Consider the following 72089-nt stretch of genomic DNA (forward strand, 5'->3'; position numbering starts at 1 on the left):
GCAGTGTCATTGCCAAGTAAGAAAAGCCAGTGTTGCTGAAGAAAAGAAGCAGAAAATTTCGTAGCAAAAGCATTCAAAGACAGGGTAGAGCCATGCTACAAATGAGCTCCTTTCTTTTTTTAAGGGGAAACTCTCCCAGTGATTAGTCCTTTCCAACAAAATATGCTCTTACATATCCTTTCGTGCCAAGAAGCATCCAAAAGCAAAGATCCAAGCTGAAAATTAAGAGTAGAGAAAGTTAGCAGATGTAAATAGGGCACACTGCATGAAGATATCCACAGCTTGCTGAAAGAAGGACAGTTTCATGGGAAACTGTAGTACCAGGGCACTACAGAGACCAAATTCATGGAAACAGTACTAGTAATAATCTATGCTTAAAAATTAAAGTAAACATGCTTAGCTAAAAAAAGGAGTAACAAGTATCATACATATATACCCTCTATTTAGATGTTTTCTCTACATATGTATATGTAAAATTAGCATATATTATATGCTAATTAGGCCAGTATTTAGCGCTTTGGTGGATGTTTACTTAAAAGCTACAGAACCTACCAGTATCTAATTGCTTTTCTTGTATCCTGTATCACAGAGTATAGTTCCAGTTATGCTATTCATTGCGACGTGTGACAATTCAGCTTATTTATTAATGTGACATGCGTGCAATTTTAAAGGGAAGCAACTGTTTGAAAGGGTCGAGATAGGAGTTTCAAGAGAGCTTCGACTGAGTCAGGCGTTTCCCTTTGAAATCAGGAAAAAAGAAAAAGAGGACACTCAAAGTGTCTTGTTGAGTTTATATATAAAAGATATATTTATTTCCTGATTACTCTTGGTGTTCGTACTAGTCTCCTTGACTTTTAATGGTGTTAAGACCCAGGGAGGCTGATCTGTAAATGCGGCGGTCGCAACAGCACTTAGCACAGGGCGGCTGAGGCTGACGGGGCCTCTGGAGACCACTAAATGGCGGGGGCGGGCGGGCGCCGGGTCTGTGTGGGCACAATGGCCCCTTCTGAGGCGACGGAGGTGCCCGGCCGCCCTGGCCACAGCGGTGGGAGCCTTCGGCAGGGAGAGCGGGAGGCTTCGGCAGGGAGAGCGCGCGCTTCAGGTGAAGCAGACGCCATGGAGCAGAGCACGACGTACCGCAAGATGATTTTCATGTGGTCTTCCGACGGCGGCCGCACTCCCGCCGAAAAGCCTCCCGCCGAAAAGCCTCCTGTGGCTGAAAAGCAGCCTTCGCCTCAGCCGTCCATAGTCAAGGTGACACCGTTTGTCCCTCCAGACAAAGTGCCCGGTTACGTTTCTCCCGGCGGCTGGCGCAGTTCGAGGGGGGCCGCGCCCGGGCGCGGAGGAAGGGGCCGCGGCTCGGCCAGCCCTTCCCCAGTCCCCGTTTTCAAAATGGCGCGTCAAAGCCCCGGCTGCGGAGGGCAGCGCTGGCGACCGGCCAGGACCCGTCTGGGCGCCACATGCGGCTCGGCCGCAGCCGACGTCTCCCGAGCGCCTCGTCCCGCTTGCGCTCGCTGAGGCGGATCGGGGGGCAGCGGCAGGACGTGCGCTGTGCCAGGGCCTCGCCGGGGGCGGTAGGCGGAGCTGCGGGAGGTAGTGGAGGCCGCTCCTCTGGCAGCTGTATAAACACCGCCACGCCGCGCACGCCTGGGGCCACTGGCAGGTAACCCGGTGCGGCAGGCGACACGGGGCAAAGTGGGGCAGCACGGTGCCTTTGGGGAAGGGAGCTGAGGCCTCGCGCTGACCTCGCAGGTGCCTGAAGAAGAGCCGATGCCATCCCAAACCGTGGCGCAGCAGAGGCTTTTGATCAAGGGCGGCAAAGTCGTCAATGACGACCGCTCCGTGGTGGCCGACGTGTACGTGGAAGATGGAGTGGTGCAGCGCGTGGGACCCAACCTGCACCCCGAGCCACCCTCGGGGCTCCTCGTGGTGGACGCAACCAACAAGCTGGTGATCCCTGGAGGCATCGACACGCATACACACATGCAGTTCCCTTTCATGGGCAGCAGGTCCAAAGATGACTTCTACACGGGAACGAAGGTAGGTGCGCCTGCAGCAGGTTATCTGGGCTCCCTCACAGGCTTTGCTAGGTGAGGGTGGCAGGTGTTAGCACAGCCGCTTCCCTCAGCAGTCACAACCTCGAGTGTGGCTGACAGTCCAGCAAGTGACCAGCACCGCGCTTCTCCGAGCAAAGGTTAACTAAAGCAACATTTTAACTCCCCTCAGTGCATTGCAAGCACCTCTGTGGTAATCTGATCCTTCTCTCCTGTTAGCATGGGGGCGATGAACGGTTTTTCTCTGTCATTCATTTTTACCCTTAGTGTTTCTCTCAGTAAAAGTCTGGTTCGAATATACTTTCTAAAAATATCTAATTTCTCCCAGTTTTGCACTTGGAGTCTGTTTTTCTTCTTTTTTTTCAACTTTTTAGTTGATATTACATCAACAGCGTTGGCAGTGTATCAGTTGCTAGTATTAGCAATGCATCATCTTCATACAGTGCAGACACTCATGCAGAGCTCCCTGAAGTTTGTAAGCCAGCTTTCTCGATGCCTTGGCGTGGAGGCTGGAGTCCTTTGCCCACAGCCATCTCTTGAAGGCATTGCCAGCGTATAGGCTTGTGTGTTAGTCATCATCCTCTGAGAGGCTCTGTAAAATAATTGAAATAAGAAGCTAAATTCAGTTCATTTTAACAAATGGCACAATGTAGTAATTGCTCAACTATTAAGACCCTGTCAGGTTTGCAGTCCTGCTTACACTGACCCTCCTCTAACAGGCAATTTCATTTCCTGCTTGTCTCATCAAGTCATCAGTATTGTAGGGAGAACTACAAATGTTATCCTTAAGTATGTTATCCTTAAATTACAGGCATATTTCTTTCAATAACAATATTTACTCCAACTCATGATAGATTTGCTGCTAGTGCTATAATGTATGGAAATATTTTACACTGCATAGTCTTAAATACTAGATTTTTTTCTTCTCAATGAGCAATAAGAATATCGACACTCATTAAAATAAACTAAATATTCTACTGAATTTTGGCAAAAAATTATTTCGTCTGTCACAGTAGATCTTTTCTACTGTAGCAAAATGGTTGCTATGTCAAACATATAGTGTCTAAATCAGACAAAATAAGATGTAAAGGAAGACTGCAATATTGAATTTCCATCTCCAGAAGTGATAGTTGGAAAAGGATTTTAAATTTGATCATGGTATTTTTTTTCCTCAAATGTGGACTCTTCCACAGCTACATGGTAGAAATGACAGAATAAATAACAATCAATCTACTATTATATGAGCCTCACAACTTTCTTTTTCCAATATCTGTAGATAGGCAAGATTTTTCAGAAATATTTTCGTTACCAACATGGCTCCCACAAGGCACTTCTGATCTCCAAGCTGCTTTCTATGATAATGGATAGAAAAAAACGAAGTCCACAGTGTCTGTTCCGCTGGTATATAAATGTCACAAAATATATATCCTCATTGAATGAAATGCAGAATTAGATTTCTGGAATACTTAGGTTTATATGATTTACAGTACACAAATATCGAAATGTCCTTTTCTGCAACAATCCTTTACTTCTTTGTGAAGACTGTTTTTCTAAACTGATTATCAGCAATGTATTTAGAAATTTGAGATCACAAAAGAAATCAAATAAATATGACTTGAACTCTGAAGCTTATACTGGTTGACAGAAAAAAACGTGTAAAAGAAACAGCAAAAACTATGGCTTTCTCTTAAGATGCCTGCTGAAGGTGTAATGGATCTAATTCTTAAAGTGCCTTCCTTGACTTTAAGAGAACCAAAGCTGCAGACTAACACAGATGTTGTTGCCTACACCGTGAAAACTTAAATTAGGTGAGATATCTAACTCCCAAAAAAAGATGGTAGTTTGAGGTAGCATGCTGGTTTTTTGAATCATTCTTTGGAGGTACTGGACAGGACAGGTGCAAGATCTCTAGTGCGTACACAAAGCAGGACATCACTTAGATGCCTAAAAGAAGATCTAGATCCATACTAGCGATCAGATGTCTAAAAGCTAGATGTTGTGGACATTCTTGACCTAGGTCAAAGTGTGGAAAGTGTTCAGAGCTATTATGACACAAGGTCATAATCTAACAAATATTTTAGCAAGAGGATCAGAGAGCCGAAGTTGTGTGCCAGCTAATTGCAAAATATGCTACAATGATTAGCTAAGATTTATTTTTCCAGTTGAATAAATAAAGGTACAGAGCACCTCTATTTACAAATGTTATGGGGAAAAAAAAGAGACTTTCAGTGAAAATGTGGGGCTGATGTCACTTTTTTTTTTCAAGTTTACAAATATTCTTTCATTTTAGATTCTGTTTTACAAATAAGAAGCCAGGTTGTTTTGCTGAAAAAATGTTGACAGTTTGAGCATATTTTCTGAAAAAATTATTTTGTTGAATTCATTTAAATTAATTCAGATTCATACATGCTTATGTCACTCTCCAAAATTCTGCAAATGATTTGTTCATTCCTGTGGCAGTGTATTTGCTATTTTTCTCATAATTGCTGTCTGAAGACAGGTATCCGAAATGTATAAAACCAAACAAGCTGTTACTTAAAGACCTGTCCCCTGCATGGTGGCAGGCAAAATATTTTTTTAATTAAAAAAAAAATACTAGAACTTTGTGAAGAAAGTTCTATGTGCTTTAATGAGAACAGAGTTAAGCAGGCATCTTCTAGAGAAAAAAAAAGAGGAAACTGATCTAGAATTTGGAATAGTAACGTAGCATGAATTTGAACTGCGTATGTTTTAATCTGAATTAGTTGGAACTGTTAAGCAAAGGGATATTCTTTGGCATAATACAGTCTGAGAATTTCAGTGACTTATTTAGAAGATTCCAAAAACTACAGCAAAGGAACTGCTATATATTGGATCAGGCAGGATCTGGACTGGATCTGATAGTGACCACTGAAGATTTTTCAAAGGAATAAAAGTAGTAGTCAGTTGTCCATAAAGGAGAGGGAAGGTTTTTGGTACCTCATAACCGAATCATAGAATCACAGAATCAGTAAGGTTGGAAGGGACCTCTGAAGATCATCTAGTCCAACCTCCCTGCTCAGCAGGGTCACCTAGAGCATGGTGGACAGGGTTGCATTCAGGTGGGATTTTTTTTCGTTACTCCCCACACTTTAATGTTTACTTAAACAGTGAGATAGCAGAACAGAAAATTCCATGCACAAGGGCTTCACATTCATGAGAAAACTCTTCCTGTTGTACCTCGTAGGATGAATTGAACATAAATTCTCCTCCTCACACTCAAAAGTCTTTCCACCCCTAGTCATTGCTCCAAGAGTAACAACTTTGAAGTGTGAGTAGCAGCTCTACAGCAGACGAGCAGGTGATACCTCACAAGGGTACTGGCACTCTGACAGCTAAATGCATCTCTTCAGATTATTGTTTATGGGGAGGGCAAGCTCTTCTGCCTCAGGGGTGCACTTCCCTCCTGGATCATGGCCGCTAGGCGCTGGACTGGGGCGCCTTGAGGTCAATGTCCGTGAAGTTTTGGGCCACCCAGATGCCAGCGGCAAAGAGCCCCAGGTTCATCAGCAGGTTCCTGTGGAAGTCGCTGCAGTCGGTGGTGAAGTGCAGGGCGCTCCGCAGCCACCCGTGCGGTCCCTGTGGCACTGCCAGCCCACCCACTGCCACCACCACCATGCCGCCTGAACAACAAAACATACATGAGATTTCCTTTCTAAGTTATTTACTTGCAGATGTTTACATGGAGGATGTAAATATCTCATCCTTTCTGGAAACCTGTTGTGCTTGGAGGTTATTGAGGAGTTTGTACTAAATGATTCTCTGCAAGGACAAAATACTTTTAAAATACTTAAAATCCTTTTGGTTTTAGACAAGACTTTGGGGATTTTTACACTGAATCAAACTTTCAAATGATTTTTTTTCAGTTAAGCTCCCTTATTCAAAGGTATTGTGTATCTGTCCCTTAATGTTTTCCTGATACACAAGCTTGTGTTCCCACCTAAACACTTTCTTCCGACACTGATAGAACATTTCTCAAGTTGATTATGGTTTTCTGGTGCTTTTTTCCCTCTGTTTTCCCATCTGCTTAAGGAAACTGATGTGTGAATGCTGCAGACTTCTCTCCAAATCTTTGATAAGATTTTGGAAGTGTACAAAAACTTCTTTTCTCCATGATCGTCCTGAGTACTTTCTTGAGATGTCAGGTGCCAACATTCTTCTCAAAGGAACCCAAATAAATTTCTACAATCATTTTGCAAGTTCAGGATTCACTTAAGGAAACTTTTCAGTGGCTTTTGGCTTTTCGGTGTATCAGGATTAATGGCAGCATAGGGGATTGGAGAGGTTGAGAGAAAATATGCAATATTTTTCTCACTAATTTGCTAAAAAATAACTTTCTTGCTTTCAGGCTGCTATAGCAGGAGGCACAACTATGATCATCGACTTTGCCATCCCTCAGAAAGGCTGCTCTCTTATTGAAGCCTTTGATACTTGGAAGAGCTGGGCAGACCCTAAAGTCTGCTGTGATTATGCACTGCACGTGGGAGTTACGTGGTGGAGCAACAAGGTAGGCACAAAGCTGATTATATCGACCTCGTGAGTCCATATGGTGCATACATTGAATTTTTCCTCATGTGGAAAATATAGCTTGCTGGCACAGTTACATTTAGTATATTTTCATACTACATTTGAAATAGCCCACACCTTTCTAAAAGTACATTAAAAAAAAGTCTATAGATAACACATATTCTCGGATGCTATTTCACGAACTCAAAGTCATAGCCAGGGAAAAGGAAAAAGCCTATGCACCGTGATAAAGACTAGGGAGGACAAGGGGACAAGAGGTGCTTGTGTAAACTATGCTTTGTATTCCTTGAACACTTTATATTCCTGCTGATTCTCAGAGTTTTATTCTATTTTATTTTTTTAATAAAACTATAATGAAAAATGTGATACTTAACTGTATTTTCAAAGGAATAGTTTTATTCCTGACTGCAGTATTATCTCTTTAAAGTAAAGCAAGATTAGAGCTAGCAATTTCTTGAATGAGAGATTGTCTAGAAAATCTTTTTGGGACTGAAGTATGGAGAATCATTCTGGTTATACGAATATTTACTGATTGCATGAAAACTCTCCTGGGTAAATGAACTTTTCGGGTATTTAGCATCTATCTGAACCTGATCTATGCTTTAAAGGACCACTTTGGATCCTAAGAGAACTTGCATCAGTATATAAATATATTAAGTAAAGTCTGTTTTTAAATATGAAGTATGAATACTTTCTTCAATTTTTAACATTTGAAATATAGAAACCAAAGCCTTCCCTCTGTAAATGCCATCTTTGTTATTCTGTGCGCTGAGCACTTAATAGACTGAACCCAGTTTATAGCCAAGACTGAAAGAATTAGAAAAGTCCTGTGTTTTGCAGCCGTAAAAGACCTGAATAAAGTATTTGAAGGCACTTTAATATTTCATGCACAAGACTTCTTTAGAATGTCTTCCTTTGATCAAGGTAGTTATGAAGAAAAAAAAAGATATTTTAGTTTTCTGCTTCCATATTTGTGTCAGAGCAGAGTCCTGTGCCAGGTATTTATGTGTTTGACAATTCCCACTGAAGATACACTGCTTCTCTCTTCTCTTCCTCTTCTCTTCCTCTTCTCTCTGTTTTGTTTTTCCCTGAACAAGTTTCTGACATATCCAGTCATACTATTAGAGAAACAATGAAAAAATAATGATTTACTTTTCCAAAGAAATTCAACTCAAGGTAACTGTAATAGCATCACAGATATAAACCAGTTGCTGTCACCATCATTTTATGGAGAGAGGAAAGTCAAAGTTAGGCCACAAATGGTTATAATTAACTTGCTGTGCCATTGTAGATTCCCCTTGAAGGCATCCTAGGGCAATGCTTTCACATGGGTCCACTCAAAGCCAGGGAGCAAATGCAGATCTTAAAGTTTTCCCCAAGAACTAAACAAAACTTGATTGCTCGTGCTCTTTCATAGACAGAAATGTGACTCCAAGATTAGGTAGTGGTCAAGAGGATATTTCACCATGTTAAGTCTAACCAGTGAGAGCCCATTTGATCATCAGAACAAATTTGATATACATGAGGAAGATCTTAAGTTGAGAAAAGATTTGGAGACAAGAAACCTTTGGCTAAAATCTACATCTTTCTTCCTTTTGGACAGGCCCTTGTTTTGCTGGGCTTTTCAGACTCTGCAGAACCAGGGAATCCCATGAAAGAGTTCATGTAAGAAAGGAATGAGGCACATATACAATTTTAGAGGCATTTTGTTTGGGGCCAAAGTATTTCAAAGGACTGAGTATTATTTAGAGTCAGGATCTAGAACATAGGATCCTTTCTATCACTCTGTTATTTGCCAGAAGATGCACCCTATTAGGATCAAATTCTGAAAACCAAATTTGCACAAATATCCATACTCTATCCTATGAATTAGATGCACTGATGGTGATATTTGACAGGATGTTTTCAGCATCAAGAGGTTTTCATTGGAATAAAATTCTGCTTCAAGCTCTTTTGTAAAAAGTGTTCTGTTCCTGCAGTTAGCTTGTGCCTCCAATACTTTTGCTACAGTGATGCTGATTTATAAATTTGAGAAGCAATTTGATGCGACAGATATAGTATTAATCAACCTTTAAATATTTCACTTGGACTGTTTGGGCTGAGTATGTGTTTGATGGGTGAGTAAAGGCTGTTTATTGGTTCCCGTTACATTTTCTTTATACAAAATCATTAACAAATGAAATAAAATATTACTGTTTTGTGAGAATTGTTGGATATCTTTCAGGTGAAGGAAGAAATGAAAAGTCTTGTCCAAAGCAAAGGTGTCAACTCCTTCAAGATGTTTATGGCCTATAAAGATCTATACATGATCAATGATGAAGAATTATATGAAGCTTTTTCCCAGTGTAAGGAACTTGGAGCAATCGCCCAAGTCCATGCAGAGAATGGGGAATTAATTGCACAGGTAGGCGTTTGACATTTTTTCCATCAAAGTAATGTCTGAACACTTCAATAGATCACAGAATCACAGAATTGGTAAGGTTGGAAGGGACATCTGGAGATCATCTAGTCCAACCTCCCTGCACAAGCAGGGTCGCCTAGAGCATGTTGGACAGGGTTGCATCCAGGCAGGTTTTGAAAATCTGGTCAACCTGTTCCATTGCTCTGTCACTCTCACAGGAAAGAAATTCCTCCTCATATTCAGGTGGAACTTCCTGTGCTTCAGTTTCTGCCCATTGCCTCTTGTCCTGTCACACGGGACAACTGAAAAGAGATGGGTGCCATCCCCTTGACACCCTCCCTTCAGATACTTGTACACATTGATAAGATGTCTCAGTCTTCTCTTCCCCAGGCTAAAGAGGCCCAGCTCTCGCAGCCATTCCTCACAGGGCACATGCTCCAGCCCTCTGATCATCTTTGTAGCCCTACGCTGGACTCTCTCCAGCAGCTCCAAGTCTCTCTAGTACAGGGGAGCCCAGAACTGGATGCAGTACTGGACATGTGGCCTCACTGAGGCTGAGTAGAGGGGCAGGATCACCTCCCTTGACCTACTGGCAACACTCTTCCTAATGCACCCCAGGAGACCACTGGCTTTCTTGGCCACAAGGGCACATTGCTGGCTCATGGTCAACTTGTCATCCACCAGCACTCCCAGGTCCTTCTCTGCAGAGCTGCTCTCCAGGAGGTCAGCCCCCAGCTTTTCCTGGTGCCTAGGGTTATTTTTCCCTAGGTGCAGGACTCTGCACTCACCCTTGTTGAACCTCAGGAGGTTTCATCCGTACCATCACTGTAAGATAGGATAATGCTTTTTCTCCCTCCATTTTGCTTGTAGGAAGCTGAGGAGAAATGTCCAGGATCATAAAGGATAGGCCAGAAAATTGTAACCTGGAGTCCTGAGCTCAAGATAGACAGGAGGCAAATGATATTGTTATACTGCTGATAAAGAAAGCATCAATTAGAGATTGACCATGGGTCAGGTCAAATGGGGAAGACTTGGTCAAGTGCTTACACATCAGATATATGGTGCCTAACCCTATATGTCTCTTCAAATGTCATCAGCTTGTCTATCAGGAGTGAAGCCAGAAGCATGGAGGAAATTTCACTGACTAGGAGCAAAAGTCTCCAGGTCCCTCTATGCATGTCTAGCCTCAGTTCATTCTACTCCTCAGTATTGCCATCTTAGTGCTATATGGTGAGACTTGGAGTACAGACTACATTCCTGGTGTCTTTGAGTTTTTTCAACTGTTCGAGTCCAAGACACTTTCACTCTACCACAGTGAAAAGAAGTGAATTTACTGCTCAGTAATCTAAGATCAGCAGAGCGCTAGTTCCTGGAACATAGCAGGGACAAAATCTTACACATCTTAAAAGCTTAGAGATTCATTCAGCGGCTCTAAGGATGTGCCTTTGACTTAGTAAGGATCATTCCATCTTCCCAAGGAGAGTGTAATGTTGTCATCTCAGTTACTGACTGAGATCTTTCAACTGTACATATTAAGAGAAGGTAGGTTTTTCAAAAGCAGCAATTTATCCTTGAAAGCCAGTGGAACATCTTCTCTGAAGTCACTTAGGCAGTCTGAGACCTGGATTTATTGTAAGATCACAGTAATAAATTCTCTGGAGAAAAACAACGTATCTGACTTGCTCTTACTCAGTACAGCTACAATGGCTGGTTTAGGACCCACCTGGCTGGCTGCACATCCTGTATACCATGCTGCACTTTAACCAACTATAACATGTATTTCTGTGGTGTCTAGGGTGCAAAGAAGATGCTGGCCATGGGAATAACTGGCCCTGAAGGGCATGAGCTGTGTCGTCCTGAAGAAGTGGAAGCCGAAGCTACACAGAGAGCAATCACCATAGCGAATGTTACCAACTGCCCCCTTTTTGTAGTGCACGTAATGAGTAAATCTGCAGCAAGGGTGATAACTAATGCACGAACAGAAGGTAATAACTTCTTTCAAGCTTGTGCCCTGGCATGGGAGGAAAGGAAAAACAAACATAAGATAGTGTCCTACTCTGCCTAGTGCCGTAACCCTTACAGTATGGGTTAGAATATTTTTTGGAATGGGATGTCTAAAGCACATGTGTGTGTTTTGGGGGCTTGAGGGAAGCTAAACAATGTGAAAGAACAGCAACTGGTGTTGAGACTTTCCCTTCTCCCCAGAGCAACCTTTTCTCCTTCATACTGTACTTCCAAGGTCAGAGTAATGGCCAGGATAGCATTTCTGCATTAGAAATAATGTGACTAGTCCAAGACAACATGTGCTCTGCTATTCCCCTAATTCAAATTACCATCTGTAGGCCTTTACCAGTTATTTAGATGAGAAAGGTTGTCACAGCGACCATTCCATGTTTTTACAGACATGGTACCATGACCAGGACTCCTAGTTACTGCACACTTACAAATCGTGGTGATGATGAAAGCATACAAAAACCCAGATTCCCTCCAGGAAAGGATTTTGCACTGCAGGACTCATAAGTGGTTCTGGCCTGCCCAGGGAGCCTAGCCCTAGGACAATCTGCTGGCCAGATTTAAAGAAGTCTGCAGACTATAGGGATTGAGGATGATTTACATCCTCATCTGTAAATTGACCCAGAGCTGCACTTGGAGCAACAGCACTGTAAGTGGATATTATATGGGTAGAAGAAACAGGACTTCTATTGGTAGAAGGAACAGGAAACAGGGCCTATGATCTGGTTCCTGATTCTTAATGAATTATTTGTCCTTGTTATCTTTTCTCATCTCAGCTTGCATTTATCTGATCCGGCATGACTATCACAGGGATATCAATTTCTTCATCTCTCAAATTTAGATAATGTTTACACTGAGAGCCTTGATTACTGGTATCAATGCAGAATTTGAGAGCTTGCATTAAAGTGCTGTCAAAACCAGCATGATATCATTGTACTAATTTAGATGGATTTTACCTGGAAAAATGTATTGGCTTTGATTTCTAATATGACTCTTTCTTGATTCAAGTTTGTAGAGGAATCTTTCGCTGTTTAGTAGCAGATTTTTTGGTACTGTGCTGTTTTAGTTTTCTCCACTAGATGACACTGCTGCTGGTAATGTGGATTATATCCATCATGGTACACTTTTACATTCAGGGGTGAAGTGTCAGCATCAGCTATGAGAAGCTATAATAACAGACTGAAGGTGAAACACTGACTGTGAATATAAAAGGTCTAAGATAGCAGAGTATATTTTGCAATGCACTATACTAGTACAAAAATCTATGCTGATAGTAAATACTGTAAAATATTGTTAGGCATATGTTATATGAATAGTATGCTGTGCCAATATGATAAATAACTTGATAAAAGTGTGCTTCTTCAATGTATATAAAGAAAAAATTTGGCACATCTTACTCTTACTGTGATTCAAATTGAATTTTATAGCCTCCAAGACTCATGCAATCAGAATAATCAATTCTTGACTTTACATACTAGAAAATATAATATCTCAGTTGCCATTTGTATACTTTTCAGGAAACAAAAATCAAAGTCTGATTAAGGAATTTCCAACAATAGCTAATATACTGCAAAGATAGGTACAACAGTTATGATTTTTAATGAGATTGATCGTATTAATTTTTAATGAGACTGCATAAATTCTAGCAATTAAAATTTACTGTGTTTAGTTTCTGTAAAAATTGTTTTCCATTCTTCACTTAAAAGTAGGCATACAAAACAAGTACTTCCAGACAAAAAAAAATTCTCAAAGTATTGCATGAATGATATACATAAATCCAAACATTTTACTAAAAGATACTCATTCAAACAGGTTAAAGCTACTCTAATATGAAAGCTTTTTAAAAATACAGAATAGAAAAAAAATTACAGTAAGACTCTCAAGTTTTTTCAGTATTCACTCTAATATAATTTATTCATCTTTATTCAAGATTATTTTTCTGTCTTTTGATGCTCCTTTGTTGGTATTTGCAATTCTGAATTTCCATGTTCCTTCCCAAGCACTTAGCATGGAATGTGTGGGTGCGTCCACAGTGTGTGGATGCCTCTTCCTGCCTGCCTGTGTCAGAAGAAAATTGATCTCCATTTGCATTCTATCACTGAGAGCAAAAGTCTCTATTTTCTGGGTCATAGTATGCCATCAGAGTTGAAGCACTGCTCCTAGAATTGTGTGAGATGGTGATTTTTCTTGTCAAAAATTTAAGTCAGAGCCCAGTGCTGCTTCATCCCTCATTTAGCTGTAGAAGATAAACAATCATAGTATAGCTAGAGACTGAAGGCCTGATCCAGAGTTTGCTGAAGTCAGTAAGCACATTTTTTTTTGGCTGCAGTGAACTTTGCCTCAGACCTTAAAGGCTAAAGCACAGATGTATGGACAATAAACAGATACTAATTCTTATACTAGAATAAGAAAATTTCAGGGGAAATGCAGGTGACCTTCTTTCCTTCCCCTTACCTTCATGCCAAAATCAGCTATCTATGTCTTCTGTGATCTCCAGCAATACCAACCATCATCTCAGTTGGCTGTTTCAGGCAACAGAACACTTTCTACTTACTATTTTTTTGGAATGCAGAAAAACATAACAAATGGGAAGACCTGATTTATTACTGCATTACTCTAGTTTTACGCCTATAGGCACAAAAGAGCCTTAATGAAGCAGAAACTTAATATCATCCATACACCATTCAGTCTGGTGAGTCATGGTCCAAATCAAATGCAAAAATTGCAAAATCAGCAGAAGTGTCCAAATGTAGTCTGTTGAAGCTGCAGTGCTCAGAGTCAAAGCCACTCTAGGAAATGACTTGTATCCTTCCCACTCATGGGAGCAAGGGAAGTGGCTCAGGTCAAATTCTAACTGCAGAAATGCTGTCATGAGCTGTGGTACATGAGGCCTCCCACAGAAATTTAAGGAATGACACTATTGCAATTGGAAAAAAATTTGAAAAGAATTTTGCTCCTCAGAAATTACCTACTCAAATACAGCAGTCGTAATCAAGAAGCTCATAGAAATACCATACTCTAGTGTACAAAGAGAAAACCTGATTTGCTTTGTTGTTTTCTGACAGTACATGTGAATGTCTATTCAGAAAGCCAGAAAAAGGTCAAAGTCTAGTCCCATGAACAGTGCTAATAGTACTGAAAAATTCTTCTCAGTGGTGGTAGCACTGAGCAATAACAGGCTGAGCTCTTGCTAGGGGAATTCAGAGATTGTTCTAATAAAATTGTCCTTGGCTTGTGAAGTGAAATGTGGGATCTGTAGGGAGATACCCACTGTCTGTAGAGGGCAGAGGATATTGAAACCTCATACTAAGATCCAGCAAGATCAACCTGCACCAAGAGTCCAATGAGCGAGTGTATGGAGTGCCAGCTTGCTCTGTTTTCTTGGTGACCGTCAAGAGAGTGGTGTAAGCCTGTTGCTTACAGATCAGCAAAGCAGCTGGACCACCTCCTTAGTGAGTGAGACATCTTGTTTCATCTCCCAGCTTGGTCCGAGGATTTTCAAATCCATGTTTTCTAGGAGGATGAAATAGTTAAAACCTGTTAGCTCTAACTAAAGGCTAATAGCTGGTCTGCATTGGGGTCCTCTTCTAATAAATCTGGAGTACTGTGCAGCAAAGAATTAAAGGTTAAAAATTTGAAAAGAGTACTCAAGATGTTTACAGCTTTTTACTTTTGGAATGTTTTTACAGTCTTGAAATTTATGTCTGCTGCAATACTGTTCTTCCTGGTGAATGTGCCTGCAATTATAGCCTGACAATTAAAAATACCACCTTCCACTGTCTGTGTGCTGTATATATAAACTTACATTGTTATGTAATCAGTAATTTCAGAGCATCAAATAGGTGATACCAAGAAATATACAGATCTTGAACATAATTAATGCAACTGAAGACTGTGGTTCCTTTGAAATCTAAATCACATGCCTAGCAAACAATATGTAAATCCATTATAATATGTCTGTCAACAATTTAATTAAAAAACTTTCCCAAATAATGTTATTCTGAAAAAAATATATTGGAAAATCAGCAGCAAAATACTCAAATAGAGGTGCTATATTAGAGCTTAGTTTATTGTAGTCTTCCATATGTTGATGTTTAATTTGAAGCACGGCATTCAAATTTGAAATCATTGCAACCAAAAAAATCAGGAACAGAGAAAATACAAAATAAGAATTTTTATGTTATTTGATTATGATAATGTTGCTCTGCATTTCTCAGGAAAGGTGGTTTATGGGGAGCCTATTGCTGCTAGTCTTGGCACTGATGGTACGAACTACTGGAATAAAGACTGGGCACATGCTGCAGGACATGTCATGGGACCTCCACTGAGACCAGATCCTTCTACTCCTGACTTTCTCATGAACTTATTGGCCAAGTAAGCAGATGAACAGACAATGACAGCTGGTGCCCAAAAAAAAGCAGTGAATTCTATTTGGATTATATAATAACAGGTTGATGCCCTGGAGATTTTCAAAGTACAGAATGTTACATTATCCGGAAGGAGAAACGGAAGGTGAAAGCATAGATGGAAAACATTTTTTGTTACAGAAGCCAGAATCTGTTCAGATTTTGTTTCTCTGAACTCTTATGTCCTTCTGTCTCTATTTGATTTTCATCAGTAAGGCTTGCCTTGCTAATATTGCAGCAAAATTTGAAACAGGACCAGTGAGGTTGCATTTCAGTGGGAAATCTATTAAAAATGTGGCCATAGCTAGAGATTCTGGGTTTTGCTCTCAACTCCCTTGTTAACTTGAAATGTGGATGCTACATAAAAACTAAGTATGCTGACTCTTGAAGGCAGGTAATGCAACCAAAAGGTAGAATTTGACCTGAAAGTCTGTGAAGGTATACCTGAACTGTCTGACTGACAGTTGTGCAAATCAGGAGTAATTTCATTGGGTGTGTGGAGTGACACAGTCTAAAATTGCTGTGAGGATGGAACCCAGCCCTTTGCTCTGGGCAATGTGTGACAGTCCCTCATTTGTGAGACATCTTTGTCATATCCAAAGTAAATGAGTTATTTTGGGGATTTGGTCTCTTCGGCGGTGGGGGTTTGAAGAGAAAAGTGCTTCACAAGGAAATGACTGTCTCTACAAAGCTATTCTTCTTGGAGGAAGGGACTGAAGAGCATCTGGAAGCGCATATCAGCTCTTTTTTGCAGGAAGGATGGCTGGATCTGACCAGCGTGCTAATAGATTTTCCTATATGGTAATAGCATCTGCTCAGTTTCATAATGAATTTTGTTTCTCCATAGTGATGACCTATCTGTGACAGGGACTGACAATTGCACCTTTGACACATGCCAGAAAGCTCTGGGGAAGGATGACTTCACCAAAATCCCTAATGGAGTGAATGGTGTAGAAGACAGGATGTCAGTTGTATGGGAAAAGGGCGTTGTAAGTATATTATTGTATATCAGATGTGTGAACGTGAAAGTAATTGATGGTTCCAACGAAATATAATCTCTCAAAAGTATCAGCTCTTCAGTTTTATCAAGCGTATTTATCATAGTATAATTTCTTTGATCAAAGACCAGAAAAGATTCCTCACTAACACACACTTTATGGTGCTGGGAAATAGAAGAGGATTCTCAATGCTTAGAAAATAGCACTACAGAATCTTCCCTTGCCCACTAGCAAAGGATTGGTATTGTTTTAGTAGTGGTGAAAAATACATTTGCTTGCAGCATTTTTGTCACAAGATGAAAGAAAAGTAAAAGGAGGGAGCTGCCTACAGTTCTGCCTTTTTCTGCCCTGTTTTCTCCTCCCTGTTCTCTCTTGAACTCTGTTGGAGGAGCTTCCACCCTGAGTGTGTGGCTGTCAACTTCTGCTTTGTGTTTTAAGTGGAGGAAATATACTAGAGAAATGAAATGCTTCTCTGACTCACCTGTGATATGATGAGCACCTTCAAGCCCCATTGACTTTAAATTCTCACTGCCATCATGAGAATGGTCAGTGCTGCTCAGGACAATGCCCTTCAGGCTCTAAACAAGTATAAACGTGAAAGTTAGTGGCTAGTCTTTTCTCACAAGTGTAGCCTGGTGGGGGGGAGGGCACTCATGATTTGTTACCTACTGGGTGTCATGAGCTCTGACCAATTCAATACTGTTAAGTTCTGGAGAGCATAGTTCTACTTTGTTATTATTACGATAGTGAAATCTTGCTGGAAATGCATTATATTCTACTTTGTCACTGTAAAATTATCTACATCACACAGGTTGGATTGGTAAGGATGTAATTCAGCATTTTGCTTGTTTATCCCTACTTGGGATGCAGCTCCAGTTTGTATGTAGGAAGCAGACTTCTGCCAAAATTCACCTTTGGCATAGTATTACTAGTGTGATTGCTTAGGGTGTAAACCGGGATATAATTTAGCCTGTGCTTAGTGTGAAAATGAGACATAAATATGCACATCAGTACTGCTTTTAAACAGTGTAGCATCTCAGACAAAGTAATTCTTCAAAAGGTTCTTCAGTCAGTAATATCCTCTCTTTTTCTTACTTGTAAAATATTATACAGCTGTGACAGTTTGTCCATAAAGCTCACATCTCTTCTCACACACCATTATTTAGTACAGAAATGTTGATCACCTTCTTTCTGCTTTTCTTCTCAGATGACTGCTCACAGACCACCATATAAACATATTTGCATGTTGGCACTCTGGTTTTAGACTCACCTACACATAACATTCCTTCTGGCTTTCTGTCCAAACAACACTCATGGAGGCTGGATTAAATTTGTTAGATAGTAGTAGATAGTCCCAAGACACTTTATCTGTTATTGTTTGCCATTTCACTGATGTGCCTGACTCACAAACCTATTTTTTTACTACATGATCTCAAATGTTTACTGAACAGTACTATCCTCTGCATTATTGCTACAGGGATTTGCAAATCACCATTCCTGTATCATACATAGTGCCTTGCCTTTCCCTTATGATCTTCTAGAGTTTCATGTTCAGGTTATGATAGTCAGTTTGATATTCATATCTCCTTAATCTTTTATCACATCACGTTATCATGTACTTATTACAGACCCAAAGCCAGCCAAGTATATTGATTTCAGTTGATTTGCTCTGGTTCTATGAAGCATTTGGCTTTAAAGTAGGTATTTTTTTTTCTTTTTGCTATAAACAAGTAAGAGGAAGTTGTCATATTCAGTGAAAGTATGTTGTAGTATGTGCATCAGAGACAAATAGTTATTTTTTGTATTTTAAACTCCTCAGTATGACATTCCCCCCCCCCAAAAAAAAAAAAAATACATGATGTTGGCAGAGGACTCCATCACTTATCCTAGCCTTTTTAACAACAGAAACATTTTTTTTCATTCTTTGTTTAAAAAAATAATGACTTTGCTTTTGTACTCTTCTGCAGTACAGTGGAAAAATGGATGAAAACAGATTTGTAGCTGTTACCAGCACAAATGCAGCAAAAATCTTTAACCTTTACCCAAAGAAGGGGAGAATTGCTGTGGGTTCTGATGCTGATATCGTAATTTGGGATCCCAAAGCTACAAGGTAAGTCTGGGTAATTAATTTCTTCCAAGTAGCTTCTCTGTAGAAAAAAGAAACTCAAAGCATTTGTACAGCAACAAGGGTGAGGTTATGGCATTTTTTCTCAGTACTTCATGTGAATTATTTACAGGTTATTTGGCTCTTACAATAGTGTACATAAGCAGAGATCTTTGATCTCTAGATGGACTTTAAAAAATTCTCCTAGATTGCTGACTGAGTGCAAAAATAACAAGGTTTGTACATTACACTACCAGAGCTTGGTATCTTAAGAGTAAAAATAACCACTCTGAGACTTCAGATTAACTCTGTTAATCGCAAGAGTATGTTTAGCTTCCTCCCACTGCAAAGAGCAGGGAGAGGAGCCCATGTTCCTACAGAGACACCATTTGCAAGCCTGTGTTTTGAGCTTAAGGCTACTTCAGACAGGTACCTATTCCAGGGTGGTCAGGAGGAGTGCTGACCTCTTCTTGTCCCTCGATAGCTGGTAGAGCAGGCATAGTGGTAGAGCCAGGACTGACCTTAGCTCTGCAGCTCCAGCTCTACATGCTTATGCTTTTATTTAACAGCTTTCTGATCTTGTGCCCAGTGAATTTGCTAAACTAGAGCTTGTCACACAAACAACAGATGCAGGAAAGGTTTGCTGATCTCATTCCCTGAATGACTTGATGCCATGATCCGTTTAATACTACAGAAAGCATGCAGTGTCTCTCTGGGAGCCTCAACTCACGCAGCATATGCTGCACATTACAGCTAATTTCTGCCTTCAGATATATTCACATAATAGCCAGCTCCGTACTCAGACCCTGATAAACATCTCAAGGATTAAACCTCTTGGGTCTCCCCCTGGCTCCAGATCCCATCCTGGTTTTGTCTAAATTGCCTGTAAATCCTCCAGAGGCAGGCTGTCAGAGAGCCAGCTTACTTTGGGGAGTTGTCTTTCTCTGCTGAGATGACTATAGACTATGAAAGTGCTCTTCCACTTCAGGAGGCCTGCAGGGCAGGTGCTTGGTCTCAGGCTCAACTCTAGCAAGCAATATGAGGATACCACTGTCCTGAAGGGATATGCTGACACTCCCTGTTGAAATCCTTTCAACAGTGTCACCTAAACAGTGGGTAAAGACATTTAAGAAAGCAGTCACTGACCCTAGCTAAGCTTTGTGGGGTGTTGGAGCTGATGACTGCATAACCAGCTCTTACAAAGGTATGAGAGTGTTTAGTGTTCCTAAAGCCTGAATGTTAACTAACTCTTAGATGATACTAGATTTTCAGTCTTTGCTTTTAAAAAAACAGTTGCTAATTCCCCTGACTGAAGAGAAAAGCTTGGAAACATGACTGAGCAAATCTGAAACTCAGGAACCAAAGGGGAGGGGGTGCTAATCCTAAATGTGTCTTAAATAAATCTTTCTTACTAATCTTCTGGTTTCTGAATTTTTGATAATGCAATTTTCAGTCACTTCAGTATATTAAAGAGTAACCAAAGCAAAAACATATAAGAGTGACAGGGAAAGTGTTCTGTGGGTTAAGTTGCAAAGCTTGAGGACATGGAGGTTGCTATTCAGAAGTCCCACAATAAAACTGACAGCACCAGCAAAAAATAGTTTCAGCAGTGTCAACCTCAATAAACATAGAAGCCTACCACCACCAGATCAGAGAGGTTTGGCTGCTGGATATTGAGTGGTTCATGTTCATTATGCCCTCTGGTATGTTGAGCAAGCATATTTTGAGATACTGGCTATGAGCTATTTCAGGACAGTGGAGCTAGGAACTCTCATTGAAAAACTAAAGGATTGTTTTCTGAGCTCACTTCTGCTCTGCCAGGGCAGAAATGAAGCTAGAAAGACAGCGGAGTTCTGACATTGTTCTCAAGGTACTTCATCTTCTCCTGAAACTATTTTGCCTCCCAAGCTTCTGCTTCCCTTCTCTCTGTCCTGAGTGTTCTCATTGCCTTTTGCCTGTTCCATCTGTGAAGGTGCAGTTTTTCTTTAAATATTTTTTCAGACATTAAACTGTATTCTCTTACTTTATTTTAAGTCCAGCCAATACTTTCTTTTTTGATCTGAGCAGTGTTTTTGTTGTTTATCCCTTTGGCTTTCCTGGGAACAAGCCACTGTGCAGGTACAATTGTGTGGAATACATGAGTAGGTGTAAATAAACCTCCATAGTCCTTCTTTATTCATTTCACTACAAATCCTGAAGAGGGCACAAACAGCCCAGCAGAAGAAAGACTCTAGCTAATAGACTTCAACAATTTAAAATATTATACAAGGCCCAGCCTCCTGTGCTTTTGTTATCTGGTGAGCAATTTGCAATTTCACAATAGGCTTGTTCCTCTTTTCTACAAATTCTTTCTTCCTCTTTTGAGCATGACTTTTTTTTTAAATGATGGATGATATCAACCTGAAGACTTACACTAATGCTGAAGTATCACTATGAGGAACTGTGATTATTATAGTCTGGTAGGGGAAATCTCCAGGGAAGATACTGAAATCATTCAGAAAAATAGTGAGGCTCTTTAAAATACAAAAACCTAAATCCCTACAAAATTGGCTGCATTCTCCCCTCCTGCATCATTGCACAATAGCAATGTGATGGGTGCTATCTTGGCATCCAGCGTTTTCCCTTTCTAGTTGCAAAAACCTAGCAAATTCAGCATGACAGCTCTGCAAGCCAGGAGCAATTGCAAATCAAGGTTCCACTTCCAGCGCTCTCCACTTTAGCTGACGCTTCTGTTTTAAGGGTCAGCTTCACTGACTAACCGATTCCCATAGGACTAACTGGTGATTCCTGCAGAAAATATTTCATGAGCAATTATCAGATTTATTATTGTATTTAAGGACTTCCAAATACTAGTTCTAGTAGGTCTGCATGAAAACAAGCAGTATTGGGAAGAAACATGTTAATGTATACATTCATTAGAAACTGCATTAGAAAAGACAAGTTGTGAGTTAACTGAAAGCCAGTGAAACAGCAGTATAACTTTTCCTCTGGCAGATTAGACCTATTTCTTAGTTTCCTAAACTCATTATGTATTCTATAAAGAACACAAAAACACTAAAGGAACCTGTTGTTTTACATTGGTCATGTGTTCCCAAACATGATCTTGCAGACCTCAACACCCACAGCACCCAAGTACAGCCTGTGCGCACAGGATTATTTTGTGAGAACTCCTTGGAAATTGCATGTAGGCAGCATATGTGTGCTTACTGTACCATCTTATTTTTAATCTATGCTTTGATGAATATTCACTGACTTCTCCCAGCTGCACAAAAGTAATACAACATCCTCAAGTCTGTGAAATGAAAGCAACTGAAAAGATTGTTTGAGAAGGAGAGGGCACAGTGGGCAAGCAAAAGTGAATGTCACCTGTCAGCAAGTCAGTGTCCTTTATAGCTGGTGCCTTTGGCTATTTGAAAGCAAGTAAGAGTACAAATTCTCTAGCGCTTGTTTCTGGAACTTTCAGCAAGGAATCTAAATCCTGCAGCAGCCAATCCAGACCTTGGAAAGAGCTGAGCATCCCCTGTAAAGTAGGGGGCAGACAGTGCTAAACATTATCCTGAGAGATATTCAGCTCCTTGCAAATATCAGGCCTTAAGAAACAAACTGGAGCCTGTCAGAACCTTACCAACAAGCATGAGATCAGGTTTAAAGGCAAGATCAGGACAAAATGAAAATACCCATAGGAATAAAAAACCTGACTTGGATGGAATTTACACATCTAAATCCATCTAAATCCATCTAAATGGTCAAAGCAGTACATTACAACAACCACACCACCTGGGAAGGCTTCCTATCATTTTTTTCCACTTATCAAGGATAACCTAAAAGTTATTTAGGTGCTTTTGAATGCTGAAGCAGAGCTGGCTATTAAGGTGACAGTCTCTGCGCTCATGCTCCTTGGGCCCCCTGGAGCAGATCGCCTTGGAATGCCTAGCCCTTGCCCCACGCTTGCAGATGGAGCTGGGTTCACTGCTGAGCGCAGTGCTGAGAGCCACAGCTCCAGAAAGAGGGACCTTTTACTTAGTGACCTGCTAGCTCTGACATGACTAGGAAAGATATGGTTTCTAGTCCCTGTTTCCAGAGTTGTTTGTGTGTTTTAGAAGAAAAATCTACTAGCCACAAATCAGAGAGAAATCAAGATGCCACAGTCCACTGGCCTATATTCCCCAAATGCCCTTTGTGTGTGTCTATTTGATGTTGCTGGATAAATCTTTTGCATTTTTTAGAACCAAAATCCGTCCAGTGTCTCTCTCATCTGTCTTTAGCATCAGGGGCTTAAGTGGGGAAAAGTCACATTTAATGACTCTTTGCCAAGCAACTATTTCTAGTTTTTCATAATGTGAAAGAGGTAAAAAAAAAAACCATTGTAGCAGCCGATTGGACTGAGTAATGCTGTGATTGTGTTACTCTTTTGATGAATGAGCATAATTTTGAATACTTAGTATATGGACAACTGCTCTGGACAGCATGAGGCAAAATGAAAAAAAAAAAAAAAACGTGACAGACAAATATGTATGCATAGGACAAGTATGTTCTGGCATTTTCAATAGCTCCATATTTTTTACACAAGTGCAGGCCTTTGCATGCATGCACACTCACTCACATGAATCATAGATTTTCTTCCAAAGGCCTGTTATTTCAAATAGCGGGAAATCAAAGAAAGAAAGAACGATGGGCACAAATTAAAATACAAAAAATTTCTTTTAAACGTAAGAAGGAACTTTTTTACTGTGAGGGTGGTCAAGCACAGGAACTGGTTGCACAGAGAGGTTGTGGAGTCCCCATCCTTGGAGATATTCAAAACCCAATTGGATATGATTCTGGGGCAACCTGCTCTAGTTGACTCAGCTTTGAGCATGTGGTTGGACTAGACACTCTCTAGAGGACCCTTCCAACCCCGATGACTCTGTGGTTCTATGTTCTGTAACAAAATAAATCTCTATGAGAGAGCATGATGCGCGTTTCCCTAGTTACTTGCTGTCTCACAAAATGTCAGCTGCTCTCTTTAGAAAGCTGAATCTTAGAAATATAACCACAAAAATAATCTTTTCTTGTCTTCTCCTTATATAATCTTGTATCTTTTCCCCTGTTATCACTTCCAGATCTTCTTTAGTCATTGAAGGCACTCATTTGCATTTCTTTCTTCTGTCATTTCTGCAAGCTTAATTTCTGATAACTGTTCCCCCACTGCTCATTGTGTAGTCTAACAGTTTCCCCTTCCAGCCCTTATCAGTTTGGAGTGATTGATAGGAGTAAACTGATGATATTGTTAACAAATGGGTTACTTAGCTTAATCAGAAAAACATCCATCTTAAAATGATGAATCTAAGGAGATATGATTGCATAAAATAAAGATGTTCCCTCAGATTCACTCTGACACAGAGCTCAGACACAGAGCTCCCAAACATCAACTTTCTGCCTCTTCTTTCCTCTGTTATTTTATCCACAAATCCCCTCACATCATATGGCCACTTGAAGACAATGCTTTAAGGATATTTCTTTAGGAATAAACATAGGAATAAAACTTTACCAATATGTACCTGCCTATGGATGTGCAGTTATAGCAATTCCTTAATATAGAATGGAATGCAGATGTTGTAATCCACTTTATAGTCTTATAGCTAGAATATTTGCATGTGGACTTTGTTTTTTTCTTTCTTCTTTTTCCTCTCTTTTTTTCTCCTCTTTCGATATTCTTTTTATAAAACTGTCTCTTTAACATTAACAAAACCCAACTTAACTGTCTCTAAATAAATGAGAGAGCTCAGGACAGCACAGGAAGGTAAACCAGAGATATATTTTTCCTCTAGATTTTAGAAAAGCAGGTTAACAATATGGATAGTGCAAGGGCAGTAGACAGTAATGTGAAGGGGCTACTTACAAAGGCTGATTGCAACTTCAGTAAACTGTCATCTCTCTCCTACCTCCAGCTTAAAGATACTGAAATGTAAGCAGTGAGAGAAATTGCTTACAACTCCAATTCTCATTCTTACTCAAGTTGGTTTTCTATAGTTGTCAACAAAGCAAATGTTTTCTCTTGAGCTATGGACTCAGGTCATTTTAGCCGTTCTTATTACGTTTTCACTTAATCAAGTAATTATAAAATCTTTGTCTTCGCCTTCCTGAGATGTTAAACCACTACCCTTGCCTTAGGGATATTGACTACAGAATTCCTTCATATTTCTGTGCCTGGAATATTTAAAGAAAACTGTAAGAGTTATGCATTCAGTTTTCATTGAAAGTAATTAACTAAGTTCTTTGTTTTCTTATGTCCTTCTTGTGTGTTCCCAGTGCTGAAAATTACAGTGTTAATCCTTACAGCAGTGGAAGTGGAGGTCCTACAGTTCGCTCTAGCCTGACAGATCCAGCTTCACTGGGCTAGTGTTGCTTTATTTCTTGTGTATTATGAGGAGCAGAGGATTATTCTTAACATATAAAGCTAGTTTCCCTTCATCCAACTTCCCTTCCTGCATATCTGTAACTTGTTCTTTAGTATTTCAGGCTCTGGCTGGGGCCAGAATAATAGAGGGTACAAGTGTTTATGACAATCCTGGATTGTGTTTGACCTGAAATTAAATCTAGCATCCTTAACTCTTTACAAAACTTCAGGGCTTACTGAGGGCATAAGCTTTGAACTGGCCACCTGTACAGTCTTAAATTTCAATTTGTAGTTCAATTAGGTATAATATTCTAGAGTGGCTATAAAGCACTTCCTTACATAGTGCATAAATAAATACAGAATTACCTGTCACTGAATCTTCACATATACAGAGGAAATCTGATAATTTCACTTAGACTTTAAAATAATTGCTAATAGACTATAAATTGGTTGGATAGAAGCACTGGATTGAAAAAAAGCCAACTTTAGAAACATGTCTTCCTCTTTGGTACTAGAGAAATATCAATATTTTTTATATTGATAGTCTAAAATCTCATTGCAAGACAGGTGTATCAAAATCAGCTGAACTGAAGTATATTAAGACACAGATATTACTAGCAGCAAAATAGGTCTTTGCAATATCCTCTTTGTGGAGGAAAATGTTTTTTGAAATCTTGAAGTAATCATTCTGACCTCAGTCTCCATTTGAGGAAGGGTTATTTGGAACAAGAGCCTCTGTAATTTATAACCAGGATTAGAGAATTTTACTACTTTTATCAAAAGATTCCCATTCAAGTCTTTGAAGCAAGGAGTCAGAATCTGATTTCTCACGTTGAATAATCCCTTATGTCAGATATCACTTAAGATGTTGAAGACAACTGTTATGTTGTGTTTCAGTAAGGGTGGCAGTCTTGGTTTGCTGGATTATAAATTGGCTGTAGGTGTTCTTGCCATGAGCTGTGATCAATAGCGTTCAAACACTCAAAGCAAACATTGGAATTTCCTTAAGCTTCCCAGCAGTGGTGCCCATACCGAAATGACTGATGGACTTGCTGTTGAGAGCAGTTCATTGTGTAAAGTTGCTGAACTGAGAGTGCCAGATCCAAATATACTATCTGGTTATGTTTTAACTGGTTGTTCACATGTTACCTGAAGTTTTAGCTGACATTGATAATGTTGAAGGGTTAAGCCTAATTACAGAAGTATTTTAGCAAGAGCCATCAAGACAGCTGCACCAAAGCACCACCAAGGACAGCATAATCTAAGGCTTGTTTCAACAGAAGGGTTATAAATGAGTTTGGTACAAGATTGTTTTTTAGACAAGTTCTAGGAAATTTATTTTGCCAGGGCTGCAGCACCTGCCCTATGAGGAACAGCTGCGAGAACTTGGCCTCTTTAGCTTGGAGAAGAGAAGACTGAGGGCGGATCTTATCAATGTGTACAAGTACCTGAAGGGAGGGTGTCAAGGGGACAAAGGTATCATGGGACAAACTCTTTCCAGTTGTCCTGTGTGACAGGACAAGAGGCAACGGGCAGAAACTGAAGAACAGGAAGTTCTGCCTGACCGTGAGGGGGAATTTCTTCCTTGTGAGAGTGACAGAGCACTGGACCAGGTTGCCCCGAGAGGTTGTGGAGTCTCCTTCTCTGGAGATACTCAAGGCCTGCCTGGAGGCAACCCTGCCTAACAGGTGACCCTGCTGAGCAGGGAGGTTGGACTAGATGATCTCCAGAGGTCCCTTCCAACCTTACTGATTCTGTGATTCTATATTGTAAGGTTTATCTGTACAAGTGGATTAGTCTTTTAAATGTGTTAATTTTCATTAATTATGTGTCTTTTTATGAAGGACATGTTTGTATGTGAGGCATGTTCACCTCCAGTGCTGCAGCTCCAGGAGACTTAAACAGCTGTCATGCTGAGCTGAAGGATCCTGCTTATTTTTCTGTTTACTAAAAGTACTTTTTTCATTTTTCTCTTTATGTCTCAGTGCTAGTGGGCAAATAGATATGATATGTACCCAGAGAATGCTAAAGATAATTGTGTTACGGTTGTTATTACTTACTATTGTACCAATTGGACCCATAAGGATAATGCAATAAACTAGAAGAATATATTTGCAAACTCTTTGTAGGGTTATTATAACACCCATGGATAGATTTGTTCTATGGTGGAACAAGTTTGTAGACTGATGACTACAAGAGGGTCTGACTTCTATGGCTTGCTCTTTCCACTGTGACTCTATGAGATGATGCTGACAGTGATAAACATGCATGTTTCTGTCCAAGGTTTGCTAAATAATGAAGAGGGTTTTTTCTGTGGACAGACTGGCCATTGAGAATATTTTTCTATATACAGTATTGAAAAAGTCAGTTGCCACTGAGACTTAAATATAGCACTTAGTAGAACCAATTACTCTTCATTCAACAGAACAATATTGAAGGAAAACAATGTATCCTTCCAAGAATTCTTTTTTTCTTCTGTGTGTGTAAGTAATCGTTTGAAGTACCTGTGCATAAATACGTGTATATGATATGTACCTATATATAAATATCTTTGAAGACAATTATTCTCAAAAAAAGGTATGGATTTTTTTTTTGTGGTTTTCTCATTTTAAAAAGGTTATCAATTACAGATTTTAATAATCTGGAGAAACTGGCTATCAGACTTATTTGCAAAAACCAGTGAACATAAAGACTGAGGTCTGTCTACTGGACACAGTAATCCTGCAGCTCGGATTACTACTGTTGAGATCTAATATTATAATTTGCTTAATAATCTTGGAAGAAAGATATATAGGAGTATGATGTTGTCATAAAGACAATATGCAGGTATTTGAGCTCTCAGTCACTGGTTCAGTCCAGCTCACATTATGATTTACCCAAATCGATTACCATCTCCAGTGGAATAGTTTTTGTATTATTTGTATTTCTCAATCTTTGAAATATTCCAGCCATAAAACTTGAAATTTCAAGTCATTCTAGCTAAAAGGTCAGAGATCTTGTCTCACCTTATTGTGCACAGATATTTGCTTGACAAGGCAGAACACAATCAGGTAATCCAAATAAAATATTGCAAATTGATTTTTTTCACTCATCTTTTTCTAGTGGAAGATTTTGTATTTCAAGACTGCAGAGTTCTGTCCTTTTGACTCCTTCTTCATTCTTTTCAAATGCAATTACTGTTCAATGAAATGTTAATGCTCTATTCTATTTTTACAGCTGTTCTATGATGTACTATACAATGTTATATTTTAATAATGCTACTAAATTTTCTTCCACTATCCATTTCTCAAATTTTTATAATGAAGTAAATTCAGGGGTCATAGTAAATTTTGGATTCTGTTTTGTTTTGTAAACACAGGACAATATCTGCAAAGACCCATCATCAGGCCAACAACTTCAATATATTTGAAGGAATGGTTTGCCACGGAGTCCCGGTTGCAACAATTTCAAGAGGCAAAGTGGTTTATGAAGGCGGAACTTTCAATGTCACAGCAGGAGAAGGCAGATATGTCTCCCGTCCACCGTTCCCTCCATACGTCTATAGACGAGTCAGGCAGCGGGATCAGGTTAATTAAACTAATAAATCTCTATAATGTTTTGTAGAATATGAGGATAGCTAGCTCTTGGGAAGAGAGGTTTGGAGATTCAGTGGTAATTTCCTTTCCTAACCAAAATGTGCCAGGATGAGAGGAAATGAATCTAAGGGCTGAATTTTTGTTGTTCTTCATCTCACAGAAAAATATCATAATTCCTACTCCTAGGGAAGTCTGTGTAACTTATAGACCAAGTCTGGTGCTTTTAAAAACAAACTGGTACTACTTCCAGTAAGAGTAGACAAACTCTTTTGATCATGGGTGATCTGAATCTCTGCTACATTTCCCTACTGATTTTACTGGGAAATCACAGAGGCAATCCCATCATACTTAGGAAGAGATCTTGCAGCAACAATTTTCTAACTCTTTCATGAATCAGCTGTTTGGGGCTAAGCCATGCAAAATGTTGAACACGAGTCTGTTTCAGCAAGAAAGCATTAAAAGCTGAACATGTGCATAGTTCATTGCTGAAACAAGGGAGAGAGCTCTCTTCAAGTTTGTATTCTGTGTTTTATTAGAGAGGCACTTTGCAAAACACATGCAGACTGAATTTTCAATGCTTACCATGCAGTGCTCATGAAAAATGTTTTTGATGCCTTAGCATTGCTTATTGTGCATGGGATTTTCACCATAGGCAGTCAGCCTATTTAAGTATTTTTAAAAATTGGAACCTGAATCAGTAAGATTCATTGCAAGACCTAGAAGTTGAATCAGACCAGCATCTGTGTAAGAACTATTTTCTTTTTAATTTGGTTTTCCAAGCAAAAGGGAACACACTTTGTGCATGAGTACAAGGCAGTGTAAATTAGGTAAACTGGAACTATTTTCATTTGCATTATGTCAGCATCTGACTATACTGACTAAACTTTGACTCCTATTTTGAAAATAGAGCCTTCATTTAAACCTCTGCACACTTTTTAGATATTATATCTACGTTCTCAACATGAGTGAAGGTTAATGCTTGTTGAGGAGGGGAGAAAAGTCCTTACTGTGCCAGAAATTCCCAGAGCTATTGAATGAGTGGACCAGTGGCCCAACCTGTGATTTTGGCAGGAAGAAAGCATGTTCCCTGATCATGAAAATTTAATTGAATTGAAACAATTGCCCCATAGGCCATACAGTTCCATGCCAGCTGCAGATGTTGTTTCACAGGCCAAAAAGTAAGAACTGTTCATCTACACTGGCCTCATTCTGTTTTTCTAATTTAGATAGATTTTCTTTGCAGAGTACCTCTTAGAAATCAGTCCTCTGTACCTATCTTCAGTGTGTTATGTATCATGCGCAAAGTGCTACATGCCTGTGAATCTGTTTAATCCACTGCACATTGAAGGTATATGGTACTTTGTAAATAAGAGCTGGTTATTATTATTGCACCTTATTTGTTGTGCAGTGTTGATCCCTTTGACTTTTAAGGTTAAATAAATGCCATGTAATGGTAGTAGAAACTAGGTATTGACAACAGATTTATAGTGAGGTTACACCAGGAAAAACTTGGTCATTTCTTTATGTGTGAGAGAAAATGCTGTGGTTATTAAATGATGACTAGGTACTTTCTCAGCATAGCTGAGTTTTAGTGCATCCAGATCCTAGCATCTCCACTAAAGCATTAAATTCCAAGTGGAAAGAAGCTGGGTCCTAAAATTAAAGAAAAATATAAGAGAAACTTGGCTGTCATAGAATTCTAAATAACTTTGTGACTGTGGCAGTTTGCAATCCCAATCAGAGCTAGGAAGAATTTTCCCTGAACCAAAACATCAAGTACGTACTTGATGTACTTCAGAACATCTTCAGATGTGATTTTTTAACTAGCTCAGCCTCCTGTAGCCAGCAGCTGGGATGATGGGCATAAGGCGGGATTCGCTTTGTTTCACTGCTGTTCATTCACCTCTCTTTGCCTGTTTTAAGAGCATCACTGGAAAATGTGAGCACCTTAGCAAAGGGCAGTCTTACAGCACAAGTGTATAGTGAGTCAGCTATTCAGGGGAGCTGCTCAGGTTCATGTTCTCAGTATCTGTTCTCCCCTGGCATATCCTGGGGTAGCCAAGGTTAAAAACGTACAAAGAAGCAATCAAATACTGCAGATTAGCTGATCTATGCTCTTGTTTCAATGTGTCCTAATTTTTGTGCCATATTCTCTAGAATTTTCTTGACTCTCTGTGCTCTGTTTAGGCTAAGAAAGTGAGAAGCAGCAATAACATGAGGCAGAGCATGGTCAGTCGCTTCTGAAATTTTGATTTTAGAATTGCTTTGTTACAGTGCTGATGGATTAAGCTACTCAACTCCTTATGAAAGCTGAGAACTGAATAATTTAATCCCAGTGTAAGGGATATTTTCAAGAGAGAGCTGATGAAAATGTTGTGAAGCCTAAAATACAGAGCTGGGATATATTAGGGCTGCTATTCTCGTGATGTACATTTAGCAAGTGCAAATGGAAGAGGAGTGTCAGTGAAAAACTTGAAATACTTTATTGCAGGTCTGCCAGCCTGTTCCTGTTAAGAGAGCACCATATACAGACGCAGTCTCAGCAACTCCCATCACACCACAGTAATAGGCTCGTTCCCAAGGTTTGGCTCTTGCAGGTAACTGTCTCTTTTGATTAGTGAAAGCTGCTTCATTTAATGCTTTTCTGAAACTACAAGAAAACAAAAGTGCAACAGGCCTTATAGTGTGTGACAGGCTTATCTGAAATGAGCCCTCTCTGATAGTGAGTTGTCTCAGTATCTTTAAATTTAATGAAAATGTGCAGCAGCCCATGTATGGAGGGCCTTTTTCTGATGAAACCCCATTTAAAAAGTTCTACTGAGAGAAGCAAATGAAGTTTAACTGCTAGAGTAAGACATGAATATGAGGACCCGTGGAAAAGCTGAACTCAGTTAGAACACCTCTTTTCCAGGACCAGGAGTACAAACGAAATGTAAGTGGGTTTGATTTTCCTGTAAAATTACCAAACCAAACTACTTGATGTAAAAATAATTAAATTCACTATGTCCCTGTCTTATGAGCAATAACTCTCCACAAGTTGTGCTGTTTGAGTTACGCAAATAGATCTGTATTGCAAGGAAAACTGTTGTCTTCATGCAGTCAGGGTGCTACAGTTGATTCCAGTTGTGGTCTGATAGATGGCTGAGGTTCTGTAAGACTCTGTGCTGTTAAAAGGGAAATGAAACACTAGCAGCTCCTCTTTTCTCTTCTTGAGTGTTTCCAGAGTTTTGCTGACTCGGCTGAAAGTAATCAACTTCCCTTTCTCTGGGTTAGTTTTCTGTTGGGTTAATGAGTTGGATTGTCTCTCAGAAGAACTCAGCAAGCATCAGTGCAGTGCAACATAGGGGCGGGGTAAGATGACTGGGGAGAAGAGCAGCACTTCACTTTTTAACTCTTTAACAAACAGGAGAGAGAAATGCTTCAGAAAAAAAAATAAAAGAAGTAGGTAAGACATATGCAAGCATAACTGAGACATGCTGCTGCTGTATGCCAACTGCAACCAAAGTATTTGTCTACTACATCAAAGGGATTGATTTTATGGGCCAGACTGGTCAGCAGGCATCAGTAAGCATGACAAAATCCAGGCTAAGTTTCAGGGTGCACGTATAGAAATGGTTTCCCAATAGACAGATGTGAAGCTCCAGTTTTCACCTCACATAAAATGGGGCTATTCTTTGTACTAATTAGTAGAAGGAAAAGAACAAAACTCCAAAGGCGAGCAAGTGAAGTTAGCTTTTCTACAATTCGTTGTGTTGTTCTTTGTAACTGCTGTTGATGGTCTGGATAAGGTTCACTGTGAGGGAGCTTTCAGAGTGCAGCATGCTGTTTTGCTCTGTCATAAGGGAGAAAGTTTTTGTAATAGAAACGACTAAAGGCTAAAGCTGCAATAGAGTGGGGGAGCAATAATAATTTTTTCTAGCTCTTAACACTCTTCCCTCATTATTGCCTCTCTGGGTTACCAACTGGAAGGTAAAGATTTTCTTCTGAAAGATTATATCATACTGTCTTTCTCTTCTGTGTAGATAAAAGATATGAAGTGATCTGCTCTCCCTCCTGAAGCCATGCATGCTGTCAATCCACAATCAACTTTTCAAGAGCCGACGTGAAACAACAGTAACCAATAAACATTATATGGGGCCTCCTGCTGAAAGTTGTCATAGACATTACTGCTTAAAATGAATTTTTTATTAGAATTGTAAAATTATTTTAAGCAAATGGAGTAATAGTGAAATAATAATTAGAATTATAATGTAGTAGCAGGTCTGTATGTTCTTGGAAGTAGAAGCTTGGAGGTTGTATTCACATTTTTCTTTAGAAGATATCAGCTAATCTATAAAGTGAAAGTAATGAGTTTTCAGCAAGGGTTAAATGTATTCTGTATTCTTCCTCTGTTAGATGACATTAGATAAGCCCTAATATACTCTATTATTTCATGGTTAGGAAGATCTCTGTTACATTCAGGGATTCAGAGAATTCTGAAAACAGATAGCTGAATTTGATTTTTGTTTTTTGTTTTTTTTCCCCTTCCTGGATGGAGATATCAGGTGTAGCAAGATCCTGATTCATGGGAACTATTACTGATTGAAAAGCTGCTGCTACATCTCTCTGTCCCTGGCTTTAAAGGAGTTCATACATTTAAACCATTCTATTTGCATAGCCAGGTGTTTATCAGTCTGGTCAAGTGACTATTTTTTTTACCCTAGACTAAACTATGACAACCATACTGATGAATTCACCTACAATACTGTTCTGCATTGTGTTCTGTCTTTATGTAAGGACATTCATCCACAGCTTATGAGTTCCTAGGGTCAGAGAATAATACTGCAAATTCAAAAAACTTTTTTGAATGAAAATGTGGGGGTTTTTTCCCCATGTAAATAATACTCTGCTTTTGTAGGATAGGATTTTTTATGAGAAACTTCTCATTTGCCAAATTGATCCTGTTTCCTCTTTGAGGGGCAAGTATATTCTTTGAAGTGTGATGATGTTACCATGCCTAGACAAGTTTTGCTGTAGAAACCTAGAACGTTGTTTAAAATTTCATTTTCACATGCAATAGCCTTTCTTTTTAAGCAACTGTCACTAGGTAATATTTGAAAGAAAAATGACAAAATACCCCCCAAAAAACCCACCACACCTGTACAGGGAGTTTATTGATCCTATAAGTAGAAGCAGTATAATCCAACCTTCTATGAAACCAAGGGGCCAAACAGGCACAGGAAAACACACATGCCCACTGCATGTTAAGATAGACACAGAAAGAATATGTCAATTACTGTCATTTTTAATTAGACAGTGGAAGGTAGATTTGTAGCTCCTGCTATATGCATATAGGCATACAATGAGTTATGAGCTTGTATAAGAAAGAATCTCCTAGCTGATCAGTAGTTCTTCTGTTTCTAAATAGCAAAGGAGACTTTTCTTCATAAGGTGACAGAGAACAGTTATGGCAGTATTCAGGATTCCTGTTTCTCAGGCCAGCTTTTGGGTGGCAGAATAGCAGAACCGGGCACTGAGCACTATTGTGACGACTGCTACAAGAGAATAGGATTCGCTATTCAATGTAGACTTCTTCACCACAGAGGTCTACCTCTGAGTTTGTTGTCTAGTATCTCTCTATAATCGACATAGAGAAACAGGTGCTTCTGGGACACTGTTCATTTCATCATCAAGATCTAAAACGGGTTAGATGTACCTGACCAGGGTCATTCTACTTTGGGATGAGATGAGGGGTGTTCTTGCAGTGCCAGGTTGTCTCTGTTGACTACGAAGAGAGCAGAGTGTAACTAACTCTGGTGTAGATGTCTACTTGGCAGCCACCTTCCACCCAGTTCATCTTTGCCTCTGAGAACTGGAACTTTCCAGTATGAACGGTGCCTGTTTTTCTTATATTTTATCGTGTCAAGAGTGCATGTCACCCATGGACTGACTCTTTTCAATTAATCTTTTGCTACATTGGCAGAAGAGCAAAAATTCAGGAAAAGGGGAGAAAGCAAGGAGGAGAAAAGATATATTTTTATTTGTAATAGTAATTTGCACATTCATGTGGTCTTTCATCTGAGGGCTTCGGTATTTAACAATTATTAGAACATTGCAATCACATGATATACCTGTGAGACAAATGTAATTACAGTAATTGAACAGTTCAGACCTATGGATGTTCAAAGCTCTGAAATCAAGCAAGTGACTAAATATAGAGATAGTTGCCTGATGTTCAACATCCAGTGTTGGCCAAAATGACTAGCTCAAGGCCTCACAGAAGTGAGGAGCCAGAAGTAAAGGTTCTCAGTGCTTTGGATACTGAGGATGTGTCCAGGACTTTCAAATATTCTTTGGATTCAGGAATTTTATTGGAACCCCTACTGTGATCAAAGTGACATGAAATACTGCAGATCATTAAAGCCCAAAGGAGTAAAGTTTGTGATTTTTCTAAAAATAGATGTTTCCACAGTGTAATAACTGCAATAACTGATTATGAGTTACATAAACACCAGTTATGTAAACTGAGCCCCCTAAACCATGGAAGTATATTATCTGTGAAAAAAATATGTCATCTTTTTAATCATCCCACACAATTTTATTAAGAGTAGAAATTAGGAAGCTCCTCCATATACCGTTGGCAAAGAGCTCCTCATTTCTCTATTGGTATTTTCTGGTCTTTATCATGGCTTATACTATTCATAGAAGGAAAGCTTTGCTTTTTGTTCATAACAGATTTATACTTTTAATTGCAATAACTCATAACTAGTTTGCAGATTTCATGGAAAAATTCATCTGCATATTATGCACTGGGATTTACACCAAAGTGTCTGTTGTATTTTTGGAACCTTTAGTGCAATAAAGTATTGAAAGCTATCAGATTTATGATGTTGATAAGTATTTATTTTCTTGTGGCACGTAGAACACAAATCCCACCTTTATCAGCTGCAGGTGCCAACTGATAGCCCTTGGGAAACTATGTGTCATGGAAATACTTCAGCTCTGCTGTTCAGGCACTGGAGCCTATTGGAGCCTGACAGTTGAGGCTGTCATGCTCCAAATCCACGCGGTCTTTGCTCTTTCCCTGGATAAGTAGGGCACACTTTAATGATGGGATCTTTATAGAGGCATAGTTTTGGAACTGTCCAGATCCCTATTCCAAAACACCAGTAGTAAGTGACAGCTGAGCCAAGTATAGTAGGAGAGCTTTTCTAATAGGCGTATAGTTAATCTGGAATGAAATGGGATTATAAAATGCATATATGTCTGCCCTGGAGCACTAGAAGGAGCACTGGACCACCTTTTACTCCTGCCTCAGTTTCTAGTCCCTGGCTAGTCTTCTAAATTCATCCTGCAACCTGGTCTTAGGTATTGCTTGCTTATTAAAGACTTGTTGCTGGGCTGTGCTATAACTGTTGTCCTAAAACAGCTGCAGCACAGTGGGTAGCAAAGCTGGCCTAGAGATGACTTCTGCAGCCACACAATTTCCTTGGGCTTTTCACAGGGAAGTAAGACAAAAACTACTTTTCCACAGATATTTGTAGCCTGCCTCATTCAGCCACATCCCTCAGGCTGCTGCAGCCCTTACTGTGAAAAATCTTTTATTTTTTTTGATTTTCAATGCTTTGGTCAGTCAGCCAGAGTATATAGCTGATTACTTTGGGAGGTAGCCTTGCTGCATTAAAACCTTTTCTCTGAAACAACAGGTCTCAGCATAGAGGAGCAGACATAGAGGAGCAGATAATCTATTTTGTCAGGGCTAAAACACAGAGCAACCTTTCCCTGCTTAGCATTTCTCATTGGAATACTACTGGTTTCCTCTCTTTTCTTGTGTGGGAAAGTGAAGATTCAAATGCATTATAATGATAAGGAACTGTCTCTGCTAGCCATATTTGTATCACTCTCCCTAGCCATTCAGAAATCTGGGGTCTATAGTGACCAGTACCCTCAGGTGAGGGGCAGGAGCAGAGAAAGAGCTATGGACATATGATCCTGGTATTTTATTTTCTAGTTGTATAACATAGCTTTCATTCCCATATTTGCCAGAGAAATTCTGGCATGGCCAGCACGTGTTTACTCTCTCTTGACTATCATTCACTGCTTGTGAAGAGCTTTCTGCTGTGGTGCAACCACCTGCAGTGGTTTTCTCTACCAGCCAGACGGCAAGGGGATCTCTTTAGACAGCAGTACTCATGTATGTAGCTTTTCTGGGCCACTGGAGGGCAGGACTGGTATGTATCAAGAATAGCATGAGAAGGAAGGTGCTGTTAGGCACAGCAACACCCATGAAGCATGTTCATGTATTTCGGGGCCTGTGCTCATGAAGTTCACAATAACAGCCTTATTGATGGACTTTATTTCATCAGCATCAAATAGAGATTAATTGATCCTTATTTTCCACTTTTGCAGCACAAAACAGAACCAGAGGAACTTGTCCATTCTCTTTTTTTTTCTTTTTTTCTTTTTTTTGACAGAGCAGGGATTAGAGTAAAAGCAGTTGTAAACCTGGCAACTTCTGATTTAGCATACTGCCCGTGCAAAATGCCATAGCAAAGCTAGCACAGGAGGAAAAGGAAAGCCTTTAGCTTAGCATGAAGCAAGCCCAAGTTTGGTGTATGAGCTAGTAATTAGGAGAGTTCTGTGAACAGCTGTTGATGGTAAACGGCCCCGTTTGCATCGTACATCAGGAAGGTCAGGAGTGCTAGCATGTCTCTCTGAATTATCTTCACAAAGCAATCAGGTCAACCTTTCATTAATTTTGCAAACCAGATATAATCCAATCAGGGGATTTTTCACAGTCAATAAAACAACCTCTACACTATTGAAGGACGATAAAAAGGAAGTTGAGCTCTGCTGTGAGTTCAGGGAAGGAAAGGATAAATGGCCACATCCAAACTTCTCCTCAGACTCTTGTTCTGAGTGCTGGTGATATATGAATTGTTTCTGGCAAGCCGTAGAGAAGCGGTTACAGACAAAGTCCAGTAAAGGGAGGAGGTGCTGAACATTCCAATTAAGCCATATGAATAAATAAAACCCTTAATTTCAAATGTGCTGGTAGTTAATTTAGGCTAGCAGAAAGAAAAAAATATATATGCTTTTATCTATGTGGAAAAATGTTCTATAAGAGCAGAAGAAACTATATCAAAAGCGTAAAGACACTAAATGAGGAAGAGCAGGGGAAAGAGCCAAAATAAAATATAGGAAATGTGAGGAGAAGGTAGGCAAGAAGAGGAACAGAAATTATGGAAAACGCTTTTTTTATTGGAACTTGCAGATAGATTTTTTTTTAATTAGTAAGAAGAAAAAAACGATGTAACCACAGAGTTGAAGGTTATAGTAAACAGACAGGACAAATGAAAAATCGCTTGGCAACAGACACAGCAGAGAGCTGAGGATAAAGAAAACCCCAAACAGAAGAAACAGAAACCTAGCAAGGTCTGTGGAGACTGAGAGTTACGTCTCTGCGCAATGCCAGGAGAAAGACAGGCCATCCTTTTTTTCATCTGTGCAACTATAAAGAGGACTTCCGGGTATTAATGGGTATTTCCGTTCGTGGGCGTTTCTTCTCCTTTCTTCTCTACCCAAGGGAAACTGAAGCAAAGACCTAAAACTGTAAATCAGGGTGAGAACTGTAACTCAGATGAATTCCAGTGAGTCTGACTTTATTTCAGAATTCGAAAGAATGTGCCAAATACGCCGTTTTCCCCAGATGACATAGGTTTAGGGAAGTAGGGATCACCAGAGTCATCTCCTTTACCTACCATTCAGCTCATTTTCAACACACAGCTATTCGTAGGTATAGTCATATAAGCAAATTGTCCATTAGTCCACTCAAGTGTGTGTGTCCAACATGAGTGTAACAGCAACAACATTTGCAGGATGGCATCCTTGTGCTGGCACAAGCACAGCACAAAATAACCCAAGCTGCATTTCTAGCATGTTTTCTGCAATGCTTTCTGCACAGCCGCAGAATCACAGAATAGTTGAAATCAGAAGGGACCTGGAAAAGTCTTTTATCATTGCCATGGATCTTGCCCATATGAGTAAGCAAGCTACCCAATATGCTATTTGCTACAGAGCGTTCCAAGATGACACTGTTCTTCAACCCCAGGTCTTTGCCACCCTACCATAGACTACTAATAGGATCTTTTTTTTGTAATCTGTCAGACCCACTATGCTTAAGTTTCTCAAATAAATATGGAGTGCAGACACGGTATGCAGACACGGTATAGTCCTGACAGTGCATTCACTAATTCAAAATCCTAACACAGATATTAGATACTTTAGGTATCTAGTCCAACCCTCCGTCCTCTTCTGAGTTTTTCAGAGGAACTATTCCAGTGTGCCACAAAATTTTCTCTTACTGCTTGCAGAGCAAAAGAGAGAAAAGGTATGTTGGACGGCTAGACAGCAATCAAACAGGAAAGGCAGGAAAGTCCAAGACAAATTTTGCACCCCTGAGACTGGACGAAACAGAAGTCTCATCTTTGTGGTACTGGTGCTAGTCAATCCTGCCACCACTATCTCATCGATGAAAGCTCAAAGCACCCTACTGTCCTTCAGGACTCAAGGAAGCACATCTGACTCATACCTGCACTGAATTTTTCAGAACTCAACCAAAAATACTCAGCTCTTACTTGACATTTAACTTTTCTCTTTTGTCTGCAGTGATAAGGAGGGCAAAGGAACATCTCCTTTTGTCAATATATGTAGACAGTTAATCTGTTTTGTGCAAGCAAATTCAGAACACCCTTCACTCTCCTGACCCACTTAATTTTTCCCCCTTTTCACCATGATGCTTTTTGTTACTGGTCCATTCCTTGACAGCAGTACCTGGGATGCAAATATTCTGCTGCCATCCAGAGCAACCCCACATTAGCAAAAGAAGTCAGGACTGGGCCACTCGGAGAGTGATTTCCTTCAGCACAACCCTTAATAATATATGGTGCTAATCTAGCACCTCAGTTCCTAGAGAGGAGGAAGCAACACCCCAACTGCCTGTAGCACCCATGTGCATGGAGGAGCATGGCTTTGTGGAGGGAGAGGGCAGAGCTGGGGCCCAAACGAAGGCAAAAGGCTTGCTGCTTAGAGCTCTGCTTGTTTAAAGCAAAAAGAGATCTAGTATCTTGATGGCTCTTAGCTATAATGTCTTTAAAGGGGCGATAAATTTGAAGTGCGACCTCTAGGCATGCCCTAGGAAAAAGTTCAGCAGTGTTGAACATCAGTATTTTTTCTTGAATAGCTGAAGATTACTAATTCTGATGAGATTTAATTATCTATATGTCTTTGTGCTGCGTATTTATACTAACTCACCATGTGTGCTTTGGAGAGAGGATTAGGAAAAGAGAAGGAACTGGGCAGCATAGCATTGATATCCCACATTAATTAAGACACTTCTGTGTGGAAACACCAATCAGAGGAAGGTCATATCTCCCTACAACAGTTGCAGCTTGTGTAAGTGTTTCAGGTGGAAAATAACTTCTGACACTCGCTACTAGAAAGTTTTAAATAAGTCTTTATTCATTCAGATAACAGAGGCTTCTGTAAATAGCTGACCTGAGACCATGCATATATTATAAAGGAACAGAGAAGAGTTGTTATTTTTATGCATGCCAGAGAAGGAAGCTGGCTGTGGCTGAAAAGGAAGAGTACACTGGATGTTGTGGGCTTCATTTTTAGCTATACATTAAACCTCTAGTGCCACTTCAGTCAAACCATTCTTATATCTCTGTGCTTTTAGCATTTGTTTACAATGTCATATGAAGGTCACATCCCTGATGTTAGTTGGATAGATGAAGCATTCAGCATTGGCTTAAATCTGTTCATTCTATTACTAGTAGCATTAATACCATAATTCAGCCAATTTTTGCCATGTCTGCAAGCTCCCTCAGATTACAAGATTTGAAGCACTGTTCATACCTGCTTGTATGCCCTTACACTTCAAAATCAGGTCCTTGGCACCCACAGCATTTTATTCCATGGTATTCTAGTTCTCATGAGCACTCCCTCTTCTTTACTTGCTACTTTACCTCTCTCGTGACCATTGAAGTTATGGGACAAGGTGCACTAATGATATGGTCTACAGACACGTGGAAGTGGGAGATCAAAACTGAGTGAGGGTGCCGGGATGGGAGACTAGGATTAGAAACTTCTGAGAGATGAATCAGACAAAATAAGTGAGGGAGCTAAAGTGAGGGGGAGGGAGAGTTTGGCTGGGCTAGAAGAATGAGAGGGCATAGAGGTCTGGAGAGAAGACTCCCTCTTACCATAGGGAATAGACAGCTACAGAGGCAGGAGCAGGAAGGTGTAAGAAGCCAAGGATGGAAAAAAAAAAAAAAAAAAAAAAAAAAAAAAAAAAAAAAAAGAAGGGTTTAGGCCAGTTGAGCATCAAGCCTAATAGAAATGTCTAGAAACACCTAAGCCCACGAGATCAGGTTTTTGGCCTACCCAGAAGCCAATGGACAACCTCTGCTGTGTCTTCTAAATTAATTCCTGACAAGCACAAAGGTGATAAAACTATTACTACTATCATGTCCTCTGCTAGCTCAACTGAAAGAGGTTGGTGCAGTAGTCGAAAAGGCTCCAAGCTGTTTGATTCCTTCCACCCAAAAGAACAGACCTTCCACGACCATTTAAAGTGCAAAACAATGCAGATTCCAAGTTAAAACATTAATGAATATTAGTGCAACTAGGAGCTCTCTGTGGAGAAGAGCATATCTCCTGTTGCTTCCTGATAAATACCAGCTTTTCCAAAACACTGCAGACCTTTGACCCTACTTTTGCATTTTAAAATTGAAATACCATAGGAAAATACTTTCTAGAAAGATGGATGCAATACATAGGATCTTGTGGAGCCAGAGAATCTCAATCTTATCCAAAGATTCACTTGGCCTCTTCTACACTGTTGTCTTTTAGCACATTCTTTTCTTTCTTCCTCACTGTCGCTCTTGCCTTGAGTATTGGAAACCAAAAGTTAACCTGAAAAGACAGAAAGACGATGCTAAGATCATAGTATTACTGAGTTACAGACCACCTAGACACTAACATCTCATACAGTCAATATTGAAAGTGATTTCTTATAAAAACTTTTGTATGTATTTTTGTATTTCTGTAGTTATCTGGATTTACCATAAATATATGTTTATGTTTATATTTCCCTTAATATCTATACTTATATATATTTATGCAAACATTACACGCACACACACACACATATATATACATATGTATACATACATACATGAATATACTCATATACAAACATTTACAGCAAATGTTGGCAAAAAGTTCTGCTCCCTAATGCTCTTTGCAGCTGCCCTCTGACTATTCTTTTAAAATAAAAATATATTATCTTCCATTTTTCTAAATATCAATTGAATAGCTCTGCTCAGAAATGCCTAACATTTGGTGTCTAGATTGCAAGATTACTTTTTGTGCTGGATGTGCTTTTCATACATCCATGAAAACCACATTTCTGGAGAGCTGCAGGTTTCAGGAATATTTTCTTGCCAGCACGTAGTCATTTGGGTCATTTGGCTGTACCCATGTTCTGTTAGATGCATGTGTGTTGAGGAACAGAGCAATATGGTAATATGATCTAACCTTGAAAGGCAACTTGTCTCCAGGCCCACTTCAGGAAAGCATTTAAGTATTCCCTATTCGGGAAACCTATTAACACATAACCGAGTTTAAAGTTAAAAAATGTTTAAATATTTTCTGAATGTGAATCTGGCTACTATTCTGAGACAAGGAGATTTGTTTTTCCATGCTGCTGATGGCTTACCGTTCTAGCAAATGCATTCTTCTTCACAGTTTTCTGTTGCTTCTTTGCTCTTTTCTTGAGTAATTTTGCATGCAGATAATATATCCGTTTCATCTCAGTGTCAGGATAAAATGATGCTGATACGAGTATTTTAAGTTGGGTGAGAACACCAGAGAATAATCCCAAAATTATTAAGAAAAAGATGATAATTCCAAGCTGGATCCACGTCATGGACAGATAGAGTTCTGGCTTTGGGATGCAGTCATGCTTGAACAAAGAGATCTTGAAAAGATCATTCTTTACAGTAAGTTCTCTGTTACCAATGATAAAGTTGTTCTCATTTCTCTGCACAAGAAAAGGGGAAAGAGAGAGTTGATTATAGTACTGATTGGCCCCTTTTTAAGTATTTTCCCCATTGGATATTCAGTTTTACAATGGACTATAAATCATCTGTCCATCCTGTCTTCAAAAGGCTGCTTACAACTATTTATTTATTAACTGTCTTTAAGATGTGTCAGATTGCATTTTCACCATTTCTATAGGGAGACTGTCCTACAGCTTGAACTGCTAGAAAATTAGCTGCTTAGTGACTCTGACATACAACCATTTAGCGAATCTGGCTGTGGTGGCATCATGTGTTCCCACTCCCCTGAATCTGCCCAGGTCTTCTGTTAGAGGGTCCTCCCTTCAGAATAAAGCCGCCGAGCAGAACGTGTCAGTCTCTTCATTTGTGGTTCAAGGGGTACTCAGCAGAGCTTCCACGTCTCCACCTAGGCCAGTGCTATGACCACAAGGTTATTGGGCAAAACAAAGCTACCTCTCCTCCTCTAATAGGTGCCTCCTCTCAGAAGAGCTGATGGCTTGCACTGTTTGTGGACTGAGACGCTGAACGACAGGATCCAAATTAGGTATGCTGTTAGGGTCAGTATTTCCGACTAGCAAGAAACTTTCTGCTCAGCTTGTAGGAACACTGAATCATCCAGCTCTCTTTTCTTTATTCTCATACCATCCTGTTCGGGAAATATGTGGCTCTTCCCTCTGGCTCTTCAACCACCTTACAGAGATCAGGCACTTCTGTTAATTGCTCATTAGATAAGTCAAGTTTCCAAAATATGCCATTCCTCTTCAGCCTGTTCTCCCTCTTCTTAACATTTCCCATTAACCCTTTTCTTAACATTATCCTGTTCCAATCTACCTCAGTCCATTGTTACCACATACTGAACTGATGTAGAAACAAGGAAAATTTTCATTAGAAACTCAGTATGAAACACAGGTAAGAAAAGGCATGCAGATCTTAACTGTTCATGCCAAGAATAAACACCTCAAGAGGTTGCTGGGTCTGTTCTGCTTTCAGTCTCTTTTTCTGAGATCAGCAACACAGAGGTTTGTTATGACAAAATTGTTAAAATTAAATTTTACATTTTTGTATGATTAGCTTTCAGTGGGGACCTTGCTAAGTTTTCTGTTTTGAGAGAGAGTCTATCAGCTCTCCAGAGAATTGAGCACTGCACATAAACAGAACAAATCCAAAATGTAGAGGCCGTGAATCAGACAGGCAGGCTCAAGCTCAGGTTAGTGGACGATGTGACTAAGCTCTTTTCTTGAACTGACTTGGGTCACACCCAAGGCAGATCATGAAGAGGGGCTGTCCTCAAGGTAAGAAGGGCAGGAATACATGTAAAAAGTCAGACAGAATCACATAGAGAATGGCTAAGGTTGGAAGGGACTTCTAAAGATCATCTAGTCCAACCCCCTCAGCTCAATCAGCAGGGACTAGGTTAAGCAGGTTGCTCAGGATCAGGTCCAGTCAAGTTTTAAATTTCTCCAAGGACAGTCTCCACAACCCCTCTGGAAAAACCGTTCCAGTGTTTTCTCCGGGCAACCTGCTCCAGTGCTTGACTAGGTTCACAGTAGAGAAGTTTAGGGGGAATTTCTTGTATTTCAACCTGTGCCCTTTCCCTCTTCTCCTGCGACTGGGCATTAATGAGAAGAGCCTGGCTCCATCTCTCTCACTTCATTCCATGAAATATTTACATATTTACATTGATAAGATCTCCCAAGTCCCGTCTTCTCCAGACTGAAGAGTCCCAGCTCTCTCAGCCTCTCCTCATATGACAGAGGCCCACATCTCTTAATCATCTTTATAGCCCTTTGCTGGAATTGCTCCAGTATGTCCCTCTCTCTCTTGTGCTGAGAAGCCTAGTACTGAACCCAGCACTGCAGATGTGTCTCACCAGGGCTGAGTAGAGTTCTTGGGTTTCTGTTGCCCTTGTTTGATTCTCTGTTTGTTGGGATGGACTGTTCTTGAGCTTGGAAGAGTGTGGTGCTAATAATGCCAAGTTGTGGTTTCGATTTCTATATGGACCACTCATTTGAGGATTGGACTAGATGATCTCCAGAGGTCCCTTCCAACCTTACCAATTCTATGATTCTATGGGGAAAGGCAGGAACTCTAGAGTACACTCTAAAGTAAGAGCTAACATGAGGGGTAAAGCATGTGTGGCAATCTGCCACTGCAACATATCTCGCATTAAATTGACTGAACAGGTGATGGCAGCGTCTCTGCTTTTGCAAAGGAATCTGACCTCTCCAAGATGATTCTGACTTGCTACTAATTCACATAGGTACAGCAGATCCAATAGCTTTTTAAAAGAAAGTTTGGGTAATAATCTACACTTGGCAGCCTGCATTCTCTAGGTGAAAATGAGTTCTTCAGCAAGAGAGGACTTAACAAAACTCTTACCTCTTAACAAGAACTGGGAACTTTTGGCTTATGTGTGCCATACAGATCCTGAATTTCTCCACTATTTGTTTAGAAAGAACTAGTTAAAAATTCAATTTTTATCCTGTGGAAATGTTTGATATTTTGATATATGATGCAAAAAATATCATCATCTGAAGAACAATGGAATTTGACTGATGGTCTGACTTTTCATTTCGGTATGAGGCTGTACTTGCCTGTGGTGCTCCCATGTCTCAAGCATGCTGTGCCCTAAGGCTTCCTTCCTCCTCATGGCTCAATCCCAAACAGATGAACTTTCATGACACACTAGGACCACCAGACTGCCACAGCACTGTCTAAACAGAACCTGCAACAGTTTAATAGTGTGTCACTGGAAGTGTGGTCTGGCTGAGGAGATCAGCTCAGAGGGGCAATATGTCGTATGCAAAAGTCAGAATGGAAATCTCTCTGTCAAAGATTGTATGTCCTATTCTGCTTACTTGTAATTTTGAGCAAAGCACTTATTGCATCACTCACCTTAAGAATCTTAGTCTCTGAAATCACTTTTGGTGAGGTGAGCTTTGGAGGGTGGTTAGAAAAGGGAATGAATCTGCAGTGTCATCAGCTTTAAGAGGAAGTAATAGAAAATATTGTGTAAGGAAGCACTGACAGAAGAAAGTATTTGTATCACATTGTACTAAGAGTCAAGCATCCCTTTTAAATGCTTTTATTTTGAAAGTATTAAAGGATAATATGCTTTGGGCAAATGTCATAAGCCTGTTCCTGCAAGCTATCAAAGTGGACAGCTTTCCTGTGCCTGTGTAGCATCACACAGTAATGAAGTAGGCATCAAATGTGCATCGAGATGTAATGTCTGCCCCCCTTGCCACCTGCTCCAGCAGCTGCTTACACATTTTCTCCTAAATGATAATTCAGAAATTGTCCTTGGACTAGGGGCTAGAAGCTGGGAGGCCTCATTTCCAAGGGGATGTCCTATTAGGCTGTATTGTCTTTACATTCCTCCTTCCAGATTCTCTACTTTGCACTCCTGGCTTCATCATGGCCTAGCTGGAAGATGAGGAGTGAAGAATAATTCATCTACAGGGAGCAGTAACCATTCCAGGGAGTGAAACTCAGAGCCAGTGCTCTTAACTACTCAAGGTATTTATGCAAGAATTGTACTTCCACCCACATTCTTTGCTATGCTTGAGAGAGGTCTCTTCTTTTCATATCTTGAGGGGATGCTTGTGCGCTGTACAGGCCTGAAAGCTGCCTGCTCGATGAGACAATTGCTTCAACAATGTCCCAGTAGCTCAGGGACAGTGTTCTTGTAGAGGTACTGAAATTTTCAGTAAAGACAAGAAAGAGAAAGGAGAGCCCTGTTTTAGCTTTCTGAATGACTCCCCAAAGACCTTCACATGCCTTGCTCTCTCCTATGAACATACAGATAGCCCCATGGCCTGCTTTTGGCCTTCTAAATCACCTTATTAGATCCAGATGTCTTCAAGGCCTGAGTAAGGTGAGTGACTGTCAGACTATGACCAGAGTGGCCTACATTTTCACCAGGAAATGTTAAATGTCTAATATTGTGCAACTGTTCCTGTCCAGAAATTCAGCAATCTTGACTGAATAAGTGAACTCAGTGTATAGCTCCTGCATAAGTGTGTTTGAAGTCCACAAAGTACACATCTTAGCAGCAGGGTTGTTTGGGGGAAAATGCAGCCAAGAGGGTGTGCTCCAAGGATACTTTAACATATGGGGAACAATACAAAACACCCTATGCTTGCTCAGGAGTCAGAACAACCTTGCTGTCGGTGATGTTGGCCCCCATCTTTTATACAACAGTCTACTTAGTACAAGATGCTGAAAGTGGGAAATCTTATTTCTATTCTGGCAATAATGCTCTTATAGGTAAAACAAACTACAGTATAATTACAAATGGCCCATAGTAACAAAGAAAGCAAGAAATCTTGCACATTATGAAAAAAATCAAGTCCTCATAAAGATGAACTGAGAATCAGATCTCTAACTGAGAAAGACAAGTTGCTTCCTGAGTGTAATATTACCTTTCCTGAAAAAAGCCAGGGTATCCATCTTCATGCCTTTGTACTAGTCCTTTTTGAAATATTTTGTGATGACAATATATTCTCTAAGACATTTTTCTTCAGCAATGGCACAAATTCAAGAACTACATGCAAAGTCATAAATAAGCTACAAGTAACCTGGTGCCAAGCAGTTCTTGAAGACTCAGATCGTAATTTGGTAAAGATCGTAATTTGTGAAAGGGAACCTTTTTGTGTGAATTCTCTATAGAGACTGCAATTTATTTTATAGCCATGCTGGAGAGTCCTACTTTGGGCTTTTCCAAATTGCAGGCAGGACTTTATTATAAATACCTGAGAAAAATTAAAACAAGGAGTCTTTTTCACTCAAGATGGAACTGAAGTTCTCATCCCAATATACAAGCAGTTTGTCACCATGAGGGCGACTAAACACTGGAACAGCAGTGCATTCCCAGCAATGCTGTGGAATCTCCAACCTTGGTGGTATTCAAAATTGACCAGACCAGACCATGAGCAACCTCATGTACCTTTGAAGTTAGCCCTATTCTGTGCAGGAGGCTGATCTAGATGACATCCAGAGGTCCTTTCCAACCTAAATTATTTGGTGATTCTGTATCAATGCTGTTCCTACTAGAAGAACCTTCAGATTTTGGCAATATACTATTATTTTGTGTGTATACAGCCATTTTTTTTTAAATAATGAGCTCTTCACATTATTGAACTGAAGAAAGATAGGCATCTCTTACATCAGTTTCAGTCATAGCCATAAAAATGGTGCTTCACAGACAGTATCACCATGAGATTTCATGTTTCAGCTTCTGATCTTCTCCGCATATATAAATGAGGGGATGAAAGTCCTACCTCTCATGATTATTACTCTTGAGAAATATAATGACACCTTTTGGAAAGATCAGAGAATTGTCTGGCTCCATCCAACATATATATCTGATAAATATAATGACCTTTTTTGTCACAAATGTATATTGCCTTGAAAGAATGGACAGCTCCTTGGCTGCAAGAGCAGATGCTCCTGCAGCTGTTCAAGAGGAAAGGAAATTCTTCTACACTAAACTAATAAATATAAAGTTCTGAGAAGTACTTACTTGCTGAAAGAGGCTGAGTCCAATCTCTAGATCTGGCAATTCTTGGAGATGCTTATTCACAGAAATAATTAACCAATAAAGCAAGTAATCTATTGCTGCAAACAGAAGCCAGATGCAAAGATGAACAATTACAGGGAGCAGAAAATGCTGCATGCTTTTTCCATCTTTCCACGTGAGGCGGAAAGATGGGATTGTCACATAATCTTTTCTTTCATGTCTGTTAAGTGGCAGAATGCAGGGTTTTTGTTGTTGTTTTTGATGTTCATCAAATGCAACAAACTGTTTTGTGATATAAATATTTTTAAACTTTGCACTGTGAGATCCCACAAATTTTTTGATAAAGAGGCCTGTACCTAAAGAAACTAGAAAAATCCCCATTATAGGCAATACTCTCTGTCCTATATAGGGTAGTATAGTCAGCATAAAAGATATCTGGTTAGCAACTGCCTGAATTTCTTGTTTTGTGTTATTTAGCTCTTGTTTCAGTGCATCATCTGAAATCGAATAAGATGGTGTGAATTCATGACTTAATGACACTATGTCTTTAGTTAATTCATTGGAAAATTTGGCCTTATGGTAAATCCATTTTATTGCCTCAACGTAATGTTTTATCAAGGCAAACTGCTCAACCTCTAAATGACAGGTTATACTGTCTGCCAGAACCTTCAGGTTGTGAAAAATGCTTTGGATGTTGCCAGCTACCACAACACCTGTACCAGCAGTAATAAGAGCATTTCTGCCTTCTCGCAGTCCACAGGAAAGAATGAACAGAATGCTAAAACAGCGCAGGTGCTTGAAATAGCAGAGTGCAACAGAAAACATGATCCAGATGAATCCAGAAATCACTAAGGGATCCAAAGGCTGATGTGCAAGAGAGAAATTTATGCCAAGAAAGAAGAGTACGCTTGAGAGGAAGCCGACTGTAGAACAAACTGCAAAAAGCTGCATCAGATACTTCCAGCCAGGCTTCCTTTCGGATATAAAAATTTGCCAGCCTTTCTGGGCTATTGAGACAAATATTCGCATTTTCTTCTGATTGCTGTTGATTCAAACTAAAAAGAAAGGAGAAAGAAAATTCTATTAGTTGTAGGATCACATTATTGACAATAATATGATTTTACTTGACTGATCAACTCTTCTTCACACTGCAAAAACCATCAGAGTCTGACTCTGACTGAACTGCCCCAGGTGAGGCTCAGGTAGACCATGGAGCTGAGAGAGGAAAGAAAACTGGAAATCCCTCCAATTTAGAAAGCACAGGGAAAAAATGCCATAGGTTTGCCTGGCCGCTTAGTCTCAAATGTTACATATACAAACACCGAAGAGACTATTCTGAAATGTATTTTGTCTTTCTTTTTTTTCTTTCAAAATATTTGCATCGTTTTACTTTCTGTACGCTTTGGTTTCTCATTTGGTATACAGATATATATATATATATATATATATGTGCACGCACACACACACATATATGTATGGGAAGAGAAGGTGAGGTCAGCAAGCCCACCACACCACTTGGTGCTTCCCGTGGGATGGTAGCTTTGCTGGGAAGAGCGGCTGCCGGGGCGGGAGGAGCAGGGGGAGCAGCGCGTGCACGCTGCCCGGGAGCAGGGAGCGCGCTGCCCCTCTTTCTGCCGGCGCGAGGTCAGTGCAGCGGCAAGGACGTGTGCCTCGGAGGCACCGTGCTCTCTTCGGGTCTCTCCTGGGATGGCACAGCTACAGACTGACCCGTATATCCAGTTAACCCTAATTACACTGTTACCATCTTTCCTGCCGAGCAGCATGCCTGTACTGTAAATTAAAGAGTACTTTTATGAGATTAAAGCAGTTCCTGTTTGATGGCAAACAGTACACACCCTCTGTTCATGTCTTTCCTTCTTCTTTTACAACATAGTATTTGTTGTGCAATTGGTCCAAAGATACACAACTAATTTGTATGTATATTACCCTTTAAACATACTAGAACAAATAAGAACCTAATTAAATAAAATAAACTGTTTCAATTTTATCTTATAATAGGGAACAGTTGTCTTCACAAATACATCCTGAACGTATTACTTTGTCCTTTGTTTAGCTTGAACACAGCAGGTAGCCAGGAATAAAACTACTATTTCGTGTACATACTGTATTTTAATGGCATTTGACTTTATGAACCCCGTTAGCATTCACTTTAATGTTTTCCCTTCCTCTCTTTACTGTTATTTATGAGGTTTGTCATTACCACTTTTGCATATAACAGGAGCAGAACGTGATCAGAGCACCCGTCTGATTCCAGCTGGGCCCTTCTTGGCCTCATTGTGCTCTGGGAGCTATTTTTCTTGGCCTCACTTGTGCCTGACCCTTTCAACTGCTGGAGTGGTTTTGGTGCTTAATAACTTCAGCAGGGATTAAAGGTGGGCAATAACTCTCAGGTTGGGCTGAACCCCTTGCACTGTCACACCACTTGGCAAGGCTTAGGAAACCTCCAGTTCACTGAGTAAATTCAGTGTAGCAGCAACTAGCAGTTCTTTCACAGGAGTGACGATTAACATCAGCAAAGCATTCAGGGAGCTGTTGCTAGAAGTCATGATGTGTTTGGGTAAGTGGTACAAGCAAAACTGGGAGAGGCAGCATACAAGACTTTGGACTCAAGCTTTACGGTTAGCAGAGCTATCCTCTGCTTATATGAATTGTCTCCTTTCCCCTGTTCTTATCTAAGCAGAAATTAATTAGCCATTTTAAGGAAACATTATTAGAAAGGAGACATTCATCAGCCTTGAGTCAGTCAGAGCCTGACCTAAGAACTACTAACAAACACTGCCAGCAAAGTCTGAACTTCATAGATCGGATCCTTAACAGCATATGCTGTCACATCTTCACTACAGATTTAAAGAAAATTATCCTATGCTGTCAATGGATTAAGAGTTTTTCACTTAAAAGTCAGAAAAATCAAATGTAAAAAAATCTAGCATTTACACAACATTATGCAAAAAAGTCTGTGTGAAAAAATCACAGAGTTTTCCTTTGCATCATTGGTTTTGTTGCTGTGCTCAAGCATAGTTTCTACATGGCCTTTGTACGTACACATATAGTGCATTCCTGCTAGTGTTTGCAAGCATAGAGTATACAGGTTGCAGAACGTGTCTGAGAGTTTGGGATGGTTTGCATGCAAGACTGACTGAATTTAAGAACTGGAGAGAGTCAGGAATGAAGCTACTGAATTAACAAAAACCCGACTTCTGGGACAGAAGATTGAGACTTGTAAAACATAGGTAGAAGCAGAAAATAATCAGAAAGTCTCCTTTTCTGGAGAGACATACAGTTGCTGTGGGCTTGCATGAGGAATTGCTGCACTACTCAGCAAACACAGAGCAGGTTTGTCCCTAATCTGTGTGAACACAGAGTTTTAAGGCAGGAGAGGAGCCACTGACTTTTGGAGCCTCCCCTAGAGGTGCTCAGGTGAGACTGTGTGGTCTCCGCCGGCAAGGGCAGCATTTGCCGTTCCCTGCTGAGCCCTTCCCTGGAGCACAGCCACTGCAGGAGTCCCAACCTGGGCGTACGTCTCTGTGGGTTTTTTCACGCTCCCATTTTTCCCCATGAGACGCCATCAACAAACACAGATAATCAGTGTAGGAGAATCACCCAAAGGACGAAAACTGTAGGCCTAAAAAAAATGAGGAGGCCAAAAATTCCAGTATCAGCGAGCTCCTAAACAGCTGCGAAAGCTTGGAGGGAAAAACAACACCCTGGCTCAGAGCTAGAAATAGATCTTTGGCTCAGCTAAAGAGACTAGTTCAGTCTTTAAAGAAACAGTAAACCTTGAGAGCTTTCTGGAATGATGCCTCCTGAAAATACAAATCACAAAAGCTCTCCTGAGGCTGTAAGGAGCAGATACGAATTCTAACAGGAGGGTGGCAGGAACAAACCTTTCTTCCAACTGTGATCTGATGCACAATGTTTTCCTCCTCCGTCCCATAACATGCACCAGTGTGGGGACTGCTACCATTATGTGTGTAGCATATGGAAAGAATTATTCTTAGAGAACACTTTTTTGCCCTTAAGTGCCAATTTCTTTCAACTATATTTTTTAATGATCCAAGCCACAGAGGGGAGCTGGACCTCTCAAGCTCTAACTCTACCTTTGAACCTGTCTTTTCTGTAGGACATCAAGAGAACCTGTCTGTGCCTTTGTTTCCCTCTCTAGGAAGTACTTGCTCATATCTCGAAGAGCGATATTTGTCTACCACACTGCCTGCTGGCAGGATTAATTATGAGAACAAATTCTCAGAACGGGCTTCTCAAGCAAGGAGTTTGGTCCATATCTCTTAAGGCTTATGATGTGCTTAAAAGTCTAAGATCAATACAATGTAAGCAAAAGATATTGTTCTAGTTGCAGTTAAAGATAAAAAATGAAATATTTAAAGAGATTTTAGATCCTGCTTGTGCTATTTCAGATGCTGGCTGCAGTTTTTCAGTAAGTATAGGACAAGTGAAAAATGTCTTTCCAGCTCAGCCACAAGCCCTCTGCTAGAGTTCTGTAATTTTTATACCATACGCATTCACGTCGTGTATGATTTCTTCCCCTGTTTGTTATGGACACTCCTCCAAGTTATCTCCCAAGCATTATGGCCCTCTTCTTCTGGAATTGTCTCTTCCCAGATACCTCATTGCTTAGACCAGACCTATGTTTGTAGCATATGGGAGCCATCCATCCGAATTCTTTGCCTCTTCTCAATTAAAGGGAAGAAGCAGCGATCTCATAAAAATGTGTCAGGCAAAAACTAAGAGAATTTACAAAATAATTAGCTTCCATTAAATATTGAGGATAGCTGATATAAATTTTAAGTGCAAGCAGACAGTAAGGACACAGCTGATTTGGCAAGCCAGGACAGAGTCACATCATTAAGGCTTCTTTTCTGACACAGACCTAACGTAGGCAAACACCAGGGCCTGCAATTCCCACTAAGAACTGATTAGTAGCACCGAATTCGTACACTCTCGTGTAAAGCCAGGTATAGCCTTTGTGTAGTCCTGTTATTTGAGCAGAGCTCACGAGGATCATGACTAATTCGGCAGGCCTACGTCCTACGCAGTGCACAGGATCTTCATACAAAGCCCAAGTGTCATTACAAACCTAGAGCAGCAATAGGTTTCACACGAAACTTATATCCCATTGATTCTAAAGCTTCAGCTACACAGTGACTTTTGCCTCATAAATCCTATTTGGATTTTGTACAAGAATTGCAGAAAAGAAAGCACACAATAAAAATATAAAAACAAATACTTCCTTTTTTGGCAATTTCAACAGCCTTCTTTCCCAGTCTGGATCGGTTACATTGAAGTGTAAGAGAATTACTTCCCTTTTTTGGATATCATCAGAAAAATACAATACTGAACTATGTTTCAGTAAGAGATAAAAATAAGGGAGAGAAGTTCCACATTATTTCCCTTGGTCATTGCACGGCATTCAGCACAGAAACTGAAAAGCAACATAAAATCCAGCAACATTAATGTAATGATCCTCAGGGCTTCCCTGAGACCCTTGTCATTTCTTGTGTTCACAGATTTTGTTTTTAACTGGGGAAGAATGGTATAAATACAGTAAGTACAGGGGAGGACTGCAATATATAATCAAATGTGTGCCGATAGGAACTTGAAATACCAAAAAAATGCAGCAATGCAAATAAAATATCAATTCATACAACCCTGCTCCAAAAAAAATCCCAAACAAAAACTTCAACAGATCAAGATCCCTTTTTCTTTTTTAAATACAAGGCTTAGGAAAATTCTAAACAGTAGAAGATACTATTGAGTCTTCAGGATTCTATGAGTTCGTGTCACATCATCTAATTTCAGATGTCTACAGATCAATGCCTACACCTGAGTTACCTGTCTTTGTGTCAATGAGAAAAAGGCGGCTGCTCAGGGCTATACTCCTGACCTATTTTAGAAGTCCACCTTAGACTGAGATAGATTATATCGTATGGAAGTTTTTTTTCTCTATGTTGACTATAAAGAGTCTGGATTACTCAGATAGAGCTATCCAAAGTTAAACAAGATGGACTTTACTCTATGTTTCTCCGCTGTAAGCACAGATAATATTTGACTGATCTCAGCTCTCAGAAAAGGACACAATAAATGCATCAGGGGCAGCTGTAGAGTTTGTGCAGTTATAGAAAGAAAATGGAACTCGTGCTATCAGCAGTGTTACATTTGGAGACTCTCATGCTGCAGACACACACACATGTGCTTCACTTAAAGCACTGGCAGGAATGGAGGAACAACTTGGGAAACCCAAAAGATAGTTTGTTTGTTGACAAAAGCAATTCTATAAAGCATAGAAAATTCCTGGATTAGGGAGGTAAGGTTACCTAGTCCTTTCTCCTGCATATAATATCAATACACATAGGTTTGGAACAGCCTAGGACTAAATAGCTGCATGAACTTTAGTAAGTTAGTTTAGTACTCCAATTAGTAATGTGACAAAAATTAACTCAACTGCAGCAGAACTATCATGATTTACTATGGTTATAAAGGAATTAGTTCTTAAAGCAATTTCTTTTTGCCAGTGTAATAATGTGACTTAGAATAGCTAAATCAGTCCATGACTGCTATTAACAGTTACTTGATATTAACCCTAAAGTGTTACTTACGGGCTCTCCTGTAAAGCACGTGATCTTCACATTGCTGTGTCTCTTGGTTTTGGTGAAGAGCAGAGACTGGCACTGCTAAAAAACTTCATATGAGTCATTTTTCCCCCTACCCTCCCTCAGTGAGTCAGGCACACCACAATTCTGAAATTATTCTGGTCTTGACAAAGATTAATGTGGAAGTAACTTAAGCCTAAGATCAAAATAGTTTATAATTTGCAAGTGCCACTTTCCACCTTTTTCCTGACAGTAATAGATATCAGCAAATGAATTCTGGGCCCAGATTTCAATGACTTAAATTTATGTTGAATAATGCCTTAGGTCTGGAACATCTAAGCTATTTTGGTGCTTCTCATTTAATCTGGTGGTAATTTGGTGCTCAAAAAACTTTCAAACTCTACTTCTTTTTACTCTACAAATGTTCTTGCTGAGATCTGTGTGAATATTTTGGTAGAAAATGTGTCAGAATCTGGCCCTTAGAATGCTACTCACATTAAATGTCCAACAAAGAAGCTCAAACTACTAGAATAGGGTGGTCTCTAAAATATGCCTTTTATACATGGTTTTAGATTCGTATGTAAGTATTCCTTAATGAGAGACAGAATGGCACCAGGCATTGACATGGCACTTACACTTTCAAAATCATCTACAGATATTTACTAATTCTCATGACACTCCTATTTCAGCAAGCACTTTTTGCAGCCTGTATGAAACAGTCTTCATCCTGTTATGAATATTTATTATTTGCATTGTAGCAGGCCTTTGAGACTTTCCTGAAGAGAGATAGGTACTGTAAAGCTTACAAGTGAGAAAGTGTTTCAGTCCTAGTTTATGTCTGACAAGAAAACTTTGCATGATGAGCAGTGGTCATCATGAGCTCACCAGTCACTTAGTGATTGTCAAATTTGGGGGAGAGAGAGTGTTTGTTTTTTGTTTCTTTGTTTGTTTGGCTTTTTTTTTAATTTACTTGCAGATGTCCCAAGAAGGATAAGAGAACAAAATCTGGCCCACATCTCCAACATACCGAAAATGTTTGGTTTCTTTATTTGATAAGAAGTCAGACTTATTTGGTTATAAGGAACAACACCAACAGTAATAGTAAGAGGGGTTTATACACAGTCTTCTAATACCTTTCCAGTTACAACCTCCATACATTGTCTCTTACAACCACTTTCACAACTAACTTACAATTATTCATCAGCAACCTGGATGAAGGGACAGAGTGCCTCCTCAGCAAGATTGCTGATGATACCAAGCTGGGAGGAGTGGCTGACATACCTGAGGGCTGTGCTGCCATTCAGAGAGACCTGGCCAGGCTGGAGAGCTGGGCAGAGAGGAACGTCCTGAGGTTCAACAAGGGCAAGTGCAGGGTCCTGCACCTAGGGAAAAATAACCCTAGGCACCAGGACAAGCAGGGGCTGACCTGCTGGAGAGCAGCTCTGCAGAGAAGGACCTGGGAGTACTGGTGGATGACAGATTGACCATGATCCAGCAATGTGCCCTTGTGGCCAAGAAAGCCAGTGGTCTCCTGGGGTGCATTAGGAAGAGTGTTGCCAGCAGGTTGAGGTGATCCTGCCCCTCTACTCAGCCCCGGTGAGGTCACATCTTGAATACTGTGTCCAGTTCTGGGCTCCCCACTACAAGAGAGACATGGAGCTACTGGAGAGAGTCCAGCGCAGGGCTACAAAGATGATCAGAGGGCTGGAGCATCTGCCCTATGAGGAATGGCTGTGAGAGCTGGGCCTGTTCAGCCTGGGGAAGGGAAGCCTGAGGGGGGATCTGATCAATGTGTACAAGTACCTGAAGGGAGGGTGTCAAGGGGATGGGGACAAACTCTTTTTAGTTGCCCCGTGTGACAGGACAATAGGCAATGGGCAGAAACTGAAGCACAGGAAGTTCCGCCTGACCGTGAGGGGAAATTTCTTCCCTGTGAGAGTGATGGAGCACTGGACCAGGTTGCCCAGAGAGGTTGTGGAGTCTCCTTCTCTGGAGGAGAAGGCCCGCGTCAAGGCCCACCTGGATGCAACCTTTTCTACCATGCTGTAGGTGACCCTGCTGAGCAGGGAGGTTGGACTAGACGATCTCCAGAAGTCCCTTCCAACGTCAACCATTCTGTGCGATTCTGTGTATGATTTTAATGTTTATATTTAAACATTCAAATCTATTTTTTGAATAAAACATACTCATTGCTTTCCTTAGAAATGTTATCGGTGGTGTGGGCCATTGCAGAGATACTACCTAGGATGGCTAAGGAATTCTGTATTGGAGATTAACTCTCTTTTAGCTTCTGATTTCAAAGATCCATGTCTGTGGATCAGGCTCAGTTCTGTCCTCAGTCTATTTGTTGACTGTAGAGTCCAGTCCAATCAGTAATTACAGAAGTGCAGACATGAACATTATCCTTCGTTGAATGGCCCTATATGTAATTTTTGACAGCTGATTTTGCAGCAGGTACTGATAGCACTGAAGTAGCAGGACATAGTGGCTCACCATAAGACCAAGTTTCCTGTCCACAGAGTAGTCATATCTTTGCTGTTTCAATAGCAGCTACTAATTTAGCTCAGGAAGCAGGCAGGCAGCACAATGAAAACGGCACAGCCACTGAATTATGCATGATGTAAGGGTATAATTAGATATAGTGCAGGAAGTACCATCTAAAACTGGAGGAAGTTTTTGTTCATTACAGGAAGAATGAATGAAATGATCCTTTAAGCAGAGTATATCTTTCATAGTATTATATGGGGGAAAATTCAGTAAAGTGACCCCAGCAAGTGCACATTAAGTCTGACCAAGTGTCCACCTTGCCCAGCATCTCTGCCTCTTCAAAGGCCTATAACAGTGGTTTTACAGAATCACAGAGTCACTGAAGTTTAAGGGACCTATTGAGATCATTTAGTCCAACTTTGCCACCTCAAAGCAGGGTAAACATGAATAAGTTGCTCAGGACTGTGTCCAGTCAAGTTTTGAATATCTCTAAGGACAGAGACTCCACAACCTTCACGGGAAAAATGTTCCAGTATTTGACCATGCTCACAGTAGAAAAGTTTCTTCTAATGTTTAGGTAGAATTTCTTGTATTTCAATATGTGCCTTTTCCCTTTCTCTTGTCACTAGGCACCACTGAGAAGAGCCTGGCTGTCTCTCCTTCACTTATGCCTGCTAGATATTTATACACACTGATAAGATCCCCCTGAGCCTTCTCTTCTCCAGGTTAAATAGTCTCAGCTCTCTCAGCCTCTCTTCACATGGGAGATGGTGAGTGGTGCCTTATTAGTTTTTGTGGCCCTTTGCTGGACTTGCTGCAATATATCGATGCCTGCCTTGCACTAGGAAGCCCAGCACTGGACATAGCACTGCAGATGCTGAGAAGAGGGGAAGGATCACCTCCCTCAACATGTTGTCCACACTCTGCTTAATGTAGCCCAGAATAACAGTGGTCTCTGCACAAAGACACATTGCTAGCTCATGACCTAACTGTTGTCCACAAGAAGCTCCAGGTCCTTCTCTGCATAGCTGCTTTCCACCCTATCAACACCTAGCCTATACTGGTTCATGGGTTATTCCTGCCCAGGTGCATAACTTTGCATTCTTTTGTTGAACTTCATGAGATTCCTCTTGACTCATTACTCCACCGTGTTGAGGTCCTTCTGTGCAGCAGCAAAACCCTCTTTTGTTTCAGCCACTCTTCACAGCTTTGTATAAACTATCAACTTTCTAGGTCATTATTGAAAATGGTGAATGGTATTGACTGCATTATTGACCACTAGTGTACACAACTAGTGAATGGCCTACTGCTGAACTTTGTGTCATTGACCACAGCTCTTTCGGCCCAACAGTTCAGCTAATTTTTAGTTCACCTGACTGTCCATTTATATAGCCCATGCCTCATTAGTTGTCTATGAGGTTGTTTTGGAAGACAGTGTCCAAAGCCTTACTACAGTCAGGATAACCAACATCCACTGCCCTCTCCTTATCCACTGTGCCAGTCAGCTCTCCGGGGAAGGCATTCAGGTTGATCAAGCATGAGTTACCCTTCTTAAATCCATGATAACTACTCCCAATCCCCTTCTCAGCCTTCATATGTTTGGAAATGGTTTCCAGGAGGATTTGCTCTGTCTCCTTCCCAAGGATCGAGGTGAGGCTGACCAGCCTGTAGTTCCCCAGATCCTTCTTCTTGCCCTTCTTGAAGACAGAGGTAATATTGGCTTTCTTCCAGTTCTCATGAATCTTTCCCACTATGACATTTCAAAGAGAATTGAAAGTGGCCTTGCAGTGACATCAGCCAGTTCCCACAGCACTCATGGGTTCATCCCCTCCAGTCCTGCAAACTTGTATATGTCCAGTTTGTTTAAATGTTCCTTATCCTGATTTTCCAACAGCAAGAACAAGTCTTCCTTGCTCCAGATTTTCCCACTGGTCTCAAAGGCCTGGAATTGCTGAAGGCCAGTCTTACCAGTAAAGACTAGGTCAAAGAATGCATTGCGTTCCTCAGTCTTCTCAATGCCGTTGGCCACCATACAGGCTTCCTGTCCTCTTTGTTTGATTTTCTCTTTGTTAGAATGGACCATTCTTGAGTTTAGTAATTCTTTAAAATCAATCAGCTCTCCTAGGCCTCTCTTCTTTCCACCATTGTCTCCCACGTAATTCTTCCAAGCAGGTCTATGAACAGGCCAAAGTCTGCTCTCCTGAAATCCGGGTTTGTGATCCTGCTTTTTGCCTTGTTCCCTCATCTCAGGATCCTGAACTCCACCATTTCACAGTCACTGTAGCCAAGGCTGCTTCTGACCTTCACATCCCCAACCAGTTCTTCCTTGTACAAGGTCCAGCACAGCACCTCCCTTCATCAGCTCCTTGGTCACCTGTGCCAGAAAGTTACCATCTATGAACTCCAAAAGCCTCCAGGATTGCTTTTGCCCTGCTATGTTGCCCTTTCAGCAGATATTATGGTGGTTAAAGTCATCCGTCAGGACTAGGGCCTGCAAAAGTGAGGCTTCTTCTAGTTATCTGCAGAAAGGCTCATTTTTTTTTTGGTCAGGTGATCTGTAGTGAACGTCCATCACAGTGTTGTCTATGTCGCTCTGCTCTCTGATCCTTACGCATAAGCTCTCAACTGGCTCATCTGTCCCAAGGCAGCTACACGCATTCTTGTTGCTTTCTCACACCAAGGGCAATTCCCTCTCTTCTACTTCCCTGCCTGCCTGTCTTAAAAGCTTGCATACATCCATGGCAGCATTCCAGTCATGTGAGCCCTCCCACTACATCTCTGTAATCCCGGTGAGGTTGTAGTCCTGCAGTTGCAAACAAACCTCTAACCTTTAATTCTTCGTGTTAGTTCCCTGTGCCGCATGCACAGTGCAGGTACTTCAGATGGGCTCCCCATCATGTTCATTTCCCAGAAAAGGAAATCAGGATCTTGGCAGTGACTGGCACCAGCACTCTTTGTCTCAGAGCTCCTCAAGAGCTGAACACACCTGTAAATTACATACAGACAGTGCAGAAATGAGCACTGTAGCTGAAAAAGTATCCTAACATTTCATGTACCCAAGCTCCAAGAGAAGCTGCTGTCGATGATAACAGCATGCTCATAACAATCCTTAGATAGTCATTCCCAACCCATATATTGCAGGGACACCTCTCAGTTTTATCACTGTCACTACTCTTTTTGGACAATTCCTTCAAAGCAGAATAATGACCTATTTACAGCACACAGTCAACAGCTGTATCAGTACAGCGATGAACCATGTCCCCAAGACCAGGGTGGATCCTGAAGGCCTGGGGTAGCTGGGTTTGCTGCCATGGTCAAGATATCACAAACTTCAACACAAGGATGTGTTGGCAGAATATTTTCTCACGCTGACAAAGCTGCAGGGGCTGCCTGGCCTCTGGACTAGCCTGACAAAAATGTTCAGTAGCAACCACTGTAAAACAGCAGCAACTGAGTGCTTACTGGCAGGACCGTATCACAGCTTAGGGTTCTGAACAACAGTATCACAACGCCTGCTCTTCTTCTCTTCACCTCTCTGCCTGCTGGTGTGGTATAGATCCATCTGCATACCCTAAAAAAATGCGGATGCTTCCAGAATCAGTGCATTTCTGTCCTCTTTTCCCACTTTTCTTTTTAATCGCTGCAGAATGACTGGCAAAATTTGCTTGCACATAGAAACCACTAAAAATGTCTTTACTCAAGATCTGTTCTGAAATTTTCTCAATGCATTTGGACTGATACGATACTGTGATTAACACAAGTTTGATAAGACAGTATTTTAACTATTGTAATATGCATCCTTGATACATATTTTGCTGGATTTGTCTTTAGGATGATGAAGGTTGTTTCTTTTTGTGACATATCTGTGTGCTGTAAGAACAAGCAGAATCTATAGCTGTGAACACTGCTGAATTTAAATCATTTGCTATTCTGATTTTCCTGCTTCTATCTAAAGACGGCCAGCTAGCATCTGAGAGTACTTCCTTGTGTTTGGGGTCCAGAGAGCTAGGAAAGAAACAAAGATTAGCATTTGTAAATATTTGTGCTTTTGTTTTTGAGTCATGATTTTAATTAGTGTTTCTGTTTTGCTGCTACACTAGAGCTTTAGATTAAAATAAGACAATTAAATTTTCTTTTCTAAATATCAGAGGAAATGAAATAATGACAGTGCATCATTACTCACAGGGAGCAGAACTCCATGGGATGAGTAGTGCGTCTGGAGCCAGCAATACAACAGCTATGAGTAAATCGTTCTCAGAGTGAATCAGGATTACAGAAATTCACTTCTGATGGGCCCCAGTGAAAACTCTGGATCCAAACACTGCTGAGCTTGAGTAAAGCTTGTGTCTGATACTGGTAGCTGAAGTTAATCTTTGTATGATATGTTGGAATCACTATGAGAACACAAACTTGATTCTTGCTTTAAAGAAACAGCTCTGTAAGATGAACTGGGGAAGAGGCAAAGGCAGACTTCCTAACAACAGTCCCAGGAAAGCAGCTGAAGAATTCTCAGTTGAATAAATGTCATTTAAGGCCACATAAATGCCCTGACTTGGTCCTAGGAAAATGAAGTATTGAGGTTTCTCTATGGAGCCCTGATTGAATGTCCAGCTGATATCACAAAGTGACTGCCCAGTGCACAGATTCATCAGATCCTTCTTCTTTTAATGAAAACTGGAAATGTCTCTCTTGGCTGCTATAAGTTGCTGTAAGTTACATTACTTTGTTTGTGTTTCATAACCTCTTCTGTGTTGGAGACGTTGCTTCCAACAAATTATGCAATAAAGAGAAGTTTTACCATCAGCCTTCCAGCCTGGTTGCAGCTGATATCTCAAGCCACAGAGACTAGCAACATTTTTACAGAAAACACAAAATTAAAGTGTAAAAAAGTACAGGTAGCAGTTCCACGGCTATAATGAGGAGCAGCACATGCCTAGGTGTCTCCACTAAAAAGAAGGATGCATGGCCTCTACGAGATGCTGCGCTAAAGTGTCTGTATTATTTGAAGTGTGTGAACAACCTTGTGGGGAAATAAATGTTTTGTTGGATAATGGCTGCCTGTGAAATTCCTGCAAAACTTGTATTTTTGGTTTAATGCAACTCAAAATGATATTGCTTATAAAAGGCATATTATAATTAAACCTTAAAATAAGATGGGTCATTTTGGCAGTGTTGAATTACTTAGAGATTGCACAAGAGGTTAGCCCAGACGGTCTGGGGGAAACAATCTCCACCAAGCAGTCGTGGTGGGAAGCGGCTGGGGACAGTAAGGCAAGTTCTCAGCTCAGCATCGGGCTGAAGATCATCCACAAGCTCCTGCTTAGTTGGAGGACAGCTGGGGACACTCACGAGCACTATGCATTTTCCATGAGTGGGTTCTAAATTGTTTTCAAAAACAGTCTCAGGTTATTTATACATTGATAAGATTTTTATTATCTTTCTGTTTTCTCATTCCTTTTTTTTCCTTTTGTGCTTTCCCTCTATTGTTCTCTCAATACACTATTACCTTTTTTTACCAAAGCTAAAGATATACGAGGGAAAAAAAATTAACTTTTTCAAATGACTCTAAAGGAAATGAAAAACAAATAAAATGCACCACAAAAAAGGCTTGCCCTAGTCAGTCACACCGCAATGAAATACCAGGCTGTTCCAATCTAATTTTCTGTAATATATGCTATTTTAGATAACTGAAGTTAGCACTGCCTCAGGGAAGGCACCCATACATTAGGGACTGCCAGAGTCATAAAAGAGAAAGGTTATACAGAAAAAAGAAGAAAAATGTAATAACAGCTTTTGTTGGACCATATCTTACCAGGAAATCTGATACATTACTAATAAATTCCTTACTGTATGCTACAAAAAGAATCAGTGAGATAAGGAAAGAAATAATGTAGCCGAAGAACAGTAACTGGATAGCAATCTTTGCTTAGAATAATATAAGTAGAATTTATAATGGATCTATCAAGGCATCTGGCATTGTTGCTATAAAATAGGTCTGACATTTCCATCTTTACCCCTAAGTTACCCTGAAGAAGCTTAGATCTTTCCTAACTTGGTTCAAACTCAAAATATTATTTTCCAGTCTTGGATGTTTGGGTTTTGTTAGTGACTAATATGAAAAGTTCCCTCTGTCAAAAATAAAAAATAAATAAAAAATAAAGTGTGGTAGCCTAAGGCTTGCATCACAATACTTGTCACTGTTCTTTTCAAAGCCTTTCCTTGTTTTGTCTACTTCTGGCCAAAGACTGAATTCTCCCACTGCTGTTTTCTGACTATCACGTGCTTTAGTTAAAAAATGGCTTCTTTAAATTAAAAAAAAAAAAAAAAAAAAAGACAGGGAAGAAGGGGAAGTGGTTGATGCAGTAACACTAGTTCTTGTATACAATGGGTATATGATACTAAAAACAGTATAGAGATTGAGTTTTTTGAGTCAGAATAACTGGTAAAACCAAGCGGTAGTCAAAGGCTGAAAACTCACAAACAAACCTTAACACACGTTTGCAGGATTACGGAAAGAGATAGGACTTCATTTGGTGTTAATATGTAGTATTATCGGTTCCCATCTGTTCTATCAAGTAACTGTGCTACCTTCCCATAAGCGCCACAGCCTATATCAACGACAAAATAAATTAGTTATGCTCTATCCATTAAACAATTAAGATCATACTTCAGCTCCTGACAGGTATAAAATTATTGCAAATTAGAGCCAAAACTACATAAGATCTTGAGCACTTGCACATGCATCCAGCATGAACGAACTAAGGCAACAAGCAGGATTGCAACCCTGGACTTCGGGAGAGCAGACTTTGGGCTCTGCAGAGACCTAATTGAAGGATTCCCATGGGTTAAGGCCCTAGAAGGAAGGGGGGTCCAGGAGAGCTGGCTAGTATTCAAACATCACTTCCTCCAAGCTCAAGAGTGGTGCATCCCTATGAGTAAGTAGTGCAGCAAAGGGGGCAGGAGACCTGCATGGGTGAGCCAGGAGCTCTTGGCCAAATTCAGACAGAAGAGGAAAGTACACAGACTGTGGAAGAGGGGACAGGCTACTTGGGAGAATTATAGGAATGCAGTCAGAGCATGTAGAGGTGCGGTGAGAAAGGTCAAGGTCCAGTTGGAATTGAGCCTGGCAAGGGATGTCAAGGACAACAGGAAGGGCTTCTTCAAATACATCAGCAGCAAGAGGAGGACTAGGGAAAATGTGGGCCCACTGCTGAATGTGGTGGGGGCCCTGGTGACAAGGGATACAGAGAAGGCAGAATTACTGAATGCCTTCCTTGCTTCAGTCTTCACTGCTAAGGGCAGCCCCCAGGAAGCCCAGAGCCTGGACGTGAGGGAGAAAGTCCAGAGAAGGGAAGACTGTCCTTTGGTTGAGGAGGATAGGATTAGAGACCTTCCGGGCAGGCTAGACATCCACAAATCCATGGGCCCAGGTGGGATGCAGCCACGGGTACTGAGGGAGCTGGCGGATGTTGTTGCCAAGCCGATCTCCATCATCTTTGAAAGGTCCTGGAGAACTGGAGAGGTGCCTGAGGACTGGAAGAAAGCCAGTGTCACTCCAGTCTTCAAGAAAGGCAAGAAGGAGGACCCAGGCAACTATAGGCGGGTCAGCCTCACCTCCATCCCTGCAAAGGTGATGGAACAGCTCATTCTGGATGTCATCTCCAGGCATGTGGAGGAAAAGAAGGTGGTCAGGAGTAGCCAGCATGGATTCACCAAGGGGAAATCCTGCTTAACCAATCTGATGGCCTTCTATGATGGAATGACTGGCTGGGGAGATGAGGGGAGAGCGGTGGACGTTGTGTACCTTGTCTTCAGCAAGGCCTTTGACACTGTCTCCCATAACATCCTCCTAGGTAAGCTCAGGAAGTGTGGCTTAGATGAGTGGATAGTGAGCTGGATTGAGAAGTGGCTGAAAGGCAGAGCTCAGAGAGTTGTCATCAGTGGCGTGGAATCCAGTTGGAGGCCTGTGGCTAGTGACGTCCCCCAGGGCTCAGTACTGGATCCCATCCTGTTCAGCTTCTTCATCAGTGACCTGGATGAGGGGACAGAGTGCCTCCTCAGCAAGTTTGCTGATGATACCAAGCTGGGAGGAGGGGCTGACACACCTGAGGGCTGTGCTGCCATACAGAGAGACCTGGACAGGCTGGAGAGCTGGGCAGAGAGGAACCTCCTGAGGTTCAACAAGGGCAAGTGCAGAGTCCTGCACCTAGGGAAGAATAACCCTAGGCACCAGGACAAGCTGGGGGCTGACCTTCTGGAGAGCAGCTCTGCAGAGAAGGACCTGGGAGTGCTGGTGGATGACAAGTTGACCGTGAGGCAGCAATGTGCCCTTGTGGTCAAGAAAGCCAGTGGTCTCCTGGGGTGCATTAGGAAGAGTGTTGCCAGCAGGTAAAGGGAGATGATCCTGCCCCTCTACTCAGCCCTGGTGAGGCCTCATCTCCAGTATTGTGTCCAGTTCTGGGCTCCCCATTACAAGAGACATGGAGCTACCGGAGGGAGCCCAGCGTAGGGCTACAAAGATGGGAGGGCTGGAGCACCTGCCCTGTGAGGAACGGCTGCGAGAGCTGGGCCTCTTCAGCCTGGGGAAGAGAAGACTGAGGGGGGGATCTTATCGATATGTGTAAGTTCCTGAAGGGAGGGTGTCAAGGGGATGGGGACAAACTCTTTTCAGTTGTCCCGTGTGACAGGACAAGAGGCAATGGGCAGAAACTGAAGCACAGGAAGTTCCGCCTGACCGTGAGGGGGGATTTCTTCCCTGTGAGAGTGACGGAGCACTGGAGCAGGTTGCCCAGAGAGGCTGTGGAGTCTCCTTCTCTGGAGATCTTCAAGGCCCACCTGGATGCAACCCTCTCTAACATGCTGTAGGTGACCCTGCTGAGCAGGGAGGTTGGACTAGATAATCTCCAACCTTACTGGTTCTATGATTGCCTGGTAGTACCCCCAGCTAATTAGTGGTAGGGCGAGAAGCTGCAGTTTAATGCTACAGAATAGGTGTGCAAAGGGATAGTGGGGCCTTCATTTAAAGAAGGGGTAAGAGAGAGAGAGAGAGAGAGAGGGAGGGAGAGAGAAAGAGGGAGATAAACAGAGCTAGAACAGGAAAGGGTGCAATCAGCAAATATATTGTTCAAAAATTTGGCCTTCATCATCCTCCCTGCAGTAATCCCCTTGTGGGTGCGAGTTCTTGGGAGTCTCTGCACGAAGAGTGACGTGCAAGGAGCAATGCAGCCAATGGCAACATGCACCGTACGTGAAAGCGATGTTCCTGTTTCTGCCTTGGCAGGGCCCTGACATCCAAGGGTATAGAGAGAAGACAAATATGAGCAGGACTAACCTGGGAAGGAGCTGCAATAAGAATGATGACAAAGGGAGACGGGAAAGATTCGTATCAGGCCATTGCAGTGCCTGGAACAGATTCTTTCAGTTTATTAGGTTTGTCAGGCTAGAGTCAATTAAATTACTTTTTAAGGAAGCAAGAAAAGAGAGAAATATTTGTTATGTCGACTGGATGCTGTAGCTCAGGACAGTTCTAATCAGAAGGAAGAAGGTAACTGAGATATGGAAAAGTTAAATGTTTATTTGTAAATAATGTTGTGATGCCAGTAAAAGGTACACGAGCTCCAGTAATCAAAACTGAACAGGAGGGATGGCAGCTTTTTTTCTGACCTGCCCAGAGGTTTCTGAGCCCCAGATTCACTAATCGTATGACTGGATTAGATGTGTCATGTGCAGAAAAACTTGTGCGAAAGAAAAAAATAAACTTTAATTGATGATCGCAAACAGAGGAAAGTTCTGATAGTTGACTGCAAAAAGGGGAGAGTGGAAAAAAATTCTGTGTCTATATCCATTTTTGGTGTTTAAGACCAAATTCACTAACAATTGATAGTTCATTCATTGAAGTTGTTAGTTAAGCGCTCTTAACATACAACTATTGAAAATAAAAATAAAACTACACTAAATATTTAAGTATGATTTTTGTAAGACAAGTGGCTTCTACTCTAGTAGATTTACCTTCTGCATTTCTGCTGAAAGTAACATTCAGGCATCCAGTGTATTATCCCTTCTTCAGTCATCACACAATTAGCGTTTATCAACGTTTGTATGTTATTAGGAAGAAAACAGCTAATCAGTCATTTCCTTTCTGGCAATCATGCAAATATTGTGTATGAAATGAAATAAGCCATTTCAGAGTTATAAAAGACTCTGAAAATACCAGAAACTTGGGGGAAAAACGTATTTTATAATCAGCCAACAGGTTGCAGTATGAAAGGTTTCATGGTAATAGGATATTCAAGGGAAAATGAGGATGTGAGGAATGCCAGGAGGTGAGGAAACTCTGAGGAGCTGAAATTTGCAGGTGAAATCAGCTGCTGCCAGGCGAACAGTTTAGGGTATTCCCTTTTCTTCCCTTTGAATTTTTCTCCAAGTGCTCAAACAACACAGTGCCTGCACCAGCACCTCGAGACTCTGCTTCCAAACTGACTTTAATGGGGAGATTTACAGGAAAGATCTTGAGGATGCATTTGAGTTGAATTGTAATTACTAGTGGGTTGAGTTACACTGTGCTGAAAGAGCTTGATAATAACCATGACATTAATAGGATTATTTGAGATAAACCAGCCACACAGAGTGAGCGAAGGAGTGCAAGGGCTTGGTGCTGGATCTTTCCTGCAGGAGAACCTGAAGCAGTAGAGAGGTATTTTACAGAGAGAGTTAGCCCAAGATATGCTTTAAATCTCAAAGGTAGATTAGATGTTAAAAGCTCCACATACAATAATTATGATCGATGACTGCTGCTGCAAAACTGGGCTATTATACCCCATTATGCACTCTTCAGCGATTCCAAAGAAAGTATCAACCCAATCACTCCGTTTTCTTTGCTCCTGGCATTGTGTAAATGTTTGAGTCGATTGGATAGGGTTAGAGGAGGACGCTCAGTACGCTGTAATTACTTTTCTTTTTTCCTGATTCACCAGTTCTTGATGGATCTTTCCTCCTCATCATAATTATACTGAAAGCTTTCGTTCCATTTTCTTTATTCATTCTCTGGAGATTATATAAATATTAATGAGGTAAATAGCTATAAGAAGAAAAGCAATCAAGTGTTTTAAACAAAGGTACGTAAATATCCTTCTTGATTCACTGAAGTTTCATAAGAAGATTTATACCTTAGTTACTTAACTAGTAGGTGGGTCAGACAGCTCAAATTAGGAAGAGAAACCCCTTGTCATACTTCTAGTCAAACTGATTTGCTACCATTAGTTCAGAATAACAGGGCCAAGTTTAATTTTGCTCTAGTATAATTAGCCTTGTAACTGTTAAAGTCTATTAGGTATTAACTTTTCATTTCCTGTAGCTTGTTGCATGTTCATTCTTAGAATCACAGAATCGTAGAATCAGTAAGGTTGGAAGGGACCTCTGGAGATCATCTAATCCAACCTCCCTGCACAAGCAGGGTCGCCTAGAGCATGTTGGACAGGGTTGCATCCAGGTGGGCCTTGAAGATCTCCAGAGAAGGAGACTCCACAGCCTCTCTGGGCAACCTGGTCCAGGGCTCCATCACTCTCACAGGGAAGAAATTCCCCCTCACAGTCAGGAGGAACTTCCTGTGCTTCAGTTTCTGCCCATTGCCTCTTGTTCTGTCACACAGGACAACTGAAAAGAGTTTGTCCCTGTCCCCTTGAAACTCTCCCTTCAGGTACTTCTACACATTGATCAGATCCCCCCTCAGTCTTCCCCAAGCTGAACAGGGCCAACTCTTGCAGCCTTTCTTCATAGGGCAGATGCTCCAGCCCTCTGACCATCTTTGCAGCCCTACGCTGGGCTCTCTCCAGCCCAGAACTGGATGCAGTACTGGAGATAAGACCTCACCAGGGCTGAGTAGAGGGGCAGGACCACCTCCCTTTACCTGCTGGCAACACTCTTCCTAATGCACCCCAGGAGACCACTGGCTTTCTTGGCCACAAGGGCACATTGCTGCCTCACGGTCAACTTGTCATCCACCAGCACTCCCAGGTCCTTCTCTGCAGAGCTGCTCTCCAGAAGGTCAGCCCCCAGCTTGTCCTGGTGCCTAGGGTTATTCTTCCCTAGGTGCAGGACCCTGCACTTGCCCTTGTTGAACCTCAGGACGTTCCTCTCTGCCCAGCTCTCCAGCCTGGCCAGGTCTCTCTGAATGGCAGCACAGCCCTCAGGTGTGTCAGCCACTCCTCCCAGCTTGGTATCATCAGCAATCTTGCTGAGGAGGCACTCTGTCCCCTCATCCAGGTCATTGGTGAAGAAGTTGAACAGGATGGGACCCAGTACTGAGCCCTGGGGGAAGCCACTAGCCACAGGCCTCCAACTAGACTCCACGCCACTGATGACGACCCTCTGAGCTCTGCCTTTCAGCCACTTCTCAATCCAGCTCACTATCCACTCATCTAAGCCACACTTCCTGAGCTTACCTAGGAGGATGTTACGGGAGACAGTGTCAAAGGCCTTGCTGAAGACAAGGTACACAACGTCCACTGCTCTCCCCTCATCTCCCCAGCCAGTCATTCCATCATAGAAGGCCATCAGATTGGTTAAGCAGGATTTCCACTTGGTAAATCCATGCTGGCTACTCCTGACCACCTTCTTTTCCTCCACATGCCTGGAGATGACATCCAGAATGAGCTGTTCCATCACCTTTGCAGGGATGGAGGTGAGGCTGACCGGCCTATAGTTGCCTGGGTCCTCCTTCTTGCCCTTCTTGAAGACTGGAGTGACACTGGCTTTCTTCCAGTCCTCAGGCACCTCTACAGTTCTCCAGGACCTTTCAAAGATGATGGAGATCGGCTTGGCAACAACATCCGCCAGCTCCCTCAGTACCCGTGAGTACATCCCATCTGGGCCCATGGATTTGTGGATGTCTAGCCTGCCCGGAAGGTCTCTAATCCTATCCTCCTCAACCAAAGGAAAGTCTTCCCTTCTCTGGACTTTCTCCCTCACGTCCAGGCTCTGGGCTTCCTGGGGGCTGCCCTTAGCAGTGAAGAGTGAAGCAAAGAAGGCATTCAGTAATTCTGCCTTCTCTGTATCCCTTGTCACCAGGGCCCCCGCCCCATTCAGTAGCGGGCCCACATTTTCCCTAGTCCTCCTCTTGCTGCTGATGTATTTGAAGAAGCCCTTCCTGTTGTCCTTGACACCCCTTGCCAGACTCAGTTCCAGCTGGGCCTTAGCCTTCTGCTAAGGTACAATTATTTCCATTAATATTTTTAATGGGAGAATCTTTCTTTCTTTCTTTTTTTTTTTTTTTTTTTTAAGTGCCACAGATCAAATACCCCTACCAAAAGAAAAGGCCTAATTCTTTAAATGATTATAATTTACCTATGAGGTAACTTGGTTTTGAGCAACACTGTACTCTGCTTGGCAAAACTTTTGGGGAGCTGGGACTGACCTTTTCCTATAGCTTGAACCCTCCATCCAAGCAGAAAATCTCATCTTCAATCATTTTTCAGAGACACATGATGTCTCAAAGTTATACAAACTATGTATTTCTAATAAATTAATTATTCCTTGCATTCTGTGTCTCAAACAAGTCATAAGTACAGACAAAACAACAAAACACACCTACACAGTCCTGCTCCCGACCGTGCTTTGTGATTTTACATTTCATCCAGAGATGCAGATGGTCACAACAATCTCCTTCAAATCACAGGGCCTCGCTGATGCTTCTCCCTTTCTAATATGGATGAATTTTCTTTCTGTATACTCTGTCCTCTGTGTCAGGATAAAACCACAAGAAAAACCACTGTTAGGTTGTTCAAATCCCCATCAGACCCTGTGTTGCCAACCAACGCAGGTGGTTTCTGAGTCTGACCGTGTCCTTTGCCCAGACATTTAAGCAGAAGTATTTGAGAGTCTCGTAAATGTCTGTTGTCATGCCTGTGACCTTGGTTCCAGGAATTTCAATCCAAGATGAAGGCAAAACCTTTGCAGAGATGGCAGACTGGCCTTGTCATCAAAACAGCATTTGCAGCGTGTGACCTCAGCTAGAATGATCACAGTAATAGGATATGTCCTGCGAAATTGCCACACAGCAGAGATGGCAGCTGCGTGCTTCAGGCTGGATACACGAGAAACCAGCCAGAAGCGTGCTTGTTTCAGTGACCAGTACGTAAAAGGATGCAGATCAGATCTGCCACTGCGGATGCATTTCCTTGCACACTGCAGACTTCTGGTCTGCAAAGGAAGCTCCCAATTTTTGGTGAGCCTCCAGGTCACTGGCCATTTCCCCTCCTCTCCTGGCCATTCAGGGTGGCTACACACATCACGGGACCACCTGGCGCTCAGCTTCATGGTGATTTACCCTCACTGCCTCCCCACAAAAACCAGCAGCACTCAGCTCCAGCAGTTCCCTGCAGTCCTCCAGTGCCAACCCAGCATACCCAGTTACCTCCTGTGAGAGGAGATAACTGTTGGGAAGGTGGTAGAATGGAGAGAATTAAATTTGCTGATTTTAAAGAACTTTTCCAGGTAGCGGGAGGGATGAGAGATGAGAGCTTTCGTCTTGGCCCTGATAGCCCACCATGCCATAGCTACCCACCATGTCCATCCTCGTGCCATGGTCAGGAGCCTACACAGTCCCATTTTTAGACAGGATTGGGGCTGTTCCCCTTCTTCCATCTCACCATGAGTGTCAGCTGCATGGTTAAGGTAGTGCGGTCTCTTACCAGGCTAAATTTACATGTACTTTATGAAGGGATAAAACTGTTAAGAGCAGGACAGTTAGTTCTGCGACAAGAAAGCATGACAGAATAGGCAGAAAGAAAGGAAAGAAGAGGGGGAAACACTGTTGCCTGCTTTGTCTTGCCCATGCAGACTTTTGGTAGCGTAGTCATTCTGTTTCCTCCTTGCTTCC

General features: G+C 41.1%; 2 protein-coding genes across 2 annotated transcripts; one reads left to right on the top strand and one right to left on the bottom strand.

The window, feature by feature from the left end:
- The first annotated feature begins 1143 nt into the window (after positions 1–1143).
- Positions 1144–31041, top strand: DPYS (dihydropyrimidinase). The gene is made up of 10 exons (XM_062568263.1): positions 1144–1212; positions 1768–2040; positions 6421–6579; positions 8824–9003; positions 10796–10985; positions 15231–15387; positions 16267–16408; positions 18385–18527; positions 28259–28466; positions 30967–31041. Exons 1-10 carry the CDS (start codon positions 1144–1146, stop codon positions 31039–31041), a joined length of 1596 nt encoding a protein of 531 aa, XP_062424247.1.
- Positions 31042–41336: 10295 nt separating this feature from the next.
- Positions 41337–54770, bottom strand: DCSTAMP (dendrocyte expressed seven transmembrane protein). The gene is made up of 4 exons (XM_062568547.1): positions 54734–54770; positions 48105–49156; positions 42238–42561; positions 41337–41432 (listed from the first exon to the last, which is right to left on the bottom strand). The coding sequence occupies exons 2-4, from the start codon at positions 49128–49130 to the stop codon at positions 41337–41339; spliced, it is 1446 nt and encodes a 481-aa protein (XP_062424531.1). The 5' UTR covers positions 49131–49156; positions 54734–54770.
- Positions 54771–72089: the final 17319 nt, after the last annotated feature.

Source organism: Rhea pennata, chromosome 2, assembly GCF_028389875.1.
Source record: "Rhea pennata isolate bPtePen1 chromosome 2, bPtePen1.pri, whole genome shotgun sequence".
In the NCBI taxonomy this organism is placed as follows: Eukaryota; Metazoa; Chordata; class Aves; order Rheiformes; family Rheidae; genus Rhea; species Rhea pennata.

Coding starts and splice junctions, on each gene's coding strand:
- DPYS (XM_062568263.1), top strand. CDS start 1,144: ATGATTTTCATGTGGTCTTCCGACGGCGGCCGCACTCCCGCCGAAAAG. Junction 6,580..8,823: donor TTACGTGGTGGAGCAACAAG/GTAGGCACAAAG, acceptor GATATCTTTCAG/GTGAAGGAAGAAATGAAAAG. Junction 10,986..15,230: donor AACTAATGCACGAACAGAAG/GTAATAACTTCT, acceptor TGCATTTCTCAG/GAAAGGTGGTTTATGGGGAG.
- DCSTAMP (XM_062568547.1), bottom strand. CDS start 49,130: ATGCGAATATTTGTCTCAATAGCCCAGAAAGGCTGGCAAATTTTTATA. Junction 42,562..48,104: donor GACTCAGCCTCTTTCAGCAA/GTAAGTACTTCT, acceptor TTTCTTGTGCAG/AGAAATGAGAACAACTTTAT. Junction 41,433..42,237: donor AGAATGCATTTGCTAGAACG/GTAAGCCATCAG, acceptor CTGTCTTTTCAG/GTTAACTTTTGGTTTCCAAT.